General features: G+C 36.1%; 4 protein-coding genes and 2 long non-coding RNA genes across 8 annotated transcripts in view; 4 read left to right on the forward strand and 2 right to left on the reverse strand.

The window, feature by feature from the left end:
• Positions 1–1,267, forward strand: part of LOC142543056 (serrate RNA effector molecule-like) — a 5,186-nt gene extending 3,919 nt beyond the window's left edge. Inside the window, exons 8-12 of the mRNA XM_075650040.1 lie at positions 1–41; positions 118–166; positions 252–508; positions 661–840; positions 938–1,267. The exon at positions 1–41 is cut by the window's left edge and continues 751 nt beyond it. Of these exons, the coding sequence (XP_075506155.1) occupies positions 1–41; positions 118–166; positions 252–508; positions 661–840; positions 938–998 (588 nt within the window). The 3' untranslated portion in view covers positions 999–1,267. The remainder of the gene's footprint in view (positions 42–117; positions 167–251; positions 509–660; positions 841–937) is intronic.
• Positions 1,268–12,471: 11,204 nt separating this feature from the next.
• On the forward strand, positions 12,472–34,059 carry LOC142543057 (ethanolamine-phosphate cytidylyltransferase-like). 2 transcript variants are annotated; one of them, XM_075650041.1, is made up of 11 exons: positions 12,472–12,775; positions 13,773–14,090; positions 14,648–14,883; positions 15,222–15,403; positions 16,046–16,117; positions 16,443–16,510; positions 17,585–17,705; positions 33,291–33,356; positions 33,438–33,560; positions 33,659–33,750; positions 33,841–34,059. In XM_075650041.1, the coding sequence occupies exons 2-10, from the start codon at positions 13,798–13,800 to the stop codon at positions 33,728–33,730; spliced, it is 1,233 nt and encodes a 410-aa protein (XP_075506156.1). In that variant the 5' UTR covers positions 12,472–12,775; positions 13,773–13,797; the 3' UTR covers positions 33,731–33,750; positions 33,841–34,059. The 2 variants fall into 2 exon arrangements, with proteins under 2 accessions (XP_075506156.1, XP_075506158.1); XM_075650043.1 differs by having other exon boundaries at positions 13,778–14,090.
• A 1,089-nt stretch (positions 34,060–35,148) lies between these two features.
• LOC142541535 (uncharacterized) lies at positions 35,149–36,849 on the forward strand. 2 transcript variants are annotated; one of them, XR_012819371.1, is made up of 4 exons: positions 35,149–35,544; positions 35,624–35,794; positions 35,875–36,720; positions 36,791–36,849. It is a non-coding gene; the product is annotated as an uncharacterized LOC142541535 (long non-coding RNA). The 2 variants fall into 2 exon arrangements; XR_012819370.1 differs by having other exon boundaries at positions 35,875–36,826.
• A 9,993-nt stretch (positions 36,850–46,842) lies between these two features.
• Positions 46,843–47,742, forward strand: LOC142541536 (uncharacterized). Its single transcript, XM_075648056.1, has 2 exons — positions 46,843–47,230; positions 47,321–47,742. The coding sequence occupies exons 1-2, from the start codon at positions 47,048–47,050 to the stop codon at positions 47,726–47,728; spliced, it is 591 nt and encodes a 196-aa protein (XP_075504171.1). The 5' UTR covers positions 46,843–47,047; the 3' UTR covers positions 47,729–47,742.
• On the reverse strand, positions 47,320–48,020 carry LOC142541537 (uncharacterized). The gene is made up of 2 exons (XR_012819372.1): positions 47,917–48,020; positions 47,320–47,728 (listed from the first exon to the last, which is right to left on the reverse strand). It is a non-coding gene; the product is annotated as an uncharacterized LOC142541537 (long non-coding RNA).
• A 929-nt stretch (positions 48,021–48,949) lies between these two features.
• LOC142541808 (uncharacterized) lies at positions 48,950–50,198 on the reverse strand. Its single transcript, XM_075648268.1, has 2 exons — positions 49,136–50,198; positions 48,950–49,041 (listed from the first exon to the last, which is right to left on the reverse strand). The coding sequence occupies exons 1-2, from the start codon at positions 50,196–50,198 to the stop codon at positions 48,950–48,952; spliced, it is 1,155 nt and encodes a 384-aa protein (XP_075504383.1).
• Between the last annotated feature and the right edge of the window lie 21,891 nt (positions 50,199–72,089).

The following is a 72,089-nucleotide window of genomic DNA, read 5'->3' on the forward strand; positions in this document are numbered from 1 at the left end:
TCAAAAGTGCGTGAAGAATTATATTTCCAGAATTACATGAAGTAAGTGTGTACCAATTGTACTGCATGTCAATTTATTTGGCATCTACTTGAGGTTTATAATTGTCATTTATCACAGTGACGAAAATGCACCTGGAGGGACTCCTGTCATGCAACCATCTTTTCCGGTATGATATATTAATGAGCATCACGTTGTCTTTACATAGCTATTTGTGTGGTACATTGTTATAAGTTATTGGCATGTCTTTGTAGAAGGGTAAGCCTCAAAGGCGTAGACCTGGCCCAGATGGCAGAATGAAGGATGAAAGAGGAAACCTCAGAGAACGTGATAATCGTTTTGATAGATCCGACGAACCTCAGTCGGGGGATTTTCCATCCAACAATGATGGTGCCCCGGGAAACAATGGCGATGAACCATTATTCGATGCTTTTGGAGGTCAAGGCATAGCTGTGGCTTCTTTCCCTTCAGATATAGCTCCACCTGTATTGATGCCAGTTCCTGGTGCCGGGTAAGGACATTTCCCCTGCCCCATGAAAATAAATTTTTCCCCTCCCTTGTGAGGTTTATATACTCTCCCTTATAACTGAAATGATCATCATGACACATTCATATTCAGTTTTTATATTTTTCTTTACGGGTATATATGGTCATGGACTGCAGTCCGCTTGGGCCTTTTGTTCCCGCCCCTCCTGAAGTAGCAATGCGGATGTTGCGAGACCACGGAGGTCCATCCCCGTTTGAAGGTGGTAGAAATGGAAGGTCAGGCCCCCAGTTAGGTGGTCCTGCCCCAATAATTGCATTACCCCCAACATTTCGACAGGATCCTCGACGTCTCAGAAGGTTCGGTTAGATTTTGAATAGCTGAAACTAATTTTGAATTGTATCAATGGTGGCCTCCGTTTTGTTCTTACCTGACCCATATTTAACAATTTTGCAGCTATAATGACCTGGATGCACCTGAAGATGAAGTCACTGTCATCGATTACAGGAGTTTGTAGATTCAATATGGTTAATCAATGTCCAAATAATATCGAATCAACTACCATGATTCAGTTATCCCGTTATGGAAAAAGAAGTAACTCGTCTCACCATTCTTCCCATGCGTAATCGAATCCTTATTTGTTGAGAATTCGCTAGAGCTTTTGGTGTTTGTCGAAAAATTTGCTGAATCATTTGTCTCCCTCGCCTTTGCTTTCGTTCTCGTGGGAAGAGTTACAGATGTTCACATTGTGCTCTTCATATAAAATTTTATTACTTCCAAGACTTATGATTTGAGTTATTACAGCCTCCTTCACATTATGATTTTTATATCCAACACCAACCAAATAATATTCACATAAACAAAATTGCAAACGTATTCGATTAAACTTTGCAAGCTTACCAAAAATTTACATCAACTCAAACATTTTTAACTTACCTTTATTAACTTTTAAGCCATTATGATTACTTAATGCATCACACAATACTCACGCATGTGAAGTGGATCTCTCCCACTCAAGTTACACATAAAGAAACTTCAAATTAGTCTCACATCCTCTCAAGACATTGGTATATAAATTACCTTTTCTACTCTTATAACGACTTCGATTTTGAGTTGAAACTGTGAATTTACTACTAATTAGTACAAAGAATGACTATAAAAAAAAAAAACATATGCTACCATGAACCATTTCCACTTCTCAATATTTTCTCCCATGAAGAAATCAACTTCATTGTTGATTGATGTAAAACTTTTCTATTTCAACACGGCCCTCAAAGCTGTATGAAATTACCTACTAACAGTTTCTCAAAAGCTTCTAAATATAACTCTAAGGCATAGGTTTTACATATGATAGGATAAACATGTGATATATAATATAAGGATAAGTTAATGATAAATAAGATGTAGGATATTATATTTAATGTTTGGTATTATTTTAATAAGATGATTAAATTATATATTAGACTGTAATGACAAAATTAACCTTATCATAATAAATTTTATAATTTCAAAGTTGTTGCTTGAGTTCATATTTTTTATCTGTTCATGCGCCGACAGTGCTTGCATGATTTTTTTTTACCTAATTTTATATATTATATAATATGATAATTGAGCCTTTAATTTTGTGAGTCAAGACAAATATAAATTTTTAAGGTTAATCGAGTGATACTAATAATTTTATTGAGATTTATAAAAATCATTAATATAATTATCTCGAGTTCATTTATATAATTATCATATTATGTAATATATAAAAATAAATAAAAATATTTATTTGATTTTAATTTCTACCTACAAGTGAAATGAGAGAACAATAAGGTTTATGATTTTTATATATTGAGGGCATTTAAGTCATTTGTGGTGTTTTTATCATTAGATTAAAATTATCACATATCATAAAAAGAGATATTTTATCCCTATATAAAATTATTTATCACGAGCCCATAATATTATCATGAGTTTTCTAAAAAGATACCAAACGTGGGATAAGGATGATTATTTATCAATTCCTCTCTTATCTCATGTACCAAACTATACTTAATAGTACTATATTTTTTTGTCTTGACCAATAATATGCAAGAATTATGTCACGATTTCTTTCAATGACACATTTTTGTAACGACTAAATCACCACAATAACAAAATATATTACACAAGCTATTAAATCCTCCAATGTTTACACGTAATTGGTTATACAAGTAGGTTCTTGACTTAAATATCTCATCCAAATTGATCTTTGATAAGCTTTTATATTTTCAGAACTCGCTGACAAATCTTTTTTTATGTATATGTGATAATACCAAGTTCCATTAATTCCAACAAAAAAACTCATCAATAGCATGATCATTTATGTCTCTCTGTCATTCTCTTCAAATTCATCTCGTGAACGCTTTCTTTTAACGTGCACATCTTTTTTATCGACATACATTTTCCCTAAATTTTTATTCAAGATAAATACAATGGATATACATTAACTGTACACACATGCAAAAACTAGACTGGTGAATATTTAAGCAGTGCATATAAGAGGCATATTATAACTACAGTAAATATCGTCTTGTCATGTTTATAAGATTAAAAGATGACAGCTAAAGCCCGAGTTATTAGTTCATTACTGGAGGATAGCCTCTCAGACTTATTTATCACTCGATAAAAAGAGGAACAATGCTGCTCAATTCAACAAAGCATTAAGTGCAACTTTGCTCCATTCACACAAGATTTAAGCTACTGAAGTAGATAGCCAAATATTCAAGTTCATATACAGAATAAGTAGTCTGTGAAGTATTATGGTTAACTCATATATAGAGTAGAAGAATGTGCTTTTCTTTTCCTAAGCCAAGTCAGAACAATGAGAAAGGGGATGCTCAATTGCTTGTGGTTATTTGGATAGGAAATCGATTTATTGGATCAAATGATATTTGGTGATATATACTTTAAAAAGAAAAACAACACTTAAAATTACAAAAACAATAAGAAAAGATACTCATTTGTTGGTCCCACGTGCGGTAATTTGAGTTAATAAATATGAAAATAAAGAATAAAATGGACACCGAGATTTACGTGGAAAACTCCTAAAAATTATTAGGGTAAAAACAACGGGCAAGATGAAAAGATTTCCACTATAATATTTTATGGTATACAACCAACTCAATGTGTTTTCAAAGAGAACACACACTCTCTTAATATAGGAGAACAAAACACCTCACAAATATTATAGAACTAAGCACTCAAATGCTATAAGATGAGAGAAAACTCGAAGAAGTGATAATTTCATAATGAAAGGAGGAGCTCTATTTATAAAGCCCCTTGTCTGTGTGAAGACGCGTAGAAATCGTGTCTTCCGTCTTCAAATTCTGCTGCACCTCGTTTTGACAAATACTAGCCAACATTTGTTGAATGCTACCATCAAATAAATGCATGTGTCAATAAATGCATTTCCGGTACATTTATTTATCTACTTTTGTTGACTAAAATCACTTGCCGACATTATTCAGTGACTTCACTAATTTGGTACCCAAACTTGAATGACTACAACTTCTATGTGCAAGAAATTTCAAATTTTTAGGAACCGATTATATTTTAAAAAAAACTTGCATTAAACAATTAATAACAAGTGTGCATACTTTTCCAGAATTTTCTTTGTTTCCAAATATAGTTTGGCAAGATAATCTCCAAGACTCGGGTTTCTGCAGAATCAAATCAAATGTGAGTCAATGCCAAGTTTGACCAACACCAACTCAGTACAAAATATTGAAAAGCGGCGAAAACGGCTGACCTGGATGATGCTTTTACAACGATATTAGCAATCAACGTCGAGAAATTTCGGAACAAATCTCAATGTTTACTATCGAGTTACATTGGGGTTTTTAACAGTTTTCATTAATTTTTTTTAATGAGTTAATAAAGTAACAGTAGAAACAGAGTTAACCAAGTAACGTAGGCGTGAATTGGTTACGATAATCATTTGATAACTGCTCTTGGGAATGACGGCGTTGAGAAACTCATACTTTCCACATTCGAGTTGGCGAGGCGACAATCACGTTACAAGATGTTGCGTTAATTTGGGGACTTAATATTGCGGGGACCTATCATCAGGATTGATATATCTCACAAGTTTACTGTATGGAAGGTTTATTGTTAGGATTGGTTACGTTTTGTGCCACTTCAGACAGATTTCATATCCAATAGTTTAAAGTTGACTACTCTGTACTTATATTGTACACAAATAGTAATTGATGAAATACAGACAAAAATACAATCAATTAAAAACCAAAACCAAAACAATGAAATACCAAAACAATGAAATACAATTAAATAAAAACAAAAAAAAATGATCGGTTAACATACGGTACTTCACAAAATACAGAAAAAAACATAAAATCATAATTGTGACATAACCTTTTAGTATTCCTTCAAACTTGCAAACAATAAATACATAAATACTTAAATATAAGATTAAATTTGCAATATGAATGAAATACAAAATTAAAAATCAAATCAATTGTATTGACAGAGTTTCTCATCTAACTTTACCTCGAGTTAATCATGGATTCGTAACTTTACCTTGACCTTTACACGTTCTGATTACGGAGTTGTTGTGATGATCTTTTTCGCTACATTTGTTGCCTTTCTCGTCTTGAAGGCTGGTCCATCTCATTTCTGATTCTTTTAGTTAGGTCCCTTACCTTTCTCTGTCTTTGACGCCTATTCGGGTTGTGGCATAATTCAAATGTCGGCGCATCCCAATATTCCTTATCGGCAATCAGGCAAAATCTTCCTGATAGTTGCCATTTTTACGTGTTTAATTGCATTAGTTTCGTGTGTGTTTGCATTGTGCATGCGTGCATTTAATTTACTTTTTGTTCGTTTTAGCGTAAGCATATGCAAATGATTTTGTCTCACTTCTACGTGATGAATTTGCAGGTAAAATAGCCGGAAAACTAGAATCGGAACTAAAATGTGCAAACCAAGAGGACAACAGGCAGAAAGGTTGGCGCCCGAGCGGTAAAATTATACCGCTCCGGCGCGAGATGTGAAGTGCTAAGTTAATTTCCAGAGGACGTGGTGCTCGGGCGGTAATATTCTACCGCCCGGGCGTGAGAGGTGTGAAATTCAGAAGAAATTGACAGAAGACTTGGCACTAGAGCGGTAAGATTTTACCGCTCGATACCACTCAAGCGCGGTTAGCTGCGAGAAAAAGTTGAAAACAGAGAGTGTGGCGCTAGAGCGGTAAGACTTGACCGCTCGAGCGCCACCTAATTTTGAAAAGATTTGCTGGCTGATTTCTTCCCTAATTTTCTGAAGGAGGCTAAAAGAAAGAAAAGAGGGACGAATTTAGGGAGGATCCAGCAGCCACCACAAGTCTTAGAGAGGATTTTGCGCTTGGATTGAAGATTTCGAGATTTCCGGGCACCGTTCCTAGCACTTTTGTCATGAATAGTATTTCTAATCTAGTTTTTATCATTTAAACATTGTTGTGTTTATTTCTACTATGAATTCGAGTAGCTAACTTACATTTTTGTTGGGATTAAAGGGGATCCTACCCCGAAACTAATTTAGTTAATTCATATTTCGATTTTTGATTTATTCTTGATTATGCTATTGTGTTATCGTGTTGCTAGAGCGTAGCTAAATTTAATAACAAATTTTATATCGCGAGTGAGTTCGAGAGAATAACTTGTGATAGGAACGAGTAGCATAGTCCGTGGATTTGCACTTTACATAGAAATATGAAATTAGATACGCGCCGATAGTCATTGTTCGGTAGGGCGAAAACTAGGGGATTTCATAGATCGATATGCGATTCACTCTTGATAACTAATTAAAGAAATTTAACTACTTCACTTAGTAGAATTAGTTTGGCATAGCTCGAGAGGGCGTGTTCAATTGGATAGAAAATCCTGTCGGAAGCGTATATCACTATCGAACGAATTAAGTAAATAATAAAGGGTAGGTGAACTGAAATTCCCAACAATTTCATTTCTCAATGAATCTTAATTAACCAATCTAGATTTTCTATCTCTTTATTTGATTCTTGAAATTTAGCTTTGAGTTTTTATTTGAGTATAGTAGTAGAAAACAATCATCCAAATTTCGTTGCTAAAGATTTAATAACTAGAAATAACAATTGCAAAATACAGTCTCCAGTGGAATGATAGTCGTACTCTGGTACATTATATTATAACTTGACATCGTGCACTTGCGATTACTTCGAGCTTAAATATTATTAATTTTGACCAAAAGTTTTACAGTACAAGTTTTGCTCGATCACTTCCCTTGTAGGTGTCTATGTACTCACTGATCTGAAACCAATAGTATACAAGTTGTGTAGGATGTAATACATACCATTTGGCATTACATATTGCATGTGAACACAAAATTCTAAAAATAGTCCATTTTCCGCATGAGCATCATTTATACTAAGGGTCACAACCTGAATGCAATCACCCCGACCTTGTCGCCCCAGTAACAATAGATGCCGATTGGTCTCTGATCTCAATACGAACAATAATATGTTCACTAGATCTCACAAACCATTTCTCATACAGACAAAATGCATAATCAGGCCAAGGCTGATTGCCTTGAGTCATATGCTGAATTCGTGTGATACGATCGATGAAATACTGCATGCAACGATTTAATGTGAACTAAACTAACTCTGATACAGAAAGTCAACGAGCACCCTTAAGAACAAAATTCAGACACTCGAACATGTTGGTTGTCATAACTCCACGTCGCCATCCCCCATAGTGAGCAAGAGTCCACTTGTGTTTATCAATTTCAGAGATATAAACAAAAGTTCTCTCATAAAGATTTTTAATTTCATCCATTATGACATCAAATTTGCGTATTTGATGTTGTGTGCTTGATTTCCAACATAGATCCTTTATGTGCACATTTTTTAAATGTGTATTGAAATTGGAACATAAATGTCTGAGACAAAAATAATGTACACCACGTGGATGTCTAAAATCAAGTATCACTTCAACAACATTAATGATGCCACGTTGTCTATCTGAGATAAGACACACACCTGTGGATCCTCGAACCACATGTTTGCAAAGAAGGTACAAAAACCATTTCTAAGAATCATTTGTTTCCTCATCGACAATTGCAAATTCTAATGGTAAGATTTGGTTGTTTGCATCTAAATCCACAGCTATAAGCATCTTGTGCTTATACTTGTGTAAAAATGAGTACAATCAACACTAATTATTTTTCGAAAATTTTGGAACCCATCTATATATGGTCAGAAGGCTCAAAACACGTAATTTAACACCTTGTAAAATTGTATGTCGGTAAATGGTTCCATTCCACAATAGTTCCCGGATTATACTTCACAAGGGCACCATGTATCTTGGCAAAAGACGTATTGAACTCTCTCATGTACTGTATACATTTTCCACAGCTCGTTTTAAACCATACCATGCCTTACCATATGATATGATAATTATATCGATCTTTAACAAGTTTGATAACATATTTAATCTCACATGAATGATCACACCGAACAATATCTGTAAGTATTTTTGCAATCATATTTTTGTTCAGCTTATGGTGGTCTAACCCCACCTGGCTAGACATATATATATGTGGACCACCATATTTCGTCATCTTGAAATACCCCAATTTTGATTTTAATGATGCACGAAGACCCCACCTACAGTTGATATTTGAATATCTATTCTTACAACGAACTTTCCACAAAGTCTCTATACTCTCCACAACTTGGTATTCACGTCGAGCAACCCTAACTGAAAAGCCCTTAACTGCTGATATCAAATTATTTTTGCCTTTAAAAACCATATTTGTGCAAATTTATCATCTATCTACTTTGTAATAACTCAAATTTGAAGCAGATGAAATTCCAACATAATCAGGGCATTGCTCATCACATATTATACTAAAGAATTGAGGTATATCATATAATGATGGAACAACAGGTGGGACAGATGGACCAATACTAGAAAATGTGGCATTCCCGTCATCACACTCATTTTCATATGTTTTACTCGCAATTGTATCAGGTTCAGTAACTATCTCGGTGGCGCCAAGGTGAATATCTAATGACAACTCACATGATCTTTGTTCTTCAAGTACGACATGTGTCAATACATGACCCCATCCACCAGTATGTGCATTAAGTGAACAATCAATACCTGCATGATTTGTGTCAACCGAATGCTATCCTCTTGCACCAGAATCCCATCCCCATGTGGAAATCGGCCAGCAAACATTTTCTTCTACGACACCCATAATATACTGATCCCATCCCCAGTACAATACCCCTAATTATACTGATTTTCATCTATTGGTCTGAAAAAAGCAACAGTAGAAATACCAGCTTCATCATTAAATCCTATTGAATTGAATTTTTCAGTTATATATTGAATGTATGATTCAGGAACCTCAACATGTACATAATGTTCTATAGAATACGTTTCAATATACAATTCAATACACCACATTTCGTTACTGGAATCCAACATAAACTGTAAATTGTTGTTATCATTGATGTCAAAATATACTTCTACACAACGTGACTTGTCCATGTAAGAATATTTTCTAAAGTCAATTTTTGAACTTCCAAAATTTGTCAGTCGGTATACTATTTCTTTCACGAAAATTAATAGATCGTGATACTCGTGTTGCTCTTAACACGTTGATACTATATTTTACAGTGTGATGTCCTATGATAACGTTACCATCTGCGAATAAATGAACCGACACACTATCCATTCCTACATAAAATTTAATGGATCGTAAAAAAAGTTGATGATAATACAAATCGTAACACGAAATAAAAAGTTCATAAAAATACAAATTGTATTGTTGACAATTTTATTAAATAGATCATGAAAAATAAAAAGTTGATAATAATAATAATGATACTGATTTTTATATAATATTTACATAATATATAATAATAATAGCAACTATAATAATATACTGAAACGTAATTAACCATTTTAATCATAAATTCGATATGTAAGATAATTATTAAATTATAATTTATATTCAAAAACTAAATTCACATAATGTATATTAATATTTACATCAAATAGAAGTTCGAAATCAAAATTTTAACTGCAAAAATATAATCACAAATAAATAAAGTATCGATTTCAATCAAGCTTGAAAGACAAACTTAATTTAAAGCATAACTACTTCATATATTGAAGTGGAAACAGATATTGAGATGCTCGAAAACCGGAAAAAAAAGTATGCTTACTTGTTTTTCAACACTTCAATTAGTACGTCCTCTTAAAATTCATACCGCAAATTTTCGCATAATGATAAAAACAAATAAATGACTTCAGACAAACAAAGAATGATGATACAATAGACGTTCACCAATTATATAAGCAAATTATCAATATTCGATAAAAAAAAAACATATCATTTAATAGAGTGTGATATTGGTTTCCCTCATGATCGTGATACATCTCATCACTTTGTCGTGTGAATTTTGATAAATATTTTTTTAATAATTTAGATTGTCACGCAAGAGCGTGACTACTTTTTTTTTTATTTTTTTTAGAACTTAAGTAATTCAATCTAGTATGGCGCTAGACGGCGTAATTTGATTTTTTAATTTTTTTAAAACAAGCAGAGTCAGACGTGACTTTGTAAGGTATTTAACTGTTTAATGTCAATACTTTAATAATCAAACAGAAGACAACATTTTGAGGGAAACTATGAAACTAACATATCATGTCAATTGAATAGGCATGATAGGGCAAGTCACGCCATCTTCTTGAGCGTGACTTCAATATTTTTTTTTTAAAAAAAAACAAGTCACGCCCTTAATTATATTTTTTTAACTCAAGTCACGCTGGTTGAAACACAGTGACTTCCTTTAATTTTTTTTTTTTAAAAAAAACACAGTTGTATCTCGTCGACCGAGGAACATGGAGCATAGCGCGTTAGTCAAATGTTACAAAACCATGTGCTCTATCTTTAATTGATATAATTGGAAGCATCCGCATGCTTTTCTTATATAATATGAAGAGTTGAATATTGTGTTTCATGTTTTTTTCTTCCTTGTCTCTTTACTCGTATATTAGCAATATTTATAATAAGAAAATTTATATTATTTGTGTAAAATAAATTAATTGTTATACTAAATTTTTTATATACTACCTATGTAGGACCGAGCGCTTGCCACTTTACCAAAAGCTATAGCTGGTGGTAATGGTGCAACTCAAATCTTTTAAACCGCACAGCATCTCAAGCAGCACGGTTCGATCGCTCTACCAAGCAGGGACAATTATTGCACCCAACAATCTCCCTCCCAATAATTACACTCCTTGCAATCAATGAGAATCGAACCCGTGACCTTGGCTCTGATACCAATTGTAGGACCGAGCGCTTGCCACTTTATCAAAATGTATAGCTGGTGATAATGGTGCAACTCAAATCTTTTAAACCGCACATCAGCTCAAGCACCACGGTTCGATCGCTCTACCAAACAAAGACAACTATTACACCCAACATCCTACATAAAACAACCACAATAGTAACTATTATACTTTTAAGTATTGTTATTATTATTTGTATAAGATAAATTAATAAGAATAACTAATAAAACATGGAAACATAATTAAGAATTTTATTCATAAACTTGATAAGTAAGATTATGATGAATTCATAATTTATATTCAAATACTCAACTAAATTAATTTATATCAATATTTACCTCAAATAGAAGTTCAAAATCAAAATTTTATCTGTAAATATATAATCACAAATAAATAAATTAGCGGTTTTAATCAAACATGAAGGACAAACTTAATTAAAGCATAAAAACCTCGTGCTGAAGTGCAATTACTTGATCAAACGTCGAACGAAAATTTAGAGGAATGAAAAATCATAAAAACACAAGAATGATATATTTCAAAATTTAACACCATAGGAATGAAGAATGATAAAACGAGGGCAAATGATGTACAAGCAAATTTTCAGGGCTAAAACAAGTCATTTAACATGGCGTAATTTGTACTAATCAGTGATACATCACATCACTCTAGCACGCAAATTTTATTTAAAAAAATTTTAATAATTTTTTTTAACGTCTTCTTTGTAAAAGAAAAGAAAGATGCTTGCATATGTCAATAATTAATAAGACTTTAGTGGGTTGTCAGTCTTTCACATGAGATGGTTCATCCACCACAAACGTCCAGTTTTATTTTTTTAAAAAAATTTAAGCACTCAACTTTTTTAAACAAAAAAATTAAGCAAGCCACGTCCAATGAATTGGCGTGACTTGCTTTAAAATTTTAAAAGAAAGAAAGAATGCAAGTCACGCTCATTGAGAATAAGTGACTTACATTTTCGAAAGGCATGTCAATAGATTGTGACACTGTATGTCCTATTATTCATCAATAAGTTTCCAATTGACTGTAATCGAGCATGTTGAATGGTTTGTACAATCCACAGTCAAAGTAATTGTTCGGTGAATCGTCTTTCGGATTATATGATCCAAACAAGCTATTTGCGACGTGAATCGAGTTGTAAGACTAGAAAATGAACTTCGAGTTATCTGTTCATGGTCCGCTCGTCGACTGAAAGCGCGGATCTTCTTTCTTCGTCACTTGCCCTTCCTTGTTGATCACATCCCACTCGGAATCACTACCACAGAGGTGATTCAGAAGCGAAGGAGGCATCCCACGATTCTTCTTTCTAGTCTCTTTAAACCAAATCTAGTGAAACTGCAGTTGAGAGAGCCCCTTTATGGGGGCACATTGGTTTATACATTCTTTTTAGTCTCGACCTTCTTCGACTTTTACTACTCAATCTGGGAACGTACTTTCCAAAAGGTTTTAAAAAACTAAATTTTTTTTATTTTATTAAATTATTAAAATATTTACTCTTAACAATTAAAAAATTTGTATACACGCCTTTCCGGTATATTACGAATTTTCTCCCCCGGTTACCTTAGTTAATTAACTATTTTTTATACACCCAGACCTAAATTATTAAACAGTGAAAAAGCCGCACTAAACACACACTACACCGCACACATACACCAAGACCATCTCGCCCACACCTGATTCTTCTCGCTCTTTTGCGATTCTTATATAATGAACAATTAATCTCCTTCACCATAAAAACTCACGCACGACTGGATTTAGAAGAATCTCAGCAGCTGACAATCGTGAAGGACAACAAGAACGTGAAGGAAATGGAAGGAAGAAGCGAAGTTGGTTTCGGGTGACAACAAGAATCAACGAAATCCTTGAATTTTGATCGAGTCCAGTGGTGTTATCGGCCTTAAACCTGAAATTCTCGAAGGTATATGGGTAAATGTTGGATTTATGTTTCGAATCTAAGCTTATTTGTGCATATGGTTCGAATTGTATCTGAAAACATGTAGTCATGTTCTGTAGCGTTAGAAACAGTGCATATTGGGTCTGTTTTTTGTGTTACCGCAACTTTTACGTTTTGAATTTGAACTTATGGTCTGAACTCTGAAGAAAGCTTGTAGCGCTTTGTCTTGTCTTGGATTTGACGCCAATTCACTTCATTTTGTTTAAAATTGAAAGAGATGTGCTCATATTACTGAAACTTGTCCTAAACGAGAATCGGGCTAGCTGCAGTGCCAAGTGCTTAATGTTTTTCGAAATTCTAGGCTTTGTACGCTATAAATTTGAAAATATGACTTAAATGAATGCTGTAGAGCATTGTTTTATTTTCGAAATGATGCCAAAATCGCTTAATAGGGTTTAGCAATGAATGGGATACATCCAATTTTCCACAAACTATACAATCTGAAAGAAACGCAGCATACGAGATTAAAGTTGTGTTCTCTAAGACAAATTTAGGTCAGTTTAAATGATTGTATTTGGCAAAACTTTGTGAAGATGAATTGATGGACTTTGGGTTGGCTTGAATTTCCAACTGGAATAACTCAATTTCGATTAAGTATGAGAAAGTTATGAATTTTCTACCAAAATTTGTGGAATAGGAAATTGCTTCCGCCCTGTTTGCATATGGGTGCGGTTATGGGCTGTTTTCGGCAAGGTTAATGAATCAATTTCACCAAGTGTTGAACAAATGAAATGTCCAGGATGAGTTAGCTTTCCTTCCAAGTTAGAAGAATGAAAATTTGCTGAGTTTTGGTGAAGTTATGGGTAAATTTCTAAAGGCATGCTATGGGTTGTTAGTTTGCAAAAGGAAATTTTTAACTCGTTTTGAGAAATATTTATAACTGCATGTTAATAAATTCAAATTAGAACAACGGGCCTCACAACCTTTGTTGCTTGGTCGATGGTTATTGTGTTTTTATTAGAGAAGGGCATCGAAGGAGTGAAGAAATGGGGTCTGAGGGAGAGAATGTCCAGCTGAACTCACGGATTCTGGCATCTTGGCTAATCGGAGGGCTGGTAATTGGGGTCTCATTGCTGGGTTTAAACTTTGCCCTTCCAAAGAATAGGAAGAAGAGGCCGATAAGGGTATATATGGACGGGTGCTTCGACATGATGCATTATGGTCACTGCAATGCCCTTCGTCAGGCTCGAGCCCTTGGCGATCAATTGGTTGTCGGTGTTGTAAGTGATCCTGAAATTATTGCCAACAAAGGCCCTCCAGTCACGCCTCTTAGTGAGAGGTATGGGCTCAGATTCCCCTCTTTCCTTTTCTCTCATTCCATATTCTTTTACTGGCGTTGGCTGCTTAATTTTATTGGTGATTTTGTCTTATATTTACCCTCTTTGCATACACATCAAATTTCTTGCGTGCTCTTTGGCTATCAATTCTATTTTCGCTCTGCGTCATGATTGGATTGAATTCCTAACCACCCACATAATGTAGCCCCTTTCCACCCTCACAACGTGTCTTAAGTCTTGGTTTGTGGGTCTTAGGTTTAACTGTAGCTTAAAACATTACTAATCATAAGTAGTTGGCGATCTACTCAGCGTTACTCATTTGATTGTTCTTCATGGTAGCTTGATTGCTTTGTACTAGAAATTAATTAAGGTTGTCTACATCCATTATTGCTGCATGTTTTTCATCTTAATTAGATCACTGTGCCACTTCTTTTATTTTGTTAGCTCATTAATTCAGTCCAATAGCTTTTGTTCTTCTATCTCCCCAAGTAGCCTTCTGCACTGCAGCTTATCTAAGTTCTAACCAACACCTGCATTTTTGTGATTTTACTTGTCATAGGATGATCATGGTAAGTGCTGTGAAATGGGTGGACGAAGTTATTCCTGATGCTCCATATGCTATCACTGAAGATTTCATGAGAAAACTGTTTGATGAGTACAATATTGATTACATCATCCATGGGGACGATCCCTGCATTCTTCCAGATGGGACTGATGCTTATGCCCTTGCCAAGAAGGTTGGACGATATAAACAGATTAAGCGCACCGAAGGGGTCTCAAGTACTGACATTGTTGGTACGTTCTTGCAACTTCTCATTGATTTAGTGGCATGTTATGTGACTATTCCATTAATATATTTCCAAATCTATTAATATATTTCCAAATCTAATATATATATATAATATCTGACTTAAGAGCACAGCGGGTGGTCTAATCTTATATAGTGGTTTTCTAAGAAAAACAAATACACATTGATATCACTTCTTCAGCAGTCGCTCTTTTAGCGCTTGCATTTGGAGACAAAACCCGTAGCATCATATTTTTTGGTCAATTGTAAAACTTAACATTCGACTCCTGGATGCTCATGTAATTTTCTACAAATTGAAGTAATTTTTTGTGGTTTTGCATAATAGGTCGTATGCTTCTCTGTGTGAGAGAGAGGTCAACTGGTGACAGTCATAACCACTCTTCTTTGCAAAGACAATTCAGCCACGGTCATAGCCACAAATCTGTAGATGGCGGGTCTGGTAGTGGAACAAGAATATCTCATTTTTTACCTACATCTCGCAGGATTGTCCAATTTTCAAATGGAAAGGTACTATAATTCACCAAGGAGTGTCTTCTGCATAAACAAAAAATGATGTTTCTATCTGTACACATTTGCAGGATCCTATTGAAAACTAGCCAAAGAAATGTAGCTCTAGCTATTGATGAAGTTATCTATAAATAATTTCAAATTTCTTTCTTCAGAGCAAGCAATATCTTTTTTTGCCTTCAACAACTAGCTTTTCTCTGTCCATAAAGAGACTTTATGCTGCCATTTTCCTTATCCTACTGTCTTTTCCTGTATAAACTCCAAGAAAGCAAACGTTTCAGTCTAAATGGCATTATCCATTAGCCAATATGGACTAAGCTGTAGCTTACCTGTTGTATCAGGAAATTTATTCGGATATTAATACCAAACTCACCCAAATCATAAGTGAAAAGGTAGCTCATAATTCTACTGTGGATTTTTATACAAAATTTGCTTCATCCATTTACATTCCCTGCTGCATGCGTTCATTTCTAGCTTTGCATTTAACGGACTGATATTTTGAGAGCCTGATTGTAAGCTAACATGTGTCTTTCTGCACTATTGCATGATATTTAGTTCCACTCTGATTGCAATGTTGAATGACTGATTGCAATGTTGAATGATGTTACTTAATATCTCAAGTTAATGATTTTGACTCTTTAGGGGCCTGGACAAGATGCTCGTATAGTGTATATAGATGGTGCATTTGATCTATTCCATGCTGGACATGTGGAGGTGGGTGATTGTTATAACTCGTTTTGTTGACTTGAAAAGATTTTTTTGTGGGAAACAATGGCGAAATGTGCATGCATCCTCGTTAGTTTTTGGCGACTGACACTTAAGGCTATTTATTTTCCAACTATTGGTTTATCTTTCCTGTCATGTTTTCAATATGTTATCATTTTTTTATATGTGCTTAAAGAGCTTGTTTATGCTTTTAGAAATTTCATTTCCCCCATTCATGTATACCGTAATGTATAATAAAATAAAATCTGATAAAAGTGTGATGCTTTCCTTACCAAGGTTATTCATTGTTTACTCTGTATGCTCATGTTTACAGATACTTAGGTTTGCCCGAGGGCTTGGCGACTTTCTGCTTGTTGGTATCCATACCGACCAAACTATCAGGTTGAAACATTTCTTAGATGCTTTATATTTTTGCCTTTCCCAGTTGTCCTTTTCCTCGTGTGAATGTCATTTTCTACCTGTATTTCACTAAATTCATGTTCTGTGCCTTACGACTGGGAAAGCTATAGCTCAAGGCTATGTTATCATGCCATTCTATAACACTTGCATTCCAGGACGAATGTACTTAGCCAATTGTGTTTTCTCTACTTAGAGAGCTCCTTGTATCAGATTTCTCTAAATTACCTCTCTAAATTACCTTCATTTCCTTGCTATGAAAGCACCTGTTTATTTCTTAATTTTTTCCAGGACATTGATGATCCATTCGTTTGCTCTAGATGCATGATCGTTTGAGTGGCTAGCTTCAATTGTTTAACTTGGCAGTTGCTATTTTATGTTTGAAGGTTTTACACATACTTTTGACGTTTTTCCATATATATTGGATCCATTTGTCTTAGACTTCTGTATATTTTCTTCATTTTCCTGATATGATTTGTTTTTTCAAAACAATAGAATGTATTCATTCTCAGCATGTTAGCATTAATACCAGCTAGGTGATGTATTGGGACTAGTCTTGTTACCATTGATTGCATCTCTAGTCTCATCATCATCATAATCTTCCAACTTGTTGACTAGAAATGTGGTGTAGATATGTATCTTGTGAGGCAGATTGAGAGTGTCATCTGGCTTCAACCTTTTTTTATCTAATGCTGAACAAAATCGATATTAATCTTTAAGCTTTATTTGATGTTGAAGAATTTCAGAAATATGGAAAGTGAAGGAAGCATATCCATTCTTTGGTCTGCCTGGCTTTGGGTCACTTCTTCAATGTTTTAGTGTTTCAGAGAGCTGCTCAAGTTAAATTCTGAATATTAATTGCTCTTCTTAGCATTATTAATCTAATGAATATATTGCTTTGAGGCAGATGGTACTCTGGATTGCTAAACACAACAATCCCAATTCACTTTAATTGTATTCATTTTTGGTCATTAGCTGAAGCAATATAAAAAACTTGGTCATTATTCTTGTACAACTGGAGGGATATATATGACATATTACCATTGTGACGTTCTGCAGTGCAAATAGAGGAGCACACCGTCCAATTATGAATCTACACGAACGAAGCTTAAGTGTTTTGGCTTGTCGCTATGCGGATGAGGTTATAATTGGTGCTCCATGGGAGGTCTCAAAAGATATGGTGAGTATGGTTTATCATAATCTGGATAAATAGTGATTTTAAATGAAAGTATTTTACTCTTTCGTGTCTAATGTTGATTTAAGGTTGATAAGAAAACATGAGCTTTCTAAAGGAAACATTGAGGCTACCATGATTGGTATTTGGAATAGAATAAGATATGAATAAAATCGACTTTGGAATAGAATATAGATCAGAGTGAAATTATAAGGTTATGCCATTCTTATGTTTGGTATGAGAAGAAATGAGATGAAATGGAATATGATTATTCTTAATAACCAAATCACTTTTTAATTATTATTTTTAAGTAAATACTAGTTATTTAAGAAATTATTATAATTAATAGCATTCAAAGTTCAAACACACACGTGAGTGCAAAATAATAAATAAATATAAATTTATATGTATTAATTAGTATTTTAATATTTTTCTACTATAACTAATGTGAGAAAAATTATTTTTCTCCTTAAAAATAAGATTAATTTTTTTTTAAAAAAGAGTTATTTTATTAAAACCAAAAAATATTTCACCAATAAAGTTGTATAATGAGATTATAATTGCCAAATTAATTTGAGAGTAGTTAGTATAGGGGTTTCTACTTTAATAATATAGTATATAGATTCTTATTATTATTATTATATTTAAAGATTTTTTGTCATTAAACGATAAATAGTAGTGTTTTTTGTAAAAATTTGTAAAAATAGAAGAATAGGGAGTGAGAATAGCTACACCAATCTAAAAAGGATGGAATGACTAATGGATGAAAATGGGAATAGGAACAACCACTGCCATGGGACTGCCATGGCATACCAAGAATGTGTACAAGGAATGAGTTAGGAATGCCCATTCCATATCAACCTCATTCGCAACTGCCAAGCATGACCTAAATGTGGATTAAATTTCCTTGGATATTCTATAGACAATATTGACAGTGAGGATGTGTACCTTCTAGTCTTGCCATATTGCTTGTTTGGCTTGGGAGTGACATAGGTAATAATCCATTTAGCTTGAGCAAAACTTAGCAGTTAGTGGTCCAGCCATCCCTGGGAATCTTTGTATCTTGTGTACATACATGGGTCATTGGGAATCTTTGTATCTTGTGTACATACGTGGGTCATTTCCAATTTATTATGACTTGCTCTTTGCTGAGATTCCTTTATACATGAAAGGGTTAATTACGTATACTACCGCTTTCAAATTCCCACATTTCTGAAAACACGGGAGTTAATAGATCATTTTTTCATGTGGGGTTATTAGCAATCCCCATATTACACTTTTCTCCTGTATGATATTTGGTAAGTGATAATATATTATTAAAATTAAACCTCTTGGGTAGTTAGAGAGAGAATTTTTTGAAATATGCTCCTCCTCTCTCTGAATCTTCCACCGGCCGAGTCCTTCCATCGACCTATCAGAAACTTCTCTACCTTAGCCTAGTCGTCTGCCTCCTTGTCGGCGGCCCTCTAGTTTGTCACCTTCCCTCGCCACTGTCGTTTAAGTTGCTTTTAAAATTTTTTCCCGATGAAAGCCAGCTTACCCCTTCCATAATTTATCCTTCCCACCCTTTTCGACTGCCTATCCGACGCCATTCAGGTCGGATATAGCCGCGTCCAGAGGTTCATCGCTGACTCAAATTACTCTCTTTGGAGCGACTGGAACAGTTTCGACAAATGTACCCCAGGAATCGCAAGAACATTTGGTATGCGCCAATGGGTATCAGGTCAGATAATCGAGATGAAGTGATTAGGATCGAACACAAAATATTCACGCTGAGACTGGGTAATGAAGGAAGATCTATCTGGTGGTCCGAAAGAACAAGGAATTCGAGCTACATGTTGGGCTTCGGGAAAGAGGAAGCCTACTGGATTCAACTAAGAATCTTAGACTCCATTTCTACTTCACCGTCTGACTCGCCATTTTTCAGACTCAGAGGAAGGAATGCGGTGTTCACAGTGCAGATATTCTCCAACAAGCGTGGTAGATTTCTGGAATTGTCCAAATACAATCAACAAGGCAGGAAGCTAACCACTATCGTGCCCAGTGGTTTCAAGTGTGTGTGATGGAGAAATTTAGCTACTATTTTGGGAAAGTTAAGGTCGGGGTTTACTCAGAGGGGCATTATACTAGGGCATCACGGCTCAGACCACAGAAACTTCAATAGCGACAACAATGAATGGAGGCTGGGTGTGAGGGACCTCAGCCGAGAGGGGCTGAAATCTTCTGACAATAGAGGCTTATTAACTACCGGAAGGAATTGGGAAGAAGCTCTAATAGTTACCAAACGAAGGGTCAGCACTTCTTGGAAATCTATTCAGAATGCTCTTGGGAAACCAACTAAAACGAATGCAACTCTATTTCCGTTTGAAGCTAACAGAGCAGTGTGGTGGCCTTCAAATGCAGCCGATTTCTCTTTCTATCTGAACTTGAAACGAGGATTCTTTGATAATGGGATTTCGTTGGAATTCGAGGGATGGAGGAAAGACATTAACACGCCATTTATAGTTGAAAAGTGCTGTAATAGTTGGATTAGTATATACGGGCTACCCTGGAATCTATGGAGGCCGGATATTTTTAAGATTATTGGGGATCATTGCGGAGGTCTGATGGAAATCAGTGCCGATACTCTATCAACTAGTGATCTCAGTGCAGCTAAAATCAGGGTCAAAGGCACTGAAGGTGGGTTCCTCCAAAGCAGAATGCAAATTCCTCTTCTAGGTGAAATGACAGAGTTAAGTATTAGGGTTGAAACTTTTGACCCTTTAGCTTATCACCAGTATGAAAAGCTAACTTACGCCCAAGTGGTGGTGAATGGCAAGAGAACTTTGGCGGGGTGGGGCAACAACAATATTCGAAGGAAGCAATCTCTTGAGGAGGGGTTCAAAGGAGGACACACCGAAGGGATTCGAGAGAAGAAAGACTCACCAGCCCATGCATTAGACAACGATTTAACGGAGCTGCACACTGGTCCGGTTATCAACTCTAAGCAGAAGGAAGATAGGCATGGTTCTAATGTTCGGGAGGTTAAACAATATTCATCATCAAGTAAGAGTGCTGAACCGCCATCAGGTACTGGTAGCAAGGCGCTCAAAATCCTATCGAGAGTCGTTCCTAAAGAACCATTAAGATTTCAGAGTTCACAAGTCTATTCAACGAATTTGACGCCGACGAATGGGTAGAACAGTGTGGAGGGTGCTGCAACCTCTAAAAGACCAATGCCGACTTATGGCAAAACTTATCACAGAAGATCTAAGAGAGATGCTGTTGAGAAAAAAGAGCAATCCGATGCTCATGGGATCAACCTCCAAGGTATTAACAGCCCAAAGAAGTGTTTATGCGAAATTGATGATGGCCAGCAGGGAGATTTGGTTTTGGAATATGAAGAAGACTGCTTGTTCAACGATTCACAAGATGATTTGTTCGAGGAAGAGTCCGATTTAGAAGACACGGCCAGCTTTGTTTCTGGGAAATCTAGTGCATCGGGTAAATCAATAGGAGTGCTGGGGGATATCCAAGGGCTATTTTCATCAGTATATGAGCAGCCCCCTATCCCAACGCCAATTCCACAGGAGGATGCAACACCCTCAGCGGGAGGGAATGTAGCACATGCCAAGTTACATCCACATGAATATGCGACATCTGCTGTGGGACAGGTAATAACCAATTTTCATTCTTCTCTTCTCAATCATTCTCTCAAGCTTCATTCATACTTTCCTGCGTCATTCAATGCATTGGGGTTGTCTAGTGGCCTTTTAGGATGGGGGTGAGAGGGAAGATGAATTGTCGGGTTACGGGAAATAACATTTCGAGGGGTTACAGGAGGTAAGGACAGGGAGGGTGGCAACGGAAATTATGGCAGCTCGTGATGTTGGTTTATGTGGGGCGGAGGGGAAGGGTCCACCCATTACTTTGAAGAGAGAGCTGAATAGATTAAAGTGTGGTATCAATTATGAGAGAGGTTCATCCTCGAAGGGTTCACGCATTTCTTTATGAAAATCTTCTCATGGAATATAAGGGGTGGAGGGACGACGAGGAAAAGAGAATTGGTACGTAGGATGATACGTAAGGAAAATCCAGATATTGTGGTACTTCAGGAAACTAAAAAAGAATATGTTGACAGGTGGTTTGTGACTAGTATGTGGAAATCTAGATTTGTCGAATGAGTTTGTTTACCGTCGGATGGGCGATCGGGAGGTATCCTCGTCATGTGGGATCCGAGAGTGGTGGTGGTCGGTAATAATTTGATAGGCGAATTCTCCGTGTCAATCGAAATAAAGTCGAACGATGATATTAAGTGGTGGTTCACAGCAATTTATGGGCCTGTCAAGCCGGGAGAGAGGGAGAGATTTTGGGATGAATTGGCAGGATTGAGTTCTATATGCGGGGATAAGTGGTGCTTCGGAGGAGACTTTAATGTGGTCAGAAACACGGGAGAAAAGATGAATAGCATTTCTAACACTCCTAGCATGCTATGTTTCGATATGTTGATAGGTGAATTGGGCCTTTATGATCCTCCTCTTTTGAATGCTAAATACACGTGGTCTAACTTCAGGGATGAACCGATTTGTTGCCGGTTAGACAGATACTTATTTTCGATTGGTTGGAGGGACACTTTTCCAAACTTCAGACAAAATGTATTACCTAGAATTACCTCGGATCACTTCCCACTGGTTCTTGACACCACAACGGCGAAATGGGGTCCAGCCCCTTTCAGATTCGAAAACGTTTGGTTGTCGCATCATAATTTTAAAGATATGGTCCGGATGTGGTGGGTTGATGGGGAGGAGCAAGGGTGGGAGGGGTACAAGTTTATGAAAAAGCTAAAAAAATTGAAAGCCGATATCTCAAAATGGAACAAAGAAGTTTTTGGCAATGTGGGTGTTAGATTGGAGGAGTTGAAGCATAGGGTTAAGCTTTTGGATGAGTTAGAAGCCGAGGGAGGTTGGAATGAAAATTTAAAATCAGAAAGAAGAGACGTGAAATGTGAGATGGAAACTTTGACTTTTAAAAAGTATCAATTGGAAAGTCAGAAAGCGAAAGTGAAGTGGTTGAGGGAAGGTAATCAAAACTCAAAGTTCTTTCACTCAATGTTGACCAACAGAAGAAATAAGTCGATTATAGATAAGATGGAGTTGGAGGATGGGACTTTGGTCACGGAGGAGAAAGATATCGAGGAAAACATTGTAAGATTTTATAAGCATTTGTATAGGAATTCGGAGGGGGGAAGAGGAGGGTTTGATGGATTGGAGTGGTGCCCTTTGGATATCGGTGCAAGAGACCAGTTGGAAGTTTCCTTTTCCGAGGAGGAAATTAAAAAAGCGGTGTTTGAGAGTGAAGGATCGAAGGCGCCGGGACCGGATGGATTTACATTAGCATTTTTCCAAAAAAATTGGGACACAGTTAAGGAAGACTTATTGAAGGTGTTTGCTGAATTTTACAGAGGGGAAGTGGTGAACGGCATCACTAATGAAACTTACATTTGCCTCATTCCCAAGAAACAAGATGCTGTTAAGATCAGTGACTTTAGACCAATCAGCCTTACAACGAGTTTGTATAAGATAATTGCCTAAGTGTTGACTTCCCGACTTCACAATCGCAAACAATCAATGTGCTTTTATCAAAGGAAGACAGATAATGGATTGTTGCCTTGTTGCTAATGAAGTGGTCGAAGAATACCGTAAGAAGAAAAAAAAGGGGTGGGTGCTTAAAGTTGATTTGGAAAAGGCGTACGACAATGTTGATTGGAGATTTCTTGATTTCGTGCTCGAGAAAAAAAGATTCGGAGTAAGATGGAGAAGGTGGATTAGAGGGTGTGTGTCAAACATTTCGTTCTCGATTTTTATTAACGGAAAACCAAGGGGGAAATTTAGAGGGGAACGAGGACTTCGTCAAGGAGATCCTTTGTCCCCTTTTCTTTTTAACTTGGTCATTGATGCTTTGGGAAGGATGGTTGATAAGGCTAAGATTTTGAATGAGGTAAGAGGATTGGTGGTTGGCAGGGGTAATGTGGAAGTCTCGCATATCCAATTTGCTGATGATACATTGTTTTTAGTACAAACGGAAGAACATGTGAGGAAGCTAGTGGAAATAATCAATTTATTTGGGCTGAAATCGTGATTGAAGATCAACTTTCACAAGAATGTGGTGTTGGGGATTAGTTGTGAGGAAGAGGAAGTGCTTTGTTTGGCCGAGAGGATTGGGTGCAAAAAAGATGACTGGCCGATTAAGTATCTTGGGTTACCTTTGGGAGGGAAACCGATGTCTCTTGATTTTTGGGAACCGATCCTTACTAAGATGTCAAAAAAACTATCAAGCTGGAAGAAATCGTACTTATCAAGAGGTGGGCGGCTGACCATGATAAAAGCTGTGCTAGGCGCAATGCCTTCTTATTACATGTCCCTGTTTCGAGTGCCAACAAAAGTAGCTAAAATAATGGAAAAAATTATGAGCGATTTCTTGTGGGATGGAGCGGACGAGGACAAGAGTTGTCACGTTGTGGGTTGGGAAATGGTTTGCAGACCGAAGGATAGGGGTGGGCTTGGATTGGGGAATATTGGTTTGAGAAACAAAGCGTTGCTAGGGAAATGGTGGTGGCGAGGATTTGAGGAAAAGGGGCAGTTGTGGAAGAACGTTATTAAAAGCATTTATGGTCTTCAAGAGAATGGATGGGATTTGGGATTGGCCAGGAACACGACTTCTCGTAGCCCTTGGAAATTTATTTCTCGTTCTTTCCCGGCAATTCAACTGTTGAGTGGGTTGGTTTTGAGAGGAGGTAATTTCATTAGGTTTTGGGAGGATGTTTGGGTGGGAGAGGGACCTTGTTTCAAAAATCGTTTTCCTTCTTTGTTTTCGATTTGCACCGTCATCAATAAACCAATCTGTAATTTTTTTGAGGTTTTCGAGTCGGGTGACGGTCGCAATTATCGCTGGGACGTGCGCTTTAGGAGACACCTTAATGACAGAGAGTTGGGGGAGTTTGGAAATTTAATGGGTGTCCTTCATTCGGTTACTATCGAGTTGGGTTCGGAGGATAGGAGGGTGTGGTTGGGTGATTCTTCGGGTCTGTTCTCAGTCAGTTCTTTTTACGAGTCATTCTTTCCTTTCCATATTTTTCCTGTTTTTCACCCATATCAGATGACATTTGGAAAGTTCCTATCTCACAAAAGATTCAAATTTTCTCGTGGATTGTCGCTCTGAGCAAGTTACAGACCTCTGATTCAGTGCAAAGAAGATGGCCATCATGTGCTTTACGGCCACAGTGGTGCTGCTTATGTCACAACCACGAAGAGGATCAAGATCATGTACTGGTGCATTGTTCTTTCTCAAGAAGCATTTGGATTAAGGTCCTGCAAGAGCTGAGATTATTTTGGATTTTTCCGAGGAGGGCCGAAGACATGTTTATCATAGATCCGGGATTTCGAAGGGGGGCTATCGTCAATACTTTCTGCTATACGGTCGTCCATTACACTTTATGGAGTATATGGCTCGAGAGAAACAACAGAATTTTCAATGACTCGTCAAACTCGGAGGACAAAGTGTGGGAATTGCTGAAATTCAGGGTGGCACAATCAATTAGAAATTTCAAAGAACTGGGTCATTTAACTATTTCAGATGTGGTTAGGGATTGGAATTTTGTAACGTTTTAATTCGTTAGCCGTACTATCTTTATTTTGGCGGAAAACTCTTTCGCTTGCTTTGTAATGGACTATTCTAATTCAATATAATCTAAGTTTCCTATAAAAAAAAAAGATATTTGGTAAGTGCCTGAAAGTAGAAACGTTATATAGTGGAACCAAAATATGCATTTTCTTAGTTTCGTGTATGGCTAATACTCTCCGAGTCTCTGCAAAGCCAATGTTTTGCATGTTCCTGCCATGTCTTGGAGTGAATAAAAATCTCATCAATGAAGACCACATAAAATTGATCTAGATATTCTCTTGGCGGTGCCCTTTATCAGGTATTTGAAAATTGCTAGTCCATGGGATAAGCTAGGCATGCTTAACGGACCGGTTGGGGTCGGAACCGACCCGGAACCAGTCCGTTAAGCCTGGAACCGGATCCGGTATGGATGAACCGGACTCGAAACCGTGTACTATCCATTGGTTGGTGGGTTGAACCGGTTCAGCATGTTCTGAACCGGATCTGAACCGGTTCAACCGGTTCCGGATCCGCATCCGGTTTCGTACCGTTCCTGTTCGTATCCGGAACCGACCTAGAACAAGACCCGGAACCGGACCCAGAACCCGGAATTTGAAATTTTTTTAAAAATAAAAATAAAAAAAGGCCTTTGGGCCAATGACTACTGAAATTTGCATTTTTTTTGCAATTTGGCCCCCAATTTTGGGGGCTTTATTGCAAATATAATTTTTTTTTACACCTGTAAATACAAGTCATTTTTTATATTTCACATATCAATTTTCTCGCAATTTTTCGTTTTTCTACAATCAATATCTTTCTTTGCTATCATTTTCCCAAATATATTCAATAATTGTGTTATAATTTTATCTATAATCAATATTATTTTTATTGTTATTTATTTACTATTTCGCAATTTACTCCTATAAATATTTCGAATTTCAATGGCATCACAAACCGTCGTGGTGGTAGTGGTGGCGGCGAATACGCTTCCGACTTTGGTGAACATTTTGGCTACATCCCCGACTTTGATAAAGTCGAACCTGACCACGATGATGAAGAAGCCATGGAACTCCCCAACAAAGATGTAGGGACGCCATCGTCTACTCGAGCAAGCAACACAATCTCAACGAGCACGACGACAGCCCGTGCAAAGTAAAACAAAGTTTGAGATCACTTTGATATTGAACAACAAGGTACGAATAACTCTTTTGCCGTTTGTAAAATTTGCAAAACGAGGTATTCTTACAAAACGGGTGGTGGTTCTGGTGGTACCGGCACTTTGAAAAAACATTTAGTCAAGGTACATAAACTTGACCTTGATACGCTACAACAATTCGGTAGGGAACCAACACAACAACATATTAATCCTTCAAGTGGTAAAGCTTTCATAATTACAAAAGAAATTTCTCGGAAAGCCATCGTAAAGTTTGTTATCAAATGTTGTCAACTTTTTATAATAGCTGAACAAGAAGGTTTTGTTGAATTTACTAGTACTATTCAACCTGGTTTTCACAATATTTCTAGGCATACACTTAAGAAATATTGTTTTGATATTTATAAAGAAATAAAAAAACACTAAAATCGCATCTTTCAAATATTTCTTATAGAGTTAGTTTGACAAATGATATTTGGACTAATTTAAAATATGAATCTTATCTTGTTATATGTCATGGATTGACGAAACTTGGACTATGCAAAAAAGAATTTTAGCGCTAGATCATTTAAAATCGTCTCACAACACATGCATTATAGCTAGATATGTTTTAAATGTTGTTAAGATTTATGTCATACAAAATAAAATAATGTCGATAACATTAGATAATGCGAGTGACAATACTCTTGCAATTAAATATCTTAAAGATTCACTAAAATCAATTTTAGATGGTAATTTGCTTCATGTTAGATGTTCGTGTCATATTATCAACTTATGTGTTAAGTGTGCCTGTGATGAGCAAATGTTCACTGTATTAGAAAATTCAAATTATGTGGGAAATTATTACGTGAAAGAAGATGTGGACTCGACTAGAAAACACTAGTCGAATCAAATTTAAAAAATTTCCTCTTCCTGTTGAAACTATATGGAATTATTTATATCATTTGCTTCATACTTTATTACGTTTTCAAGATTTAGTTACTCCATATTATAATAATATTGCGGTATAATCTTTAATGCTAATTGACGATGATTGGAATATTTTGAGTAAATGTGTTTCTTTGTTAGAAATTTTTAAAGAAGCAGCCGAAAAATTTTCTGGCATTAACTACCTTACTTCAACCATGTTTCTACCTTTGCTTTTCAATATGTTTTATAAATTTATGGAATACCGTGATGATTCTGTTATGTGTGATTTTGTTTCAAATATGGAAAATAAATTTTTAAAATATTGGGAAACTATACCAATTGTGCATGGTTTAACAACATTACTTGATCCTTCCATATTTGAAACTAAATCACGCATTACAGAATCATCACGATATTCAATAAATTTATAAAACATATTGAAAAACAAAGGTAGAAACATGGTTGAAGTAGGGTAGTTAATGCCAGAAAATTTTTCGGTTGCTTCTTAAAAAATTTCTAACAAAGAAACACATTTACTCAAAATATTCCCATCATCGTCAGTTAGCATTAAAGATTGTACCGCAATATTATTATAATATGGAGTAACTAAATCTTGTAAACGTAATAAAGTATGAAGAAAGTGATATAAAGAATTCTATCTAGTTTCAACAGGAAGAGGAAATTTTTTAAATTTAATTTCATTTGATTTGACTAGTGTTTTCCAGTCACGTCCATATCTTCTTTCACGTAATAATTTCCCACATAATTTGAATTTTTCTATTACAGTGGACACTTGCTCATCACAAACACATTTAACACATAAGTTGATAATATGACACACACATCTAACAAGAAGCAAATTATCATCTAATATTGCTTTTAGTGAATCTTTAAGATATTTAATTGCAAGAGTATTGGCACTCGCATTATCTAACGTTATCGACATTATTTTATTTTGTATGCCATAATTCTTAACAACATTTAAAACATATCTAGCTATAGTGTATGCGTTGTGAGACGATTCTAAATGATCTAGCGCTAAAATTCTTTTTTGCATAGTCCAAGTTTCGTCAATCCAATGATATATAACAACAAGATAAAATTCATATTTTGAATTAGTCCAAATATCAGTTGTCAAACTAACTCTACAAGAAATATTTGAAGATGCGATTTTAGTGTTTTTTTAAATTCTTTATAAATATTAAAACAATATTTCTTAAGTGTATGCCTAGAAATATTGTGAAAACCAGGTTGAATAGTACTAGTAAATTCAACAAAACCTTCTTGTTCAGCTATTATAAAAGGTTGATAACATTTGATAACAAACTTTACGATGGCTTTCCGAGAAATTTCTTTTGTAATTATGAAAGCTTTACCACTTGAAGGATTAATATGTTGTTGTGTTGGTTCCCTACCGAATTGTTGTAGCGTATCAAGGTCAAGTTTATGTACCTTAACTAAATGTTTTTTCAAAGTGCCGGTACCACCGGAACCACCACCCGTTTTGTAAGAATACCTCGTTTTGCAAATTTTACAAACGACAAAAGAATTATTCGTACCTTGTTGTTCAATATCAAAGTGATCCCAAACTTTGCTTCGCTTTGCACGGCTGTCGTCGTGCTCGTTGACATTGTGTTGCTTGCTCAAGTAGACGATGACGTCCCTACATCTTTGTTGGGGAGTTCCATGGCTTCTTCATCCTCGTGGTCATTCGACTTTATCAAAGTCGGAGATGTAGCCAAAATGTTCACCAAAGTCGGAAGCGTATTCGCTACCACCACCACGACGGTTTGAAGATGATGCCATTGAAATTCGAATTATTTATATGAGTAAACTGTGAAATAGTAAATAAATAACAATAAAAATAATATTGTTTATAGATAAAATTATAATACAATTATTGAATATATTTGGAGAAATGATAGCAAAGAAAGATATTGATTGTAGAGAAATGAAAAGTTGAAAGAAAATTGATATGTGAAATATAAAAAATGACTTGTATTTATAGGTGATTTTTTGGGGTAAAAAAAAATTTATATTTGCAATAAAGCCCCCAAATTGCAAAAAAAAAAAAAATGCAGATTTCAGTAACCGTTGAATGGCTACTGAAATCTGCCCAACGGCCTTTTTTTATTTTTTTTATAAAAGTTTCGGATTCCGGATACGGACAGGAACCGGATCCGGAACCGGTTCAGAACATGCTCACCAACCAATGGATTGTACACGATTTCGGGTCCGGTTCATCCATACCGGTTCCGGTTCCGGCCCGAACCAGTTCGTTAAGCATGCATATTCTCCCCCCCTCTCTCTCTCTCTCTCTCTCTTCATCTTGAAATCGAGTTCAAAAATGTTAGAATTATTTTCCATGACCTTCCCTTTTTATTGTGATTTGATTAGACACTAGTCTGTGTAGAATCGTGATTCTGTTTCTTTGAATTGTGCTTGGTACACGACTTTGTCACCTACCTTTATACAACCATGTGTATGTTTGTTAGTTCTTCACATGAAATCTCATGCAATACACGGTCTTATCCCCAAATTGAACATGATTTTGTGCTTGTCTTCTTTTTCAATTCTTTGGCCTTTCTTGCTGCCCATAGCCATGCCTTGCTCCTTTCTTTGTGTTTTATTCGTTCTTTAATATCTCAATGTGCGTACGACTCACAGTTTGGACAAGGAGGGCTATGCGATGCCGCATACCACTAATAGTTCTATCCATCAAAACTTGCATGATAGACGGTCCTCACACAAGCATTGCACGGACTACTGCTTCGAATTGTTTAGACTGTAGACTTGCATTCACACGGTCGTTCTTTTCGTTTCTTCATTTTCGTGCTTCATACAAAACATTACTTTAATTTTCAAGAATCACAGTTCAAGCACAAAGCTTGCATTGTTCGTTGCATCTTATTTTTTAAATCAACCATGAGCATGGCACTGTGCACTGCTTTTTGGCTCCTTCTTGCTTCGGCAGCATATTATGAAAGGAATAAGTTCCTTCACACAGCTCATTGCACGTGCTGTTTTTCTTACTTTATTTTTTCCTCAATATTTTTACTCTATCATACATCACATGATCTGGCCACAACGCACGACACCGTTCCGTGCTTCTTTCTCTTGACATCACCAAGACACTAACCATGCATCTGACGCCGTGCTTGCTTCTTTGTTGGCTTCTTCATTTGCATGTTAGTTTTCTTCTCTAAACATGGCATTCACGACCCTATACGTGGGACTGTGCTTCGATTCATGATCACTTTTTATCCTGCAATTTCAGTATAATCTCGAGAGTGAATTTATGTGTCGTTCTCTTTATTGACTTTTCTTCATATTCATCTCTTTTCCAATATGCTATCTACGTTACACATGATAAAAATGAACCAAATAAATGCGACAATTGGACGAATAAAAGCCAAATGAACACGAATACGACAAATAACTGATATAAAACAACAATACAATTCGTACTTGTGGGCTTCAAAACAAGTGATTATTTTTCTTAGGCTAACATGAACATGTATGTCTTACCACTATAAGCATACTAACTACATACTCGAACAAAATTTAACCCTAAATATGCACCTACAAGAGTATCACTAAGCCTAGTGCACGCTTCTAACAAAAGTAACAAAGCTCAAAGAAAAGACAGGTTACTTCTCTAACGCTTTGATTTTCTACCTTTTTACCGCTACAAGGTCCCAGCAGAAGAACCTCAGAACCTCCCTGCAAAAGAAATAAATGATTTAGCTCAGGGAAAACTTTGTAGTTAGCACTTCAAACCAAGTACTATGAGGTCCCATAGTTCCTAAAATAGTACTCCAGAAGGCCCTCAGAATATTTACGAGGTAAAGAACCTCAGAATATGTACGAGGTAAAATAGTACTCCGGAAGGCCCTCAGCATGGGCAGCAACGATCAAAGCCCCAACAACAGCAAGCATCCTGAAGAAGCAGTGCAACGACGACAACAAAGGGTCTCCAAATCATCAAACAAGCAAAGAACCATTTATATTGATGAATTTTCGAGCTGGAAAGCTTAATTATTTCAATAACAGCATTTTTGTCATATAATGATATAGTATATAAATATGTTTTTTTAAAATTAATAGTGCGATTTGCTTTGACAAGGTGTGCGTCTCGCCTTGCTCTTCAGGCTCCAAGATCCCTTTGCGCCTTGGTGCACTTAGCGCCTTTAACTATGGGTGTCAGGGCATTACAAAATTGTGAATAGTCAAGTAAAAGTTCTCATAGAATGTTGTCAACCTAGCTTTTGCTGTACAAAGTTCTAGTTTTCTGATGCTTTTATTTTCATGTCATTAAATGTGCTGCGTGAAAGAAAATGAAATGTTTAACCACTTCCACCAGTTGTGGTGTGAAGACCCAAAATTTTGCATTACAAAGAGACAAAGTACCAAGTTTATTTTAGTTTTGCATTGAAGATTAATTTTGTCATGGAGGAGAATAAAATACATGCAACCTTTGGCATAGAGGGGGAAAGCCTAAAGTCATATTGGTGACATTTAAGTTCATAAACCATGCAACCTTTGGTATGGAGAGGGAAGGCCAAGAGTCACATTGATGATTAATGTCATAAATCATGCAACCTTTGGTATGGAGGGGGAATACCTAAAGTCACATTGATGTCTATAAATAATGGCAAAAGAATGAGTGAAAACACACCAAAACAATATCAAAAGTTCTCTCCAAAAGTTGTAATTTTCGATTACAAAAATTCTGCTCAATTTCAGAAAGTTTTGCTCATTGTTTTACACGTCCAAATCCGATCTCCACCGTTCAGAATATACCTACACGTGTTTGGAGCAACATATCCAAAATTCAGACCGATCCAACGGTTCAATTAGGCGCAAACATTTTTGCAAGATGACTGGTTTTTCAGTGTCAAACTCCAACTTTCATTCCAAGATTTTTGGAACAATCTTTCAAGTAAGTGGGTTTTTGCTATGTATTTCTTTGTAACTTAAAATTTGTATAAGTATGACATGCTTGTATGTGTGTCAAATCATTTTTGAAAAATGCTATATTATGTATTATAAAAATCTCGATCGATGTACGATATGTTCTTCTGGTCTCGACGTTCTTTGAATCTGATGAGTCCTCTCATAATTCTGATAAGTACTGTTTGATGAATCTGATTTTGTAATACACTGTTATGACCATGGAGGACAAGATGAATAACAGTGTTCCGTTTGTTCTGATCTGATCTGTTCTGAGTTATTCTGATAAGTTCTGTTTCACCCTTCGAGTCTGATTCGGTTAATGTTTGATATGATAAGTTTTGAAAGTATGTTAAAAGATGCTTTAAGGATTAAGTTCTATATGTATCATTGGAAATCGATCGACCCCCCACTTGCTGAGTGTTTCCCCAAAACACTCACCCCTTACAAATTTCAGATAAAAATGAAGAGTAACTGAATGAGGAGGAACAAGAAACTTTCTGGGGATGGTAGTCGATAAGCAAGATTCAAGAATCAAGACTTTATTTTTCTTTTGTTTAGTTTTTGCTTCCGCAACTCTGATGTATTTTTATTCTATTGTCAATGTAAAGACAATGTTTTATTTATGAAAAAGACTGGTTATTTGGCATTTCGATACGAGGCTTAATTGTTTTCAAGTAATTGTTAAACAATGCCGGATGTCACCGACGCTTCGGACACGGGGCGTGACATGTGGTTACCATGTATCCATGTCAAAGTTTTGTACATGTACAAAGGATGTTTGTTCTTTTTTTTCTTTTTTACCCCCAAAAATGTTGTGTGTAGGAAAGGCTGGGAGGGGTTAAAATGGGTAGTGTAATCAAATCCAGACTATGATTGTTCCATGGCATGCACGATTTTTTCAGTTTGAATCTCATTCGATATTCTTGTTGCTGTAGATAACAACCTTCAATATTTCTTTGGTTGTGCATGGAACTGTGGCAGAGGATAATGATTTTCAGAAGGTATGGTTGTATTGGAGTCTATTGATCTCTGGAGGTATAATGTTAGTTACCAAAAGTTGTTTATGGTTGCTGATTTTATAGGAGAAGAGGAATCCTTATTCTGTCCCAATCAGCCTAGGTATTTTCAAGCTCTTAGAAAGTCCTCTGGACATTACCACTAGCACAATAATCAAGAGGATTGTATCAAATCATGAGGCATACCAGGTTTTGTTTCTGTTATTGTTTTGAGAGATGAAAAATTTCTATGAAATGTGATTCTTTAACAAATTCATGTGACAAGAAGCTGGCTTGTTATTGCGCAGAGACGAAATGAGAAAAAGGCCGAAAGTGAAAGAAGGTATTATGAAGATAAATCCTATGTTTCGGGTGATTAATTGACTAGAGAATATTGGAGGTAAACACATTAAACCATCTGTTTTTGCCACCATCCGGTAATTTTTGTAGGTGGTTCTGGCCCTTATGGATCTAATTTTACCCTTTTTAGGTTGCCGGTTACTTGGTAGTTGGTGCTATCTGCTGCGATCTCTACAGATATTCAAGATAGTTTTTGCAGTTGTTAAATTTTCTTTATTTGTTTCTGGCTTGGTTGGAGCCTTAGAAGTTGTAGAACAAGTAATTTTAATCATTAAATATAAGCGTATTTACGCGGCAGCTTAAACTCATCATCATTCGAAAAAGTATGCAAGGGAAACTGTGAGTTTAATTGTTGGGTTAATTTGCCTTTTTTTGTTTTTTTTGTTTTTTTGGAGAAGACTAGGAAAAGAAAGGCAAGGACAGTTTAGACTTTCTTTGTTAAATATAATTCATAAATTTTCCTGTGTTTGTGTTCTTTTTTTTTTTTTTTTAATATCAAACTTTAATCATTTCAGTCTCTCTGATTGGGAAAATTAGGGAAAAAGAAGTCTCTTGTGTGTTTTTTTTTTAAAAAGATCCATAATGAAATTTACCTTTATGTCCCTATGTTTTTAAGTTTAAAATATGTAAAACACACGATTAAACACTCTTTATCCAAAAACCAGCAGAGAACTCTATTCCACCCTAAACCCGCCGTTCCCGGAAAAACGTTTCCGTCGAGGCTTTGCAAAACTCAACCGAAGGAGTGACAAACGAAAATGTGGTAGTTTTCGCGTTTATTTCGATTTGTTTCTTCTGAATTTTAATCGTATTTTTGACTTATGTTTGCTGCGTGTGTGTGCGTAATCGACTGTGGTTTTCCACCATTGTCGACCATAAAAATTGTCGAAAAAATTTGTCGACCACAAATGGTCGACCACGTTTTATTGTCGACCACAAATGGTCGACCATAAAAATTGGTTGTGGTCGACCATAAAATGTATGGTCGACCATAATAGTTGTTCCACCAATTTTTATGGTCGATCACATGTGATTTTATGGTCGACCACATGTGGTTTTATGGTCGACCAATTTTTTTCCTTAACTTTACTAAGTAAATTTTTTTGTCACATGTCTATTTGCCGAGAAAACTAGGCAGAGATGCCATTTTTCGATATAAGTTGACAATTCAATCGAGATATAAAGAGATTGCTGAGAAGATTAATCGTTATTTGAACAACGAGAAGAGAACCAATTTTTTTGAGCCGTCACATTTTGGTAATTTAGTTAGGTATTATAGAGATTTTAACATTTCCAGCCAAATTCTATGGTATTTAATGAGTAAACAGATACTTGATACTAGTAGTGATGATTTGTGGATGGTGGTGCGCAAAAGGCTCTTAGATTTTCTTTGTTAGAATATTGTTTAGTAACGGGTCTCGATTGCGCTATAGAGCCCGAAGATTTACCAGATAGAGGTGTATTTGGCACCACACACTTTCCCTGTAAGGCTGAGATTGTTTTGGGTGATTTGGAGGGAAAAATTATTGTCCAAGAGCAGAACGAGACTGGTATAGACATAGAGAAGATAAAGATGGTTAGTCTATATTTTTGTTGTGCCGTATTCGATGAGGCGACTAGGAAAAAGACGACGAAGATCGACCTTAAATACTTGAGGCTTGTAGATGATTTGGATAGGTTCAACCATTATCCCTGGGGTAGAGTAGCCTATCGGGATGCGGTCCGATGTTTGAAGAAGGACCTTTCAGGACGATATAATAACCTCACCGAGGCACAGGGCCGGAAAGAAGTTGAGGGCATCTTCCTTGTCGGTGGTTTTGTTCTCTCTCTGCAGGTATATTATTTTTTGAATGTTAAAGTGGATTTGTTATCTTTTTTTGTACCAGTAACACTGTTTGAAATTTATGTTACAGATCCTCGCTTATGAATGTTATCCGAGCGTGGCACAGAAGTTTGCAAGTAGAAGAGATGTGGACGGTTTGATGTTGCCCAGGATGTTTCAGTGGGTGACTAACACGTAGCCGTCAAACCGTGCCCCAATTGGTGTTGAAATCGCTGCAGCCTTTGGTGATTGTGCTATAGATGTAAGTAATATGAATTGATTTGATAAAATAACTGTGGACATTAATTTTAATTAATTTGATCTTTTATTAATTATATGCAGGATTGTCTTGGATTTTTGACTCCTACTCCTGAGGAGCTAATTGCACCGTATTATACGACCGGGCTTTTTGTTGATTCTGCGCCTGATGCGGTGATCACTCGGGTACTCGAGCTCTAGAGACAGGGTCAGACAGTCATATGTAGCGAGCACCCTCTGGAGTCTCCCTCAGTCCAGCACATGCATTCTGCACATTCACCTCCCTCTGTCCAGCACACGCCTCCTGCACATGCATCTCCTGACGTTTCCGGCACCCGTCCTGGTGATCTCAATAGATCCAGCTCTAGCACCAGTTATCCTATGCGTACGAGTCCTAGAGTCCACTTTGGACTCAATCCTTCCCGCCGCCCATCACCATTGGAGCATCGTTTCGAGCGGCGATTGACTGCGTTGGAGGATTCCGTTACGTCCATGCATGTTAAGATGTTAGCAGAATTTATTGAGACCAGAGCGTCTATCAGGAGTATAAATCAAGCTCTGGTTGACTTGAAATCGAGTTTCAATCTTGGTCTCGATGAGTTGAGATTGAGTTTGACTGAACAGATTAGAGCTGGTTTTGCTGAGATGAGGTCTAACATGCCAGTGCAGCAGGACAGAGATTATAGCATAGCCTATACCAGAGGACAGAAGAGGAAATCATCCGAGGCAGATTTTGGTGAGTTAATTTTATTAATTATATTTATGTTTATGTAATATAATGATTTAGTACAATTCTCATAATTATTTTAATTTGTTTAATGTACGCTTTTAGGTTGGATGATAATCTGGCCAGGAAAATTGGCAGTACTAGCCAAACACTACATATATTTGAGCCTAACCTTCCGGTCATTATAGAGAAGTCCTCAGAAGGTGAGTTAATGCACTTTTTTGATTTGATATTTATGTATAGTATATTAAACAACAAACTTTTTATTTTTAGATATTCAAGTGACTCCGGATTCGCGCAAGTCAGGTAGCGAGGCGACCACGTCGAGAGGTTATTACACTAAACCTTGTCTATTCATATTTGCATTAAAGTTCTTATTATTTTAGTTTGTTGAATGTACGCTGTTAGGTGTGACTGATAATTTGGGTAGAGAAATTGGCAGTAGTAGCCAAACCCAACAGATATTTGAGCCTAACCTTCAAGGCATTCCAGAGGAGTCAGCAGGAGGTGAGGTAATGCACATTTTTTATATTTATATTTATGTATAGTATATTAAACAATATACTTTATGTTTTTAGATATTCAAGTGACTCCAGATGCGCGTATTTCAGGAGGCGAGGCGACCACGTCGAGAGGTTATTAAATTATACCTTGTTTATTGTTCATATTTGCATTAAAGTTGTTACAATTGATCATTTTATAGATGACGGTGTGAGGTCACTTGCAGAGACCGTGACACTGAAGGTAAACAAATCTCTTGCGCGAGTTAGGGCATCGATACTCGACCGTTCGCCTAGTAGGATTCGAGGTTTTTACGCCGATTATGAGAGGTCTTTCTATGGACCCATGGCGATCACAAACTCGCGTGTCACTGTCTCTGTAAGCTTTATGTCATTGTCTCTGTAAACATTGAATTCAGCACTTCGGCGAAGCTCTCCGTGGATTGCTTGAGATGCATATCCGACATCCTGAAGTGATGTCGGCAGATGATTCGTTGATGGACAGACATTTCTACGGTGCGATCTCAGTTTTGGCCGAAGATAAAGATATCGATTTCAAAATAAATCTGGCACGGATTGTGAGCAAAGTCAAAGGTAGTGATCCAGAATGGCCGTGTCTCTCGTGGGAAAAGGCACGAAGAATTCTCATCCCTGTCTACACAGATCGGAGCTGGTTTTTGCTAAAACTCGTGACAGGGGTGAATAAGTGCATTATATATGACTTGCTGCGAAGGCACGATCCCAAATTCAAATATCTGAATGAAGAAATAGAGTCTATACTTATAAACGCTGCTCGTCTGCTATCCATTGTTGGGACAACCCACACCCCGAGAGGCCATGGAATATAAAACTACATGATGAATTCCGTGCCAAGATTATACAGTACGTTGTCAACTTTCTATTTAAAATATAATAACTTCATTATTATTTTTTTTAATGTTACAATAAATATTAACTTCTCATTTTTTTTCTTTTTCACAGTGAAGATTCGGGAGCATTTGTGTTAACTGTTGCTAGATACTCTTTGTCTAGGAAGAGTGCGCAAGTAGTACTAACTTTAGATGATAGATTAGTATCTGAGTTTAGATAATTTTTAGCTTGTAATATGTTCCTTAATGATTGGTGATTATTGTGATATATCCGACAATTTTATGTCATTATTGGAACATTGTTTCTTATGTAATTATTTGGGGTTTTTTGTTGGTCGACCACTCTCGTTTTTGGTTGACTAATAGACTTTTTTTGTCGATCATTCTCCTTTTTGGTCGACTAATAGCTTGTCTGGTCAACCAAAAAGATAGAATGTTCGACCATTAGATTTTGTTGGTCGACCATTAGCTACAATGGAACAATGGTCGACCATTAGATTTTGTTGATCGACCACCAATGTCCTTTTGGTCGACCATTGTTCTTTAGGGTTTAGGGTTTAGACACGTAAATTCATGATTCATCGTATAAAAAACATATGAATCGTGGAATCACAATCGAATTATTTTGTTATATTTTAAAAAAAATATAAATCGTAATTTCACAATTATGTTATATATTATAATTTACATGTGAATCACTTAATCACAATCTCAGTATTTTGTTACATTATAAAAAAAAAGATTATGTTATATGTTTTAAGTTAAATGTGAATCGTGGAATCACAATCGAACTATTTTGTTATACTTTAAAAAAATATAAATCGTAATTTTAGGATTATGTTATATATTATAATTTACATATGAATCACTTAATCACAATCTCAGTTGTTATATGTTTAAGTTAAATGTGAATCGTGGAATCACAATCGAACTATTTTGTTATATTTTAAAAAAATATAAATCGTAATTTCAGGATTATGTTATATATTATAATTTACATATGAATCACTTAATCACAATCTCAGTATTTTGTTACATTATAAAAAACAAGATTATGTTATATGTTTTAAGTTAAATGTGAATCGTGGAATCACAATCGAACTATTTTGTTATATTTTTAAAAAAATATAAATCGTAATTTAAGGATTATATTATATATTATAATTTACATATGAATCACTTAATCACAATCTCAGTATTTTGTTACATTATAAAAAACAGGATTATGTTATATGTTTTAAGTTAAATGTGAATCGTGGAATCACAATCGAACTATTTTGTTATATTTTAAAAAAAATATAAATCGTAATTTCAAGATTATGTTATATATTTTAATTTACATATGAATCACTGAATTACAAACTCAGTATTTTAATAATTGACATGTGTCACGATCTGCCAACGATCTCACAACAAAAAATATGAATCGTAATTGCATTACCTTGCATGTTTTAATTTACATATGAATAACGAAATCATAATCTCACAACTATCCTAATTTCACAATTATGTTACATATTTTCGAATCTTAATTGCATTATGTTATATATTTTCACAAAATTAATGGTCGACCATCAAGCTAATGATCGACCATGAGCTTGATGGTCGACCACAGAAAACTAAGGTCGACCATCAAGCTCATGGTCGACCATGAGCCTCATGGTCGACCGATAGCTTGATGGTCGACCAAAGAAAAATAATGGTCGACCATGAGCTTGAACGTCGACCAAAAAAAACTTATGGTCTACCAATGAAGCTAATGGTTGACCAAAAATAAAACTTTGGTCGATGAAGCTATCTCTTGCTGAATTCACAGATCGAAGGAATTCTGTTTTGTTTTCTTCTGCCAACTCTCTTCTCTAACAAAGGAGGCAACACCAATGGAAAATTAATGTTGTGTGGCCATTCATTTTTTTCCGGAATGGGATACACAGTCTCTGAGTAAGCCATACACCATGACATTGTAGAATAGTACTCTGAACACATATCATATAAATCAATCTTCGCTAACCAACTAGCTGCGATGGCATGAGCACATGAGATTCTATCAATATCAAAAACTCGACATGTGCATCTTTTTGATTCGAGGTCCACTATGGCTGAATGTCCACGACTCCTAACATCAAACTCCAGACGTCCTAATTCAAAAACTTGCATTCCTTGGGCATCTGTGAACCTGCTACGAAGAATCCCCTCGATATCGGGCAAACCAAGATGAGGCCAGTTTCTGCAAAGAATCTAAGAGTGCAGTGATTGACAGCTTCCTTTCTTCAAGTAGTTTAGCATTGATCGATTCAACCCCGTTTGTCGTCATAATATTGTAACGGGTCTTCAGACAATACGCTCGAGTCCATCTATCAAGTGAGTCTCTCTCGTCCAAATATTGTGCTGCCTCAGGATATCTATTCCTAAAATCATTGTATGCAATATCAAACTCGAAAGTTTTATAAATTTTTGCAATGTGCAAAAACATTTCGGTTGCACCCTTCTTTTTGCATCTAGTCTTCATGTTTTGGGATAAATGCCATGTACAATGACCATGATGCGCATTTCTATAGACAGTAGAAACCGCATTAATGATCCCCTGATGCCTGTCAGAAATTATCACCAATTCATCCTCGTCTGGTACTACTTCTAACAACTTCGTTAAAAACCAACTCCACGAAGAAGTACACTCGACATCTACGATTTCCCACGCCAAAGGATATTGGTGATAATTTCCATCTTGTGCCGATGCCACCAGTAAAACACCATTATACTTGCTCTTCAACCACGTATCATCAATTGATACAACTTTTCACATACTTCGATATCCTCTAACGCATGCACCAAAAGCAAGAAACATATACTTGAATCGATTTTCCTCGTCGACAAATATGTCTGTTATGCTTCCTCGATCCATCTGCTCAACCATGTGCAAATAACAACTCGATTTAGTAAAACTCTGCATAGGATCACCTTTCAACATATTGTCTGCTAGTTCTTTCCCTGTCCAAGCCTTGTAGTATGATATATCAGCATTCATACTATTGCGCCTCATCGCCATCACCGCTTTTGGTACAATTGGCACTGGATGACCTTGGAAATTATCCACCAACATATCACGAACAACAGCAGAACTCGCTCCACGGATTCTCTTTCGTCTCCCAGTCAAACCACATGTGTGTGTATTGCAATATTTTCGAACGGAGAATGCACGTGAATCATTCTTAATCAAAGAGGTCCAGATTCTCCACTTACAATCAGACACTACACATTTTACGGCGTACATCTTTTGGCTACTTTTAACCGTCTCAAATTCAAAGCAAGCTTCCAAACTTATTCTAATTAGCTCTTTTTTCACCGCTTCTCGGTTTGGAAACTCTTGACCAACAAACAAGTTTGAACCATCCTTGAATGAAAATGTGTCATTATCAATATCGACATTCGCGTCCAAATTTGCGTTGCTTTGAACCAAATTTGCCTCGACCTCAATTGCGTCATTACGTGCTTCATCATATAACTCGTCTGTGTTACTACGATCCACATGCATGGCATCTACATTATGCGCTTCGTCGAAAAAATCACTGCTATTATTACGATCCACAGAAACAATATTCAAGTGAAAATAATCATCAAAATGCCTCTGTTCGTTAATATTGCAATTGTTTTTATTAATACCATATCCGTGCACATTATCAAAAGAATCAAAAGAAGCAACACATTCAATTTCAACTTGAAGCACTTGCCTACTTCTCGGACAACCAAGATACAAATATGTTTTCAAATCATGGTCATTCTCTATATAAATTGGTTGAATGTTGCACGGCAAATCTAGAAGATAACTCAACCTCAAGTTGGCAGTGTCTTCTACTTTCCCAGCTCTATATAGTTCACTTTTTAAATTTTCAAAATAACAAATATCATCATCCACTGGAATAGCAACAAACTTTGCATTGGCCCCTGGATTCCATTTATAAACCAGCCCCTCCGTCACTTCCCATTTCCCATCAAAATGAACAACAATAATTGTTGGCATCAGGGGATAAATTATCTACAAAGTGCACAAACAAATACGATAATTAGAATGGACAAAATGTTTTAATATAAAAAAAAAAAAATTTCCGCACATGGTCGACCAAAATATATGGTCGACCAAGAAATTATGTCGGTCGACCAAGATGATCATGGTCGACCGACTTATTTTCGGCACAAACAAGAACTTGGTCGACCACTAAGAGTGTGGTCGACCATGAAAAATTTTTCTTTGGTCGACCAGGAAGAATTCTTCTTGATCGACCAACTTAATTTTAGTTGGAAAAAATTCTTCGTTTGATGAACGACACAAATTATTGATCTTACTTTTTGTCGATCGCTGCATGAAATGAAAAAAACAATGAACTGGTTCAAAGAAAATGGAGCAAACTTACTGTATTTTTCTTCAAATAAAGACGAATTGGTCTTCAAATACAGAAGAATGGGGGCAACATATGTGGGAGTATATTTAGATCTGGATCTGAGGAATGAGCGCAACAACACCTGAACAACAGTGGTCAATTTCGATTTAATGTAACGCGGAAGAGACAGATGGGGTAGATGAGTTCTTTAAATTTGGGAAGCTTATAATTGGGGAATTTTGTGGGGATTTTGTGGCGTGGAATGAGAAGAAAGAGAAGAGAACAATTAATTTAGAAAGTTACAAGTTTAATTAAGGTTTAACGTACTAATCAAGAGTCAACTCCTTTTTTTTTTTAAAAAAAGTCAGACTCCTTGTTTTTTAAATCCTTCATGACGTAATCCCATTTTTTTAATTGGCCCTCTCTGATTTCATTCATGCGTTAAAAATTTTAAGATTCATGATTTAAACACACACAAAACACACATACACACACATTTACTGATGAACAATATTATTTAACAAATAGGGGGTAATTAATTTAAGATGTGTTTAGTGTGGTTGATCGGATGGTTGTTCATTGCTTAATCTAACACTCGACGAAAACGTTAACACGATATAATTAATTATAATACTTATTATTCATCATTTTTTGTTGCGTCGAACATTTCGTGTGAACTGGCAAAAGACCCTTTGAATAGTTGAAACAGTTGTAGACTGTAATCTGTAGATGCCTCTGATTGTGTAATGGAGTGTCTTACTGTACTTTCATTTCATGCCCTCATATATACGTGTTTGTATCATCATATTATAATTTATTTTCATGCAGATTTTAGAATTAATTAAATAATAAATTTTTTTTAAAGGGTGATTTACATTAAAATCCCTCTACGATATGTTTTCTTGTGATTCAGTCTCCATCAAAATTTCCTTTTGATCCAGTTCTTGACAAGCACATTTTTTTTAACTCCCGAAGAAAACAATTTTACACACACCCTTACTTGGGGTTGAACAAAACCGGATTGATTTGATTTATGATAAAACCTCAAAGCAATACTATCGATTTTGCAAAATTGCAAACCAAACCAAACCAAACCAAACCAAACAATTAATAATTAAAAACCTGACCAAACCAAACCTAGATTTTGGTTTGATTTGGTTGGGTTCGTTTTGGTTTAGTTGATCAATTTTAATTTTTGTTCAAATAAATTTTTGACTATTTTTAAACATATTTGATTGGTTCTTATAGGAACTATCAGTGATACCTAAAAAATCATGAGGAAATGTTACTAAACTCTCTTATCATTTGATAGATACAATTAGAAATGAGTTCTGACATTCTTATGATCAATGTGTTGATGAATTGATGAGGCTAATTAGAGTAAGCATGAATATGTAAAAAATGTTTTTTTTGAATCACACGGAATTATGAACCCACATCTAGTTATATATCTGAACCATTGAAAGTCATACAAGCACTGGTTTATCTGTTCCCGCTCAGTTGTCGAATTCAAGGAGTTGAATTTTGTGACTATTTGATGTGATCAAACATTTTTATCTTATAAAAGATTTTATAAGCATATACAATTCTCAGAATATGAAGAGAAAGAGATAGTATGACTCCTAAAAACATTTCGAGAGTATAACTATCTAATTTGTGGGGTTTTTTTTAAAAATAATATTATTTTAAAAAATATATATTAAAATATAACAAAATTAGGGGGTTTATAAAAATATTACAATCCGGAAATCAGAATCCCGGATTCCACTAAATTTTTTTAAAAAATTAACGCGTAGACACGTATTCTTATAATCCGTGACATAGTCACGAATTCTAAGAATACGTGGCTACCCCTTCTTTAAAATGAGGTGCGCACCTCCTCCTCCTCACTTTCAATCAGCGAGTTCTTCCTTTTCCTTTTTTTTTCTTTCAGTCACCGAGCGGCGAGCACCGAGCACATCTTTTTCCAGCATCGGTCTTCAAAACTTTCCATTTATTCATTAGCTTAAGTCTTCGGCATTTTGAAGAATATTAAGAGGTAACGATATTATTTTTGTTTATTATATTTATTATTGTTTGTTAATTATATTAGTTTTAAGTAATCACAATAGTTATATTATTAATTGTATTATTGGAATTATAATAATATAATTTAGAATTTTTGTGATACCGAACACTTTATGACCGCATCATAGTAGTTTTAAGTAATAATAATAATTATAATTAATTTAATTACAAAAATTATAATATTAATTGTATAAAAATAACTATATAATTATAATATTGGAATAATTAAAATATTAATTGTATAATTGTATAATAATGAACATATCACGTAATAATTATAATAGTAATTTTTTATAGGAATACTTATAATATTAATTGTATTATTGGAATTATAATACTATAATTTAGAATTTTTGTGATACCGAGCACTTTATAACCGCATCATAGTAGTTTTAAGTAATAATAATAATTATACTTAATTTAATTACAAAAATTATAATATTAATTGTATTATTGGAATTAGTTGTAATATAAATTGTATTATTGGAATAATTATAATATTAATTGTATAATAATAACTATATAATTATAATATTGAAATAATTAAAAAATCAAATGTATAATATTAGTTGTATAATTGAATAATAATGAACGCATCACGTAATAATTATACTAGTAATTTTTTTATTGAAATACTTATAATATTAATTGTATAATAATAACTATACTTAATTTAATTACAATAAATATATACGTTTTATAACTATTACTAATTTATTTATTATAATAAATAACTATTACTAATTTATTTATTGTAATTACATGTTATACTTTTTATAATAAATAACTATTGCTAATGTATACATTTTATAACAAATAACTATTACTAATAAATAACTATTACTAATGTAAACGTTTTATAACTATTATTATACTTAATAATTATATGTTATAATAAATAACTATTTTGTAACTATTATAATTACATGTTATAATATATAACTATTACTAATGTATACGTTTTATAACTATTACTATACTTAATAATAACAATTACTAATGTATTTATTATAATTACATGTTACGTTTTATGAAGTATTATCGATTTTTTAAAGAAATTATTTAATTTACAGTAATTAGTTTTATTACCAATTTGTCATCAACATATACGTTTTATTTTTTCGAGCCGAAAATTGCAAATAAATTTCGTTTACTATAAAATATGTAGTTACATTTTGTTGATATAAAATATAATATTTGTTAACTAAGGATTTTTTGTTTGCAAGATGGTTGAAAATACGGATAATGTGTTGTATTTGCGGGGTAGACACATATCAAATAATATCAACGCTGAAAACATGGATGCAATAATTCCGCCACGCCGGTGTGACAAATGTCTTTGGAGATTGCTTAATGCTAGGATTCACCTCCGTGTTCGTCTATGTCTTGCACGCATGGGCTTCTATGGTGTCATTCAGTGTGGTCCTATTAAATATTATGATAATCATTTGCTTACAGCCATTGTTGAGATATAGCGTCGTGAGACACACACATTTCACCTTACCGTGGGCGAGGCAACAATCACCCTACAGGACGTTGCCCTTATTTGGGGGTTGAATATTGATGGCATGCCCATCAATGGTGTAGATATCGCGTACAACAAACATACTTTACAACAGCGTTGCGCTACTTGGTTGAGTTTTACGCCTACATCTTCTCAGATTAAAGGTGCACATCTTTATCTGACCGCTTTGCTAGACCATTTCCTAAATAATATGATTAATGATCAAAGCACTGAAGAGGACGTGACACAATATTCCCGTTGTATTGCATTAATGATCATTGGTGGATGTAAGTTTCCGGACTCGGAAGGTGCTACTGTGAAACTAATGTATTTGCAGTTTCTTGAGTACATAGAAATAGTGAATACGTTTAGCTGGGGTTCTGCTGTATTGGCATATCTTTATAGAGAGTTGTGCGACACATCAATGAGATTAAAGGTCGATTTGTGTGGCCCCGTTCAGATATTGCAGGTAATTTTACACTTCTACGGTCACTATATTTGTTGTACTTAATTTTTCTTAAGATTTGACTATTTCTGTTGTATGTTATTGCAGATTTGGGTGTGGTCTAGAATTACTCTTCTTTGTCCCTGATAGAGCGCAACAGGTATCTATTTCAGAAGAGCAGGCTGCGGATGTGCTTCAAGGTCTACCATTCCCACCATACGGCGTATGGTACGAATAAGAAATAATTAACATTTATTATTATTATTATTTTATTTAGTTTTAATGAAACTATTGTGTACTTTTATAAATTGCAGTTGGAGACGCGGATTCTCTTGGACACATACGACCCATCATTCGGTCTTTATAATGAGAGATATGCTTGACAGGATGGTAGAAGGGCAGGTAGATATATTTGAATTAGTTGTTTATAGTTTGAAATTTTTTACAAATTCAGTCTGAATTATATATTATCAACTTGATAATCTTTTTTTCTTTTTATTTGCTTCAGTTTCTATGGACATTTTATGATATGGAGTTCCCGGAGGTTGGTGGAATTCTTGATGGAACTAGAATTCTTCTATGTCGGTCGGCATGCACATTGATCAATTTTCATATAGTTGAGATGCATAGACCAGAGTGGTGTCTCCGACAGTTTGGAATGCGTCAGGGTATTCCGCCACCTGCTACTAACATCGACAATTTCCATAAACTGACGCGACAAGGCTGAAACAACTTTGATTGGGCGACATATCACAAAGATTTTGTAGAAATGTGGAATGACAGATATAATTTTGTGATTGGTGGGGATTATGTCATACCTGGTACACCCGCCATCACAGTGGACTATCTTGGTTGGTATCATCGCATTTCACAAATAGTGCTCTCGCCGCCAGTGGTACCTTCGAACATCATGGGCTACCATCCTGTTGATGCAAACTACCGACAATTTATCGTAAGACATATTCAATTGGTCTACATATGTACGTAAATATAATTTATTTTATTACATATATGTTACATAACATATGCATCTATGTCACAGACACGCCCAGCTCATGTGCAATATCCACCGATGTGGACAGTAAATGAGTTTGAACCCGGACCATCATCTTCAAATATGGCATACACTACTCCGCCAGTGGTTTCAAGCTTTCCATCGTATGACGCTGGTTACTACACTCCATTTGCTGGTAGTTTTACACAATTTTTACAAAGTGACTTTCGACCGGGTATGAATGAGAGTCGCCCTACATTTAATACGTCGCCCATACCATTTCAACAATATTCTGAGACAGAAAGGTATGAGATTGGTGGGAACATTTCCAATACCAGTACATCTACAGCCCAAACAAGTATGCATGAAGATGCTGAACAGATGTTAGGTCGTGGACGGAGAGTGATTAGAAGACCACCGTGTGGCACTGGGGGGCGTCGTTACCATCAGCATTAACTATTTATTTAGAGATGCACAGTTACATATATATGTATTGTTGACTTATGTATGCACAGTTAGAGATGAACAGATGTATTTAGAGATAGTTCGTGAACGGTTGTTGACTTATTGTTGACTTATGTATGCACATTTAGAGATGCACAGTTACATATGTATGCATAGTTAGGTCATGGACGGAGAGTGACTATTATTTTTCAACATTCGTATATATTTGCTTTATTATTGGCTTTTTAAAATTGTGGAATGTATTGATTGTGATTTATTATTCTTTTACTAATAAATTTACGGATAAAGTTATAGTAATGAAAAACGTAAGTATAATTGCTAAATCAAGTGAAATAAGTCAACACACTTCATATTTAAACATCTTCATAACAATAATACATTGAATTGTCATAACAATACAATACTGGATTGTAAAATCTGCGTCACAAACATATGTATTTGACACCATAACTCGATCTTCTCACCTGCACCTACCTGCAATGAACAAGAATTATTAATAAATACAAAATTTGAATACAAAATTTTGTAATTACATTAATAACTTCAAATGTTATGGTTTAAAAATAAGGTACAATACGTTATTGTAGATCTTTTACCTCCCACGTTGTCTCTCCCTCGATGATGGCTGATCCATCTCGTTTCTTATGCGTGTCCTGCGATCTCTACCAGCCTGCCTCCTTTGTCGACGAACATTATTGTGTTGTAATTGGAATGTAGGTTCATCCCAATATTTTTCATCATGAAAAGGGTAGAATCTTCCATCGTATGTGTTCACGTATTCGCTCAGTGTAAACCATGGTTGTACAAGCTGTGCGGGATTCAAACCAAACCATTTTGCTGCACATATAACATGTGAACAAGGAATTCCAAATATTGTGAATTTACCACATGTGCAATCACGCGTAGAAATGTTGACAGCTTGTACGTGATGTTGACGACCAGGTCTTCCTCCTGTCGCGACGGATGCTGTTTTATCCCTTTGGTCAAATCTTACAACTCGATGTTCAATTGACTTTTTTTACCACATATCAAATTTAGAGCACGCAAAGTCGGTCCATGGTTGATTTTTTTCCAGCATCTTATCACTTCGCACTCGCCGTTGATTGAAATAGTGCACGCATCGCTGTAATGTCAGATCCACTATTGAAGTTATTGGAAGAAGTCGAACCCCTTTCAATACACCATTAATACACTCAGACATGTTCGTCGTCATTATCCCTCGTCTCCATCCCCCATCATGAGCCAATGACCATTTTTCTTTTGGAATGTTTGACAAATAGATGAAAGCTGCTGCATTATTTGTTCTAATTGTCTCCATTGTCACATTAAATTTTGCTACTTGGTGTTGTATCCCTGCTTCCCAACATAAGTCTTTCAAGTGAATGTTTTTGAACTTACTGTTGAAATTAGAGCAAATATGCCTCAAACAAAAACGATGAACACCACGAGGAGACTTGAAGTCAGGGAGATCTTGCACTGCACTTGTTATACTCGCATGTCTATCAGATATAAGACACACACCATTACACTCTCTGGTAACATTTCGTGCAATATTACTGAGGAACCAATGCCAAGACTCATAATTCTCTTCATGAACAAGCGCAAATGCTAGCGGCAAAACCTGGTTATTGGCATCCAAAGTTACTGCTATGAGTAGTTTGTGCTTATATTTGGTGTACATATGGGTACCGTCTACGCTTATTATGTTGCGACAATGTCGAAAACCATCTACACATGGTTTGAAGGCCCAAAACACAAAGTTCAAAGTTTTATGTGGATAATCATACGGTCGAAGATGCTTCCATTCTACAATAGTTCCTGGATTGTACTTCGACAAAGCTCCCATATATTTAGGAAGCAAAGTTACAGAGCTTTCCCATGTACCATAGATTACCTCCACCGCGCGTTTTAAACTCTGCCATGCCTTAGCATACGATATATCATACCCATATTTTTCTTTAATACTTTCTCTCACATATTTGATCTCGTATGCAGGATCACAACGCACGATTCCCAAAAGTGTGCTGGCTATCATGTTTACATCAAGGTTGTGGTGATCTATACCGACTTGGGTAGACATGCATGTGTGATCATCACCATATTTTGTGATCATGAAGTAGCCTAAACTTTTTTTGAACGATGCTCGAAGTCCCCACCCACAGTTGCCACCTTCGGACCAGTTCTTGCATTTGACCTTCCAAATTGTCGGAGACCTTTGGACAACGATATATTCACGTCTCAAAACCCGAACAGAAAAATCCTTCACTGAAGCTATTAAATCACCTTTGCTCTTAAAAACCATTTTTACACCGAGATCTGGTCTTTCAGGATTGTAAAAGTTTGTTCGTGAAGAAGCAGGAATACCAAATGAATCTGGAATTTGTTCGTCGTAGACTTCATTGAAAAATTGGGGAATTTTACGTAAATGTTGCTCTGGTGCAATAGGAATGTTCTCTATCATTGTTGCTCAAGACATTTACACACGCGCCGATGTCCTTTCATTTGCATTCTCAACATGATGATCATCTTCTCCGTCACTTGATGTAGCATAAAAATCATCATCGTTATTCATGACATGATGCGAACTGCCCCCAAATAAATCATCTTGCTCATCCATGTGTTCTGTAATTGGGGCGGGAATATTTGTAGCCTCAGCAGAACTATCAAAATGTCTGACATGTGTGGTATTTTCTTCAGGAGCCCATGAATTTAAATCCAATTGGCCTGTTCTACTAGAATCCCATGCAACATCAACTCCTGATGGAACCGTGATATGATGATCTCAACCCCCTGAAGTAAATCCAATTCTCGTGTTCTATTCATCCCCCATGCATAGTCTTCTTCAGTGTGAGACGTGATATGGTGATCCCAAGGACCAGTGTCGATCCCAGAGTAGGTCTGAGCTGACTGTTCATCGACGTGATACATAGAAGGTCCCACTTCATTCAAACCTACTGTTCCCAAACCTTGCGTTATTACTGGCATGACTGCATCAAAATCGTAATCACTTACGTTCTGTAACACTTGCGATGAATCAACATACAAGTACATGCAATCCAGTGTCGGCAACTCAAATATAAATTGTAGACTATCATCATATGTGATATAGACATGCTCTTCAATGTAACGAGACAACGAGCTATAACAATATTTCGTTGACAATTTGATGCAGAATTTTGATGGCTCGATCTCCAGCTTGCGATGAAAATAATTCACCAATTGAGAAAATGCAGTAGAGCGAGGGATTTTAATGGGCCTGGTCGCGGGAATTATATCCAACCCTACCATCTCCAATAATGACATAGCCACCTACGTAAAGTAAGGTCCTGACAGTATCCATGTGTCTGAGAAATATAAAACATAATTAATATTAAAAATATAAAATATAACAGAATTATATAAAATAGTATAATGCAACCGAAAAAAATTATAATTACATTAATACAACATAAATAATACAATTAAAATATAAGAAATTATTGTAATTACCTTTTCAAATGTCGTTGTACGAAATTTGAAATTAAATGAGCTACCGGAGTTTAATATCTGCAATAAATTACAAACATTATCAGATATAATATACATAAAACAATTCAATATAGAAAGAAAAAACAGATATTCGACTTAGACTCGGCAAAATTCTCCCAAATTCTGTTACTCAGCACAATTCTCCCAAATCAAATTCTGAATTATTGAGACTCGGCGCAATTCTCTAAAATTCTGATATTCGACAGAAAACTATCAAATCAAATTAGGAATTCCAATAATCACACGATCGACGCAATTTATAAAGGGAGGAGAATCACGGATTCTTTATAACTAACAAAAAATACCACGGAGTGAAGAAAAAAAAGAGTTGCGCAAGAAGAATGCCGAAAACTTGAGCTGAAGGACTGATGAATTCGCCAAATACTCGGTGCAATTTTATTACATATTTTTCAAAATTGTTTTGTATATAACCACACAAATTAATATGACAATAAAAATTAATATAATTTACTTATATTAAACTTTTAAATAAGTTATTTCAAAATATATAGTTGGATAAAAATATTTTAATTAGAATTATCAATTTCTTATATTACTTTTGTGGGGACCCGGACGCTAATCATATTCTTAATCATGATTGGGACAATTCAATTCATTATAATAAACAGGGTCTAAATTTTTTGTTTTTAAATGCGGAATGTAATGGAATTCAATCTAATATGCATATCAGTACAAAAGTACAAGTCTTGTACAACAAGCATCAAACTCAAACTAAGGTTCAACAAATAAATGTCAAGTGCTGAATCCTATGTACAGCAACGTCAAAGTCCGTAGTCTCCACTCTAATCACGATCACTCATCATCTCCTCGACCCTGATCCTGTCCCACCTGTTGCCATGCACACATACAAACACGACAACAGCCGGATAACTCCGGTGAGAATAAACTCCCAGTTTAAATCAACGAACATGCAATCATATAAACAATGTAAAAGAATGTAACAAATATCAGTAACATGTATCAAAATCTGAAACATAATCAATACAAAATCGTAAATCAGACTATGACTCCACGTCTCAGACTAGACTCAATCCTAGTCTAGGGATCCCGGTTTCCAGACGTTGGCATTCCTATATCGAATTCAGTAATAGAAGAGACTCCAATTCTATTCAATCGATATAACCAAACATCCAGTGTCTTGACCTATCCGTCACAGACTGTGGCACTATCGCCAATTCACTATCTTGTGACAATGTGCAATGTGTCAGTGACGATTCCATCACTATCGGCACTTATGTCACAAGATCACTCGACTAATACTCATCTAATACATGCTTCTATAAATCAATAGAATAAGCATATCAATTCAAATCATTGTAAATACTAACAATAAGTATGTGATTTAGGGAAACTCAAGTATATCCTACTCGAGTCGTTCTCCCGGTACCACATTGACTTATACCTTTATCTTATTGCAGTTCTGACGCCGTTCCTGTCTGGAATTCAAATTCTCTCAACACTCAATCTGGCAATGACAATATCAATAGTACCATATCAATATACTACTCTAATCAATACCAATTCTGATCAATCTGGATTTAATTCAAAATCAACGAAATAACGGAACAATCTGAATATCCCCGTCAATACCATATCAACAGATAATAATTACAATCCATAACTGATATCCAACAAAATCTGTAATCAATCCATAATCCAAATCTGTCCAATATCAATCGATATATTCTGAAAAATCATAACAATTCCATAATCAATCTGTTTCTCAATCTGACTTCGATTCTACGATGTCTAACATGTCAAGAACATCATATATGAATCATATCCGATTCTGAAAATATCATAATTTCAAGACATATCAAAACATAACAAAACTTACGTCCATTTGTAGCCTGCGTCAATAGGAACACATTGCTGAAGTCGGATTACAATTCGGACGGACGGATTTCTCGTAAATCAAAATCTAGTATCAAAAGTTGGAAATTTGCTCTGAAATCCTTTGTTCCTTCTTTCTGATTGTTTGAGGAATAAACGTTTCTTTATATATATATATATATATATATTGCATGTTGAAGGCAAATGGCGTAACCTCCACTCAGCACGTCTCGCGCTCGGGCGGTCAAAAATATCCGCCCGGGCGCGGAAGGTTCGGCCCTCGCATTTCATACAGTCGCGCTCGGGCGGTCAAAAACTTCTGCCCGGGCGTGAGGTGTTCGACTTTCTGGCATTATTCAATGGCGATCGGGCGGTCAAAGACTTCCGCCCGGGCGCCAACCCTTCGATCCAAATTTTGAGCTTTTCATATTATTTGCCCAAATCTGATCTCGGAATGGCCCGGCTATAACTACATCAGTTCATAATCAATAATCTCAGCTTAACAGAATCAAAATCTCAGGCATTACATTTCTCCCCCCCTAAGATACGATTTCGTCCCCGAAATCACAGGCAATCAAATCATATCAGAAAGAAATGTAACAGAAGCTAAATAGAAAACTCACCTCAGTTAAATAATGCTGGGAATTCCTGTCTCATATCTGATTCAGTCTCCCAAGTAGCTTCTTTAGTGCCATGACGAGTCCATTGACCTTTTACAAGAGTAATAGTCTTCGTTCTAAGTTGCTTTTCCTTGCGATCGATAATCTGGATCTATTTTTCAACATAGCTTAGACTTTCATCAAATTTCTGCCTCGTCTGGCTGAATAATGTGAGAATCATCAGGGAGATATTTCCGCAGCATAGATACATGAAAGACGTTATGTAGCCCCGATAATGAAGGCGGTAATGCGAGTCGATAGGCACAATCTCCTATCTTCTCGAGAATCTCATATGGACCAACGTATCATGGAGACAACTTCCCTTTCTTGCCAAATCTGACAACTCCTCTGAAAGGTGAAATCTTCAAAAATACTCTGTCTCCTGCCTCAAATACCAACGGTTTGCGTCGAATGTTGGCATATTTGGCTTGTCTGTCCTGTGCTGCCTTCGTTCTTTTCTGAATCAGTTTCATTTTCTCTGTCATATCTCTGATCATATCAGGTCCAATCTCAGGAATCTCAGAGATATCATCCCAATACAGAGGGGATCGATACTTCTTTCCGTACAACGCTTCGAAAGGCGCCATCTCAATACTCGTTTGATAGCTATTGTTGTACGAAAACTCACAGAGAGGCAATTCATCTTGACAATTAGTGCTAAAATCAAGCACTACAGCTCTCAGCATATCTTCCAATGTTTGAATCGTTCGCTCTGACTGTCCGTCGGTCTGTGGATGATATGTGGTACTAAGATGAAATTTCAGTACATAGAGCTTGCTGCAAACTCTGCCAGAAGTGCGAAGTTAACCGAGGATCACGGTCCGAAACAATCGACTTCGGCACTCCGTGCAATCTGACTACCTCTCTGATATAAATATCGACCATCTGGTCATATCTGTACGTCATCTTGTATGGAATAAAACATGCAGATTTGGTCAATCTGTCAATCACAACCCAAATCGCATCACAACCTCTGGAGGAACGTGGTAACTGCGTCACAAAATCCATGGAAATGTGATCCCATTTCCATTCAGGAATAGATAAACTCTGCAATAGACCTCCTGGTTTCTTTCTTTCGGCTTTCACCTGTTGGCAATTCAAACATTTGGATACAAATGTAGCAATATCAGCTTTCATTTGTTTCAGCCAGTATTTTGTCTTCAAATCGTTGTACATCTTTCTGCCACCAGGATGAATGCTAAAACGACTGCTGTGCGCTTCTGTCAGTATCCGCTGTCTAAAATCTGAAACATTCGGCACAACAATACGATTATTCACATACAAAACACTGTCATGAACCTGATATTCCAATTAATGTCCAGCTCTGACCATAGCAATCGAATTCTGTACATTCTGATCCACTTTCTGAGCCGCTTTAATTCTCAAAATCAGCTCTGGTTCGGCTTGAACAGCCTATAATCTAATCGGTCTATAATCTGTTTCAAATACCAATCTAGACAAATAGCAATCTTCTATCAAATTTGAAACACCAATCGTCGATAAGGATAAAGAACATACCTTTCGACTCAGTGCATCTGCTGCTGCATTAGATTTCCCCGGATAGTACTTGATTTCACAATCGAAGTCTTTAAGCAAATCAAGCCATCTTCGCTGTCTCATATTCAACTCTGACTGTGAAAAGAGATATTTCAAGCTTTTATGATCAGAATAGATTTCAAACTTCTCACCGTAAAGGTAGTGTCGCCATATATTCAAAGCAAATACAATGGCAGCCAATTCAAGATCATGAATTGGGTAGCGAGTCTCGTGTGGCTTCAGCTGTCTCGAGGCATAAGCAATAACATGCCCTCGCTGCATCAAAATACGACCCAATCCTCGGTGAGACGCATCACAATAAACCACAAAATCACTAGTACCTGATGGAATCGTCAAGATCGGTGCACTCGTCAGATTTTTCTTTAATTCAAGAAAGCTGGTCTCACATTCTTCAGACCAAACAAATGGAGCATTCTTCTGAGTCAACTGAGTAATTGGCTTGGCAATGCTAGAAAAATCTTTAATAAATCGCCGGTAATATCCTGCCAAACCCATAAAACTGCGAATCTCGCGTACTGAAGTCGGTCTCGGCCAAGAAATCACTGCCTCAACCTTACTGGGATCAACTGATATACCGTCTCCGGATATAATATGCCCCAGAAATACAACATGTCTCAACCAAAACTCACATTTTGACATTTTAGCATACTATTTCTCAGCCCTCAGAATTTTCAATACAGTTCTCAAATGCTCGGCATGGTCAATCATATTCTTCGAATAAATCAAAATGCATCAATGAATATAATAACAAAATCATCAAGATACCTCTGGAATATTCAGTTCATCATACCCATAAACACAGCTGGAGCATTAGTCAAACCGAACGGCATGACAATAAACTCATAATGTCCATACCTGGTTCTGAATGCTATCTTCGAGATATCAGAATCCCTGACTCTCAGCTGATGATATCCAGATCTCAGATCGATCTTGGAATATACTGAAAAACCCTGCAACTGAATCAAACAAATCATCAATGCGAGGCAAAGGATATTTATTCTTTACCGTTGCTTTGTTCAGTTGCCGGTAATCGATACAGAGTCTCATCGAACCGTCTTTCTTTCGAATAAACAATACTGGAGCACCCCAAGGAGACACGCTCGGTCTGATATACCCCTTGGCCAATAAATCCTCTAACTGTTCTTTCAACTCTTTCAACTCAATCGGTGCCATTCTGTACGGAGCCCTCGAAATCGAAACTGTACCCAACATCAACTCAATACTGAAGTCTATCTCTCGAATCGGAGGCAAACCAGGTATCTCATCTGGAAAGACATCAGCAAACTCACACACCACTGGCAAATCTGCCAATGATGGACTCGATTTCAGTAAATCAACTGAATAGACAAGGAATCCTTCCGATCCTTTCTGCAACAATCGAGTCATAGATAATACGGATATCAAAGGAATTCTAGATCGAGAACCCTTACCGTAGAATTTCCACTCATCAACCACATCCGGTCTGAATCTCACAATTTTGTGGAATCAATCAACAGTAGCTCTGTACTTGGTTAACATATCGATACCGATAATACAGTCAAAATCAGACAACCCAAGCACAATACAGTCTAACTCAATCTCATGCCCATCATACTGTAGCATACAAGATTTAACAGATTTCACTGATATCAAACATGTCCCCAACGGAGAAGAGACATATACTACAGCAGATAATGACTCAATAGGCAAAGAATGCATCAAAGCAAATCGCTCAGATATGAATGTATGCGATGCACCAGTATCTATCAATACATATGCAGGATAACCTGAAATAAAACAGTTACCTGCAACAACATCGTCAGGTGCGTCCTGAGCCTGCTCCTCTATCAAAGCAAATACTCTGGCCTGCTGTATAGGAGGCTGGCTAACTGTCTGACTACCTCCTGGCCTCTGCTGTGACTGAGATGGCGCTGGCTGGAATGAATGAACAGCGGCTGATCGTCTATCAGTCTGTGCCACTGATCCAGATGATTCGGCACCCTGTGATCTATGAGAATCTCTCTGGGGGCAGACTCTGGCAAAATGTCCCTGTTGCCTACAAATACGGCAACTGCCGAACACTCCTCAGCACTGCTCGGTGGAATGCTTCCCTCCACAAGTGCTGCAATAAGGTCCTGTATAACTCTGGCCCTGACCGGTCTGTCTCGAGCCACTAGAACTGGATGAACTGCTTCCAGATCTTTTGAACTGCTTCCCTCTAGCTTTTAAGAAATCCTTCTTTCCACCACTGCTACTGCCACTCTCAAACCGGAGAGGTGGTTACTGTGGTCTCGGTGCTGGAGGTACAAACGAAGCTCCTCTCTGTCTCATCAGACCGATTTCGGCTCCCTTAGCTCTGTTCAAAGCATCAGTAAAATTATTCGGTCTCCCGGTATTCACCAAGGTAAAGATTTCCGGATTCAGGCCATTAATGAACTGATCAGTAACGGCTTCGTCATTCTCGACCACATGTGGAGCAAATCGTAGCAGTGTAGAGAACTTGGCCACATATTCCTCGATGTTCAGCTGACCCTGTCTCAAGTTTGCAAATTCTGCTCCTTTGTCCTTCCTATACGACATTGGAAAGAACCTCTGATAGAATTCAGTTATAAAGACATTCCAGGTAATAGTCATACCTCGATGCTCCAAGGCTCGCTTTGTTGTAATCCACCAGTTCTTTGCAACATCATGCAACTGGTGCCCTATTAGATTCACTCTCCGCTCATCAGTGTAATCCAAGGACTCAAACAACATCTCAATGTCGTCTAACCAACTCTCGCAATCAACTGAAGTCTCAGTACCCTTCAGAGTCGGTGGATGGAATGACTGAAATCTCTTCAACAATGTCTCCATTGGTGTTGCTGTTACATCCATTGGAGGATTCAAAGTGCTACCCTGTTCCGGTACTCTTCGAGGAGGCATATCTGATTATCAAAAGGGTTAGCAACAAAATACCACAAATCTGTTTCAATCCTCCTCCGGATCATCTTACTGCTGATCAAGAATCGGTTCTGATCTAATATCAATAATACACATTACCATATCAAAGTCAGATAATCAGGTAAACATGTATTAAAGCAGTAAATCATGCTAGCAATCAAAATCAAGGAAGAAGAACTCAATCTACCCCGCTCACTAGCTTCTATCTCAATCTAAAGGATCTATCGCTCTGATACCACCTGTTGTGGGGACCCGAACGCTAATCATATTCTTAATCATCATTGGGACCATTCAATTAATTATAATAAACAGGGTCTAATTTTTTTTTTAAAATGCGGAATGTAATGGAATTCAATCTAATATACATATCAGTACAAAAGTACAAGTCTTGTACAACAAGCATCAAACTCAAACTAAGGTTCAACAAATAAATGTCAAGTGCTGAATCCTATGTACAGTAACGTCAAAGTCCGTAGTCTCCTACTCTAATCACGATCACTCATCATCTCCTCGACCCTGATCCATTCCCACCTGTTGCCATGCACACATACAAACACGACAACAGCCGGATAACTCCGGTGAGAATAAACTCCCAGTATAAACCAACGAACATGCAATCATATAAACAATGTAAAAGCATGTAACAAATATCAGTAACATGTATCAAAATCTGAAACATAATCAATATAAAATCATAAATCAGACTCGTGACTCCACGTCTCATACTAGACTCAATCCAAGTCTAGGGATCTCGGTTTCCAGACGTTGGCATTCCTATATCGAATTCAGTAATAGAAGAGACTCCAATTCTATTCAATCGATATAACCAAACATCCAGTGTCTTGACCTATCCGTCACAGACTGTGGCACTATCGCCAATTCACTATCTTGTGACAATGTGCAATGTGTCAGTGACGATTCCATCACTATCGGCACTTATGTCACAAGATCACTCGTCTAATACTCATCTAATATATGCTTCTATAAAACAATAGAACAAGCATATCAATTCAAATCATTGTAAATAATAACAATAATTATGTGATTTAGGGAAACTCAAGTATATCCTACTCGAGTCGTTCTCTCGGTACCACATTGATTTATACCTTTCTCTTATTGCAGTTCTGACGTTGTTCCTGTCTGGAATTCAAAGTCTCTCAACACTCAATCTGGCAATGACAATATCAATAGTACCATATCAATATACTACTCTAATCAATACCAATTCTGATCAATCTGGATTTAATTCAAAATCAACGGCATAACGGAACAATCTGAATATCCCCGTCAATACCATATCAACAGATAATAATTACAATCCATAACTGATATCCAACAAAATCTGTAATCAATCCATAATCCAAATCTGTCCAATATCAATCGATATATTCTGAAAAATCATAACAATTCCATAATCAATCTGTTTCTCAATCTGACTTCGATTCTACGATGTCTAACATGTCAAGAACATCATATATGAATCATATCCGATTCTGACAATATCATAATTTCAAGACATATCAAAACATAACAAACTTACGTGCAGTTGTAGCCTGCGTCAATAGGAACACATTGCTGAAGTCGGATTACAATTCGGACGGACGGATTTCTCGTAAATCAAAATCTAGTATCAAAAGTTGGAAATTTGCTCTGAAATCCTTCGTTCCTTCTTTCTGATTGTTTGAGGAATAAACGTTTCTTTATATATATATATATATATTGCATGTTGAAGGCAAATGGCGTAACCTCCACTCAGCACGTCTCGCGCTCGGGCGGTCAAAAATATCCGCCGGGCGCGGAAGGTTCTGCCCTCGCATTTCATACAGTCGCGCTCGGGCGGTCAAAAACTTCCGCCCGGACGCGAGGTGTTCGACTTTCTGGCATTATTCAATGGCGCTCGGGCGGTCAAAGACTTCCGCCCGGGCGCCAACCCTTCGATCCAAATTTTGAGCTTTTCATATTCTTTGCCCAAATCTGATCTCGGAATGGCCCGGCTATAACTGCATCAGTTCATAATCAATAATCTCAGCTTAACAGAATCAAAATCTTGGGCATTACAACTTTGCATTAACATAAACATATTTATAAGATTATATAAATTATATTAAAGTTACCAAAGTTATAGAGTAACTAAACACTATTTCATATAAAAAAAATTTTAAATTTTTTTTAAAAAACGTAACAAAATACTTTATAATTTCATTAATATTAATTACAATAATATTAACTCATTCTTATATTAAATTAAATTAATTATATTAAAAATACCAACCTTGAAATATTTCAAAAATCACAATATCAATTTATTATTTTTTTTAATATTCCAATTGTTTTTTAATATCACGATTAATATTAAAAATATACTATTTAACTAAATTATACTTAATCACATAATGTTAGTGAACAAAATTATAATTACATTAATATACTATAAATAATACAAACAAAATATTAAAAGAATTACTTAAATTACCTTCTCAGACGTAATTTTATGGAACTTGTAATAATATCAATGGACGGTGCTAATATCTGAAATAAATGACAAATATTATAAAAAAAATTACACAAAAGAAAATATTACTTCTTAATATATAATTATAATATAATCAACAAAATTAAACATTACCTCTTGATATATCTTCAAATGAAAAGGATGATAAAATAAACAAATAATATTAATACAAGGTCGAAGTAGAAAAGATGAATTTTGTGCATATGAATCGGATGAATGCGAGAATGATTACGAGGAACAAATATTTTCGGTAGATGAAATGAAAGGGGAATACATGCTATTTGAAAGAGATGAGCATTTATATTTAAAGTGGGGAAAACACGGAGTGGACCAAATTCTTTGAATTCGTGCCCCACTTCTTTTTATTTTTTTATTTTTTTTAAAATAAGTCTGAATCCGGTACAGTGAAATGCGGATTGTACTAGTTTTGTAAACCCTTTCATTTTGCAACATTTTTATAATGTTTTTTTTAATTTATTATATATTTTTTAAAAAAGCCCTAATTTGTGTGGAGGTGTTCCGAAATTAACAGCTACTATAATTAGAATCAATTTTTTTGAATAAAAATACTTTACATTATAATAAAGAGCTATTTAAGCTCGTCACATCAGTGATGTCAGATCATCGATTGATATTATAACGACGTCACTGTGACGGGGACAAGGATCATGAGCTTGGAAAGTCCAAACATAGAAAGAGTCCTTGAACGGATTAAGCCCATCTAACCAAAGCCCTCCAACTATAATTATTAAAAGGCTAGTGCACGACCTAGTCTTCGATTCCATATTTTATAATTGACAAACCTCCACAGGAGAATTGTTGTACAATAAAATTCTCTCCTCTTTCTCAACCTAGAAGTCGAAGCCTCCCTCCTATCTACCATAGGGATTCACGCCTCATCATAAAATTTTGAATTTATTGCTTATTAAGCAATATTTTATTTATAATCTATCCATGGGTTCTTATTTTCTTAGGTCATCGTTGATTCTCTTCTAGTTTTTGTGAGGCTCAATTATTATAATTCCAATTAATTAAAAAACAATAATGATTTAATTTAATCTGCGCCAGAAAATATTTAAAATACTTAAAAATAGGCCTCAGGGTTTGAAAAAATTTCGACATGTGTGATCTCCCCATAAATAGGACATATCAAAAATTTTAAAATACCTTTAAAAAATGAATTCTAATTATTTTAGAATACCGAATAATTCATTCTATTTAAAATACCTTTAAAAAATGAATTCTAATTATTTTAGAATACCGAATAATTCATTCTAGGACCTTATAGTTTTTTTAATGCAAACTAGGAGATGAACTTTGTTATCAACGGTGGACTTAGGGGTGGACGCGTGTCGGGTTTTCGGGTTCGGGTATCCGAAATTTTGGGTGCCCGACAAGTCGGATAGTAAATTTTACTACTCGATACCAACCCGATCATGTCGTCAGTTACCCGAAATGATCGGGTATTTTCGACTGTCGGGTACCCCGAAAAAAATTTAATTTTTTTTTGAAAAAATATATATTTTTCACATTTCAAAAAAAAACACGTCATTACATCGAATTATGGCTAGTCATTATATCATATTATGACTAGTACATTAAAAAAACACATGTATTTTTCTACATTTCACAAAATATCATGTCATTATATCATTTTATGATTAGTCATTTGTCATTATATCGGGTTATGATTAGCCACAAAAAAATACTTGTATTTTTTAAATGAATAGACGGATAGACCCATAATTTTTATATATATAAAAAAAATTTCGAGTACCCGATACCCGATCGGGTATCGGTTAAATTCCCGATCGGGTATCGGTTAAATACCCAAATCCGAACCCGAAAATTATTTTCGGGTATCGGGGTACCCGACAAATCTGTTTTTAAAAAAATACCCGACCCGATCTGGTTGTGTCTGATCGAGTACTCGATACCCGAAAATAAACGCCCACCCCTAGGTGGACTTGATAGACAAGATTATTTAAAAGTTTTCAAGGAAATTTTCAAAAGACACAATAAGGTGTTCAAATTCGTGGTTCGTGAATTCTACCTTGAAGAGTTGTATTTGCTAATTTCGGAATAGTTGGAATCATTATCAAGCATTTATCTTTTGGAGGTAAAAGTTCTACAAACACCCTATCGTTGTGATTAAACTATATGAGAGTCCAAGCATACTTTTGCATGTCAAAATAATTTTTTAAGCCTTCTGTTACGTCTTGGTCATGAAAAAAATGATACATCAACATAATAGGCTCACTTAGCCTGTTATATTTGCTATAATGGACTCCAATTTCAAGTGGAAGTCGTAGTCCAAGTTTGACTAAGACTTGGAATCTCGAAGCCCATCAAAACTCTCCACAAGTATTATAACCAACCTTCGATTCATTATCATAATCTGGACCGATGATTCACTTTCACCGATGTGACGATTATAAATAGCTCGTTATTATGATACATTGTTTGACATTTCAACCCACTGAACTTTGATAAGTGTTAATTCCAATTTTTGGATCACTTTCAATCTTATTTGGCAGTTTCATTCTCCCCTCTATTTTTAGCAATTGTTCTCTATCTAAAAACTTCTAAAAATGAAATACTCTTATAAACTCTTTTATAAGCTTAAAATGTTTGATCCTATCAAACTCTTATCGACAAATTCAACTCCTTATATTTGAATATCTTAATGAAAATTGGGAAATCAATACATGTATGACCCTCAATAGTTTAGGGATACAACTAACCGTGATTCCGAACTTTTTGTGATTCAGGACAATGTTTGTCTTTTATTCAGGCTCACACTAATTAGCATCATTCTATGCATTAACTTGTTGATAATAAGAATGTAATAAATCATTTCTGATTCTAACAATCAAATCAGGATAAGCGTGTCTAATAGTACAACCCCATTATTATCTAGGTATCATTGATAGTACCCACAAGAATCAATCGATTATGGTTAGCTTACAGTACGGTATCTTCATCACATATATCTCAAAAGAATCTACAACCATTTCTACATAACCATGCGAAGCATCTTAAATCATACATAGTTGCATCGTGCGTGCCACTAGGGAACAAATTTTCTTAAAGCACATTTTTTGGCCAGAGACTCTATGCACTAACATCTCTTCAGATCATATAGGATATCCACCACCGTATGTGAGAGGTGAATCCCCGAATATAATGTATTGGCTCCTATACGTTTCGTAATTACACTCAATCTCGCAAATTTATGGCACTCATGGAGTTAGTAAACGATTCAACGCATAGCACTAGTATATAGAGTCTCAATGTTGCATTGAGTCATAAAGATTAATGGTGTACAAACATTACCAGAAAAATTTCCACTCAAAAAATTGTAACCACTTGGAAAGTCCAAGTGAGTGTAGTTTGATGAACTCTTCCTATGAGTATATGTCTGTATGTTTGAAGGTCTCTATATCCTTATCAATGAAACATGGAACACACAATCACAAATGTTAGTCTCGAACTTGGATAACCTTCATCCTCCTTTCAAATGGCTCATTCAACTTGGAACATGTTTAGAGTATAAAGAAATTAAAGACATGTTTCATGACATCCATCAAACGTACGATATCATCTTTTATGTACTATAATATATTCAAGGTATTTATCTATGCAGCTTACATGAGTAAACAGATAAAGCTTTTACTAAAAAAATATAAATCATATTAAAACAAAGATAATTTTTACATAGAGTCAATAAAACCCTAGCAAAAAATTGACTTGAATCGCACCTACTCTAACAATATCTCAATTTTCATAAAGCCAACTACTCATGAGTTTTAAACTCATTGCTTCGCAATGCTTCTCAAATAACTGTCCTGGTAAGGACTCGTAAGTGGATAAGCTACGTTATCTGTAAAGACGACTCTTTAGACCAGTATTTCTACTCTTCCCACAATCTATTAGATTATGTGGAACTTTTTCATTATATGTTTGGATCGTTGATGAGACATTGGTTCCTTTGGTTGAGTAATGACACCAGTGTCATCGCAGTACACCGAGACTGGATCAACTCCATTGCGAATAATACACAACTCTTGGAAAAAAATACATCATCCTAACATTTTCCATCATAGCAGCCGATGTTGTGATGTATTCCGCCTCAGCGCTAGAATTCTTCGTGGTGTCCTTGGAACTCTACCTTATCTAGAGGTCGATTTCAAATCACTCACGTCTGATTGAAAGCTAGAATCAATGTAGCATTTCAATTTTTATCTCCACCCTCACAAACCACGATAACATTCATAGCCCTTCTCAAGTACTTAAGAATATTTTCACGTCTTTCCAATGCGTTGGACCAGGGTTCGCTTGATATCTAATCATGAAACTCAGAGCATATGCTATACAAGGTCATGTATATATCTTACCATAAATAATACTACCAATGACTAATGCATAGGACACACGTGTCAATATCTATCTCCTCTTCATTCTTGGGGTACACTGACTTTGATAGAGTAATACCATGACATATGGTAGATGTCCTCTCTCGTATTCATCCATAAAGAACCTTTTCATTATGATATTGTTATATGTGGATTGGGTGGGCCCCAACATCCTCTTGAATCTATCATTATAGATTTGTGTTCCAATACATAGGATGCTTCATCCATATCATTTATGAAAAATTTACCAGCTGACCATACTTTAGTTTATTGAAATAACATAATTCCTAATGAGCAGGATATCATCAACATAATGGAGCTGGTTGGCCTAAGATTAGAGGAAGTATGGGGCTATAAGAGACAACTGATATTAGAGATTTGGTCATTATGGGTTGACAAACTCTATAGGTGTACCATAGTTTGGGAGAGCCGTGTCACACGGAACCATCCCGAAAGGTTGGTGCCAGTGAGACCTGTGATGGAGCACGTAGCTCCCTAGAAATTAGGCACCCTACGATTTATGGAGATTGATTCAGATTTCATTTATCATCCAGATTTTAAATCATGCATTACGTTGCATGTTTACTCAGTAGATATTTCTATCTTTTCAGGTTTTCTTTTATTGTTGTCCTTCATATTGGGTTTTATATTATCCAATTTTCCTCTTGTTGTCTTGTTTTGTGTGTGTGGGTGCGACAATAAGTGGTACATGATAAGAGTTACCGGAGAGTAGCATGAGTAAAAGATAATAGAAGTGTTAGACTGAGATGTCCGGATCCTAGGTTTTTGTCATGCTTCCTATTATGATCTTCTTTTGTGGATTATGAGTATGTCTAAGATTTACTTATGCATTTTGTTTACGGGTTGTGATCCTAGAGATTTTTCTTATGTGATCATTTGTTGTAGCATTTTATTTTATTGTGTTAATATTATTATATTATTCATTATTGTATCGTTTTAGTTGTAGACGCGTGTTTTCTATGAAAGTGTTATATTATTTTATGTCCTTATTTCATATGAAATGTTGTCAGCATTATTTTAAAAATTAAATTGGACATGATTTAAAGGAATATAGTAAATTTTAAATTTACTCCCTTATTTTAAGTATATTAATGGTGTCGGGTTCGGAAGTACTTCACATCTCACCATCTATAAATACCACTTCAAGCTTAATGAGAAATCAGCCAAAAGCTGGACAAAAGCTCCACATTTTCGAGCAGCACACATATTCGTTTGGAACCTACTGATATTTTGTTAAGCGTTATTTGCAAGTTGGCTTATTGTTTAAAAGTAATGTACATCTTTTAAATCGATCGAGCATGATAAGATTTTTCTCGTTCTATTTCTGAAGTAAAATGCTACTATGTGCAGTGTTATGATTCAAATTCGATATGGAAAAAAAGATTCTGAATTATGATATGATATGATATGACCCTGATACGATGAAATTAAAACAGTTATATGTTCTTCTCCATTAGATGAGCAACATATAGGGGACTGATCAATAATTCAAGGAGAAATTAGATGAAATTTCAGTGCTATACGTTTATTGTTTTGATATGAGATGTTCAATTGAAAAATACATTTTGTCATGATATATTTTTTTCCTAGAAATTACAAGTAAACGATTTTATAAATCATATTACATGTTGTGTTTAATAGGCTCTCATTTGCTGAGTTTTTTTTTTTTTTTTCCCCAACATACACCCATTACATTCTCTCCCCATATAAGAACGAAATTGAAGTTGATGAAGAAGAACATAATCAATTCTGAGACTAATGAAAGAACTATGTTTTAAGTTGCTACATTTTTAACCATGCCAGACTTATGTTACATTTGAATTTGTAAAGTATCATCATAAACACAAATTGATTTTAGGAGATAGAATGGTTTGTATGGATCTTATGTTATGAAACTTGTTATTTTTTGAATATTTATTTGTTAAACAATGTCGATGTCATACATTCCGGACACAGAACGTGACAACTTAATTAGTCCGCTAGCAGATACAAAATATAATTCAATCATATTCCAAGAATAACAACATGACTATGTGATATTAAGAATAAAATATTAGTTGAAGATTGCAGAATCCAATGAAAGCGAGAGACTCCCATTTATATGTCGTCCGTCTTTGGTCAAAAAGACAATATCTCGTTGATTTCTTTCCATCTCCTTTTTTCCTCTTTAAGAACATTGTCTTTGATACTCACGGGAAATTTAGGGTCCGATCCACGCAAGCATCACTAATCCAGACACGGGCTTCAAAATTACCCTGGGCCTGAAATCACAAATAAGACCGTTAGGAGGGGGCCAGGATGGTGTCCTGGCGTAGCCCCTCCGACGCTCAAGTCAGTGACTGAGGATATATGAGGGGAGCAGCTAAGGGCGCTGCTGAAAACAATATATTGAATTCATCAACTGAACACCCAAACCTGATATTTATAGGAGAATACATGGGCTTGTCATGGTCCCTTCACCTGTGGACCCTAGATATGGGCCGAGAGTTTGGGCCAGATCTTGATGGGCTCATCCCTGGGGTATCACCAGTCTCCCCCTCCCAAGTCGAACTGAATCGCAGGTTCGAAGTTCGATTAATTGTATTGTCCTCGGTATGCAACATGTGAGTTGTGCACTTTTGCTCTGCTGCTCACTAGTCTCCTCAAAATTTCCTTTGCGTTACATTCAACAATTCTCCTTTGCTTACACATCACCCCGCAAATCACCGCCCGCGCCAACCGCCCTAGCCACCTCGCCCAGCCAGCCTCTCCGCGCGCACGCCCTGCCCAGCCGCGCTCTCCCCCACACAACCCCGCCCTCGCCTGCTCAGACGCTCAGCAAGTCGAGTGCTCGTCCCATGCAAGAGCCCCGCGAGCTTGCCCCGCAGCATGCCGCGAGCTCGCCCAGCAGCCGCGAGCTCGCCCTGCACGCTCGCCCAGCAGCAGCCGCGAGCTCGCCCACCGCCTGCGTGCCATCTCGCCCCTCGCCCCTCTGCAGCCCTGCACACCATCTCGCCCAGCAGCACGCGCGATCTCGCCCAGCAGCACGCGCGCTCGCCCAGCAGCACGCCGCGCGCTCGCCCAGCAGCACGCCGCGCGCTCGCCCACCGCACAGCAGCGCCATCTCGCCCCTCGGCAGCCCTGCACACCATCTCGCCCAGCAGCGCCATCTCGCTCCTCGCCCAGCAGAATGCGCGCTCGCCCAGCATGCCGCGCGCCCGCCCTGCACGCTCGCCCAGCAGCGCCATCTCGCCCCTCTCCCAGCACATAAGCTCGCCCACACGAGCCTCGCCCCTGCAGCTCGCCCATCGCCAACGTTCGAGCTCGCCCTCGCCAGCTCGCCCTTCATCGCCAGCTCGCCCTGACGCCCAAACATGCCCTCGCCCAAGCACGTCCCTTGCGAATGATTGTCTAATTTCTAAAAAAATTATGGGGGCGTTGCCCCCACGACCTGACTGGGCAGATCGATTCCCGCTGACCTGACCGGGCAGGTCGATCCCCGTAATTTTCGCAGCAGCAAGCATCGTTCGTTAACGACAAACGAAATAAATTTTTCTGTTACGATACGTCCTCGTCTCCGATAAACCAAGGACAACACAACTAATCGAACTTTGAACCTACGATTCAGTTCGACTCGGGAGGGGGAGACTGGTGATACCCCATAGATGGGCCTAGCCTAGATGGAAAGACGTGGATGGGCCCACTACTCTTGGCTCATCCCTAGCCCAAGTGGAAAACAAGCCCACCAAGGGCCCAAGTATTCTCCTATAAATACCAGGTTTGATTGTTCAGTTAAGCTATTCACTATATTGTTTTCAGCAGCGCCCTTAGTTGCTCCCCCCATATATCCTCAGCCTCTGACTTGAGCGTCGGAGGGGCTACGCCAGGATACCCTCCTGGCCCCATCCTAACGGTCTTATTTGTGATTTCAGGCCCAGGGTAATTTTGGAGCCCGTGTCTGGATTAGTGACGCTTGCGTGGATCGGACCCTAAATTTCCCGTGAGTATCAGTCTTCATTTCGTGTTCTTTTTTATTTCCTTATTTTAGAATATTTCTTGACTTCCTTCTCCTTTCCTTTTCTTTTCTTTTGAAAATATACATACATAAATATACATACATATATACATATATATATATATATTAAGTTTTGATATGCTGCACACCTACAGTACACAGCTATGTGAGCACCGATGAGATGTCACTCACCAATTGGATGCACAATTTTTCTATATTTCATCATATTTATATATATATATATATAAGATTTGTAACATATTTGGCCCTGATTAACTAAGTTGATTGTTTTATGACCTGAGAAATAAAATATAATAGAATCAAATCCCAATAACAATATTTAAAAAATACAATCTATTTAATTAAATTTATAATAACATTTAATATGTTATACACACAAAGTGTGCACGGTATGTTACTTTTTGTGAGACAGATTTTCTATATGATCGATCCATGAAAAATATTATTTTTAAACTAAAAAAATATTAATTTTTATTTTAAATATAGATCAGATCAATTCATCTCATTGATATTATATAGTATACATGTTTGTATGTCTGGGTGTATATGTGTACCTTTTTCTTTTCAAAGATTTAAAGTATCTAAATTAATTATGATTCCCACGTTACAAATTTCCTAACAAAATTTTTATAGTCGTTGTCAGTTTTACTCGAGTAAGTTGATTTTTTTTTAACAAAAAATATGTTTTTAAAATAGATATGAGGAGTTAACCCTTTTTAAGTCTTAGGATTAGGATGCGGTGAGCATAAAACATAACAAAATTTTAATTTCTTTCTTAAAAATTAACATAAAAAACACATGCAATGATTATTAGGGTGAGTATTTGGTTACAGTCGAACCAAACTTCTAAAACCGAATAAATAAACAATTTTTTTTCGACAAATCGAATTGAATTAACTGAATTTAAAAAAATATTTTAAAAATCAAGTTTTAATTAAAAATGTAATATAAAGTTGAATTAAATAAATTTAAATTTTATTTATCAAATAATAGTAATTTTTAGTTTATTTATATAATCTAGTACAATTTTATTATAATTTTATTATTATTATTTATATCATAATAAACTTTATTAAAATTTTTAAAAATGTTATGTTTTATTTGTTTTATAAAAATCCGATTTGTTCGGTTTAATCTAACTTCTATATTAAAAATCAAAATCAAACCAAACTTCCAAACTATATTTTCATCACTCCAATAAATTATTATTATTATATTTTTTTTTTTGGTTGGTTGGGACAAATTTATTATAATCGAATCTTGAATGTTAAATCACATTTTAATTTTATGATCTTGGTATCAGATGAACTATAAGTAATTTGGTCTCATTAATTACTTATTATCGAAATATAATATTTAAATATTTATAATATAATGAGTAATTAATGAATTCCTCACATAAAATAAGTAATTAATTTCAAGGTAGATGACCTCCAAATTAAGACAAAAACTTATATGAGACGGTCTCACGGGTCGTATTTTGTGAGACGAATCTCTTATTTGAGTCATCCATAAAAAAATATTATTTTTTATGCTAAAAGTATTTTTTTTTATTGTGAATATCGGTAGGGTTGACCCGTCTCACAGATAAAAATTCGTGAGACCGTCTCACAAGAGACCTACTCCCAAATTAAATGGAACTACAATCTTGCAAGTAGTTAATGTTTGAGGAATTCATTACGTTCAGATAATTTCTTTTATCAAATTTAATTGTATATTTTTCTAAACTACGAATTTTATCATTTCAATTGTTAAGATATTTTTTTTATCGCTTAACTTTTTTTCTTGAAATTAAGTAGCTTCTAATAATCTGTTTTTTTTTTTAAAAAAAAAATAGATATCTATAGTTTTTCAGTTTAAAATAAATATCTATAAGTTTTCACAATATGAAAGAATTAGGCAATTGGTTCTCCATCTCTCTCTCTATATATATTTTATTTTTGCGAAATATGAAAAATATTATTAAGCCAATTCACATGCAATCAAATACGAAATTAACGTAAGAGAAGGAAGGATAAGCTCATCCAACTTGATCATACATATAAACATTGACCTAACTAGATTGTGGACGGTCTGATTCGCTGATCTGTTTGCAAAAACAAAATTATAGCTTGTAATATCCAAAGAAACGCTCTCGCAATCTTCTATAATTAATCCAAAACTTGATATATCCGAGTGATACCCCATGGATGAGCCCATTATCCCTGGCCCATCCCTAGCCCAAATGGAAGACAGGCCCATCAAGGACCCAGGTATTCCCTTATAAATATCAGGTTTGAGCGTATGATATTGGATTCACTATATTGTTTTCAGCAGCACCTTTAGCTGCTCCCCCTATATATCTTCAGTCACTGACTTGAGCGTCGGAGGGGCTACGCCAGGACACCCTCCTGGCCTCCTTTAACGGTCTTTTTCGTGATTTCAGGCTCAGGACAATTTCAAAACCCTGCGTCTGCACTAGTGACACTTGCTGGGAGCGGACCCTAAATTTCCCGTGAGTATCACTTGGCGCCGTCTGTGGGAAAACTTGAGTTGAGACGTAGAGATGGTAGGCAGGAAAGGAAGTAGAAGAGCCACCTCAGCATCATCGCGTCCTCAAGGGGGACCCGAACAGTCTCATGTTGAGACAAGACAGGAACAACCGCGTCTCGAGACGAGACAGGAACAACCTCGTCTAGAGACAAGAACCGAGCAGCCCCTTCAGGATACAAGGGTCGAGCAAACCCATCCCAATGAGAATGTTGGGAACTTGACTTTGGAACAGTTGGGCCAATTTATCACCCGGACAGTGGATGAGGCAATAAAGAGGAATAAAGAGTCTATGTTTGTAGAAGAGCAAGCCGCTCGCCAGGAGCAAGAGGAGAATGTGGAG

Source organism: Primulina tabacum, chromosome 4 (genome assembly GCF_025594145.1).
Source record: "Primulina tabacum isolate GXHZ01 chromosome 4, ASM2559414v2, whole genome shotgun sequence".
NCBI classification, from domain to species: Eukaryota; Viridiplantae; Streptophyta; class Magnoliopsida; order Lamiales; family Gesneriaceae; genus Primulina; species Primulina tabacum.

What these genes read in the sequence shown, in the direction of transcription:
- LOC142541808 (XM_075648268.1), bottom strand. Translation starts at nt 50,198, where the DNA reads ATGATAGAGAACATTCCTATTGCACCAGAGCAACATTTACGTAAAATT. An exon ending in TATTTGCTCTAATTTCAACA is followed by an intron (nt 49,042 to 49,135) that starts GTAAGTTCAAAA and finishes GGAGACAATTAG; the next exon opens with AACAAATAATGCAGCAGCTT.
- LOC142543057 (XM_075650041.1), top strand. Translation starts at nt 13,798, where the DNA reads ATGGGGTCTGAGGGAGAGAATGTCCAGCTGAACTCACGGATTCTGGCA. An exon ending in CTCAAGTACTGACATTGTTG is followed by an intron (nt 14,884 to 15,221) that starts GTACGTTCTTGC and finishes TTTGCATAATAG; the next exon opens with GTCGTATGCTTCTCTGTGTG. An exon ending in CAAATCATGAGGCATACCAG is followed by an intron (nt 33,561 to 33,658) that starts GTTTTGTTTCTG and finishes GTTATTGCGCAG; the next exon opens with AGACGAAATGAGAAAAAGGC.
- LOC142541536 (XM_075648056.1), top strand. Translation starts at nt 47,048, where the DNA reads ATGTGGAATGACAGATATAATTTTGTGATTGGTGGGGATTATGTCATA. An exon ending in CAAACTACCGACAATTTATC is followed by an intron (nt 47,231 to 47,320) that starts GTAAGACATATT and finishes TCTATGTCACAG; the next exon opens with ACACGCCCAGCTCATGTGCA.